This window comes from Mytilus trossulus, chromosome 1 (genome assembly GCF_036588685.1).
Source record: "Mytilus trossulus isolate FHL-02 chromosome 1, PNRI_Mtr1.1.1.hap1, whole genome shotgun sequence".
NCBI classification, from domain to species: domain Eukaryota; kingdom Metazoa; phylum Mollusca; class Bivalvia; order Mytilida; family Mytilidae; genus Mytilus; species Mytilus trossulus.
This window is the reverse complement of record NC_086373.1, coordinates 66,562,585-66,625,863: the sequence shown is the minus strand read 5'-3', so window position 1 is coordinate 66,625,863 and position 63,279 is coordinate 66,562,585. Positions and strand designations below refer to the sequence as shown.

General features: G+C 31.7%; 2 protein-coding genes across 2 annotated transcripts in view; one reads left to right on the top strand and one right to left on the bottom strand.

The window, feature by feature from the left end:
* Positions 1 to 9,428: 9,428 nt before the first annotated feature.
* LOC134690304 (fatty acid synthase-like) lies at positions 9,429 to 45,380 on the bottom strand. The gene is made up of 24 exons (XM_063550307.1): positions 45,122 to 45,380; positions 35,530 to 35,682; positions 34,639 to 34,812; positions 31,075 to 31,275; positions 30,392 to 30,514; positions 29,120 to 29,350; positions 27,761 to 28,179; positions 25,907 to 26,140; positions 25,250 to 25,439; positions 23,953 to 24,182; positions 22,989 to 23,290; positions 22,042 to 22,424; positions 21,149 to 21,385; positions 20,362 to 20,541; positions 18,817 to 19,999; positions 17,918 to 18,060; positions 16,865 to 17,163; positions 15,707 to 16,064; positions 15,094 to 15,216; positions 14,217 to 14,440; positions 13,012 to 13,350; positions 12,214 to 12,460; positions 11,659 to 11,904; positions 9,429 to 10,011 (listed from the first exon to the last, which is right to left on the bottom strand). The coding sequence occupies exons 1-24, from the start codon at positions 45,378 to 45,380 to the stop codon at positions 9,818 to 9,820; spliced, it is 6,672 nt and encodes a 2,223-aa protein (XP_063406377.1). The 3' UTR covers positions 9,429 to 9,817.
* A 12,385-nt stretch (positions 45,381 to 57,765) lies between these two features.
* Positions 57,766 to 63,279, top strand: part of LOC134682661 (uncharacterized) — a 14,169-nt gene continuing 8,655 nt past the window's right edge. The window contains exons 1-2 of the mRNA XM_063541786.1: positions 57,766 to 58,997; positions 62,320 to 62,478. Of these exons, the coding sequence (XP_063397856.1) occupies positions 58,196 to 58,997; positions 62,320 to 62,478 (961 nt within the window). The 5' untranslated portion in view covers positions 57,766 to 58,195. The remainder of the gene's footprint in view (positions 58,998 to 62,319; positions 62,479 to 63,279) is intronic.

Below are 63,279 nucleotides of genomic sequence, written 5' to 3'. Positions count from 1 at the left end.
CTTGGTGTTCCCGGTGGTGGTTTTTATCATTCTAGTTTTCTCTTTTGGCACTTAGGTATTCCACTCTTACATAACAGACAATATGAGAAAAGGTTACATTTTTACCAACGCAAAATATGAAAAGGTATTATATTTTTGAAAAATCTAAATCATATGAAAAGGGTGGGTAACAGAACTCCATCGACATCCCTATCAATTACTAGTAAGTATTGAAGTAGCCCCGAGGGAACCGCGAAAGAAATAAAAAATAATGGTATATCTTATTATAAAAACAATTCATGCATTCAATTAATTCGTATTATAGCTCATGATCAGTAGCAGAGGCAGATTTAGGGGGGGGAGGCAAGGGGCCCGGGCCCCCCTTTTTGGGAGAAAATTTGTTTACTTATATAGGGAATCACTGAAGCGTGACTTGAGCGGGCCCCCACTTATGAAAATTCCTGGATCCGCCACTGAGTAGTGCCCGGCGTGTACAGTGGATCATCATCTAGACCATCATGTCTCAGTTTGAGCAAATTGGTAAACTCCTAGAACTTTATCTCCAGTAAAAAAACTCATAGATATAGTCTTGGATTATAGAAACTATGTTAGAGAGTCTGAAAAAAACGACAGTAAAACCAGGGACAGGCCATTTCAGTTAACTTTTTTATTCCTTAGTTTTTCTATTCTTTTGTAGCAATCTTTGAAAAAAAAAATTAATTCAATTGGTTCTAGCATTTATTTATATGTTTAATTATTCAACATTAATGTTTCGTATCCTTTTATAGAGTTTGTTCTTCTGTTGTACGAGTTGTTATACCACTGTCACAGCAAGGCTATTTAAGAGATAACTGTATAATTGTATTTTAAGCTCCGACGGCATTAATTGGGGATTTGATGGTCGCAAATTTGGTTTACTGGCGACGCGTTAGCGGCCCGGAGACAGTAAACGGGTATTTGCGACCATCAAATCCCAATTGATGCCGTCGGAGCTTAAAATACAATATTGTTATCTCCATTCTAATGAAACTGACAGAAAACAACGTTAAAACATGTATTTAGATCTGTCATATGCCGTCTGCGCTTGCGCGTACGCCCCATAGCATCAATTGTCAATGATGCCATGAAAATAAGTGTCGTTATCCAATCAAAATGAACGTAACAGACGTTGTTGCATTAGAATTGTAGATTGAGCGTTCGAAAATATCATGTTGAGCCCCGCCATATTCTTAAGGTTTCACTAAAGTCAAAACATAGGACACTTCATAAACATCTAAACTTTGCCTGTATTTTTCAACCTATAATGAATAAAGTCATAAACTATGAGAACATATGTTCATTTAAACATACTTTACGTATACACATTGTATAAATTGTAAATAAACTTGAAATTGTTATGTTGTGGCCAAAACGGTTCTTGGGGTGAACACTATTTTTTCAAAAAATCTGCAGGCCTGCAAGACAACTTAATTTGCTTAAAATTGGTATGGACGAATACTATTACATGTAATGTAGGTCAAGCTCATGCTGATTTGTCACATACATATGTTTTAATGGCATATTTGTCCAATTTCTGTATTGTACCTTCGATATTCTTTCACTTAGATACATGAAATTAACTGAGACTCGAAAATCAATACATTTTATAAAAAATCAGCATGAGCTTGCCCTGTATTATATGTAATAGTATTCGTCCATACCAATTTTAAGCAAATTAAGTCGTCTTGCAGGCCTGCAGATTTTTTTTGAAAAATTAGTGTTCACCCCAAAAACCGGTTTGGCCACAACATAACAATTTCAAGTTTATTTACAATTTATACAATGTGTATATGTTAAGTATGTTTAAATGAACATATACTCTCATAGTTTATGACTTTATTCATTATAGGTTGAAAAATACAGGCAAAGTTTAGATGTTTATGAAGTGTCCTATATTTTAACTTTAGTGGAACCTTAACGTGCCTGTCCAAAGTCGGGAGTCTGTGGTTCAGTGGTTATCGTTTATTCATGTGTCTGGTCATATTTATTTTTCGGCTTAAATTGCTTTGATAATTATAAATATTTCTGGCTTATTCAGTTTCCTTCAGATTTCTTGCTTTCGATTATAGATCTTACACTTTACCTATATCAATGAACTGTTAAAATAAATAGTTAACTATATAGTATTTTGAAGCCGTTTGGTGGATCTCGAGCACCTGGGCATACCGCGTGGACAATTATATGAGGTAAATAGAGTTATCTGTCTTTTAACTGATTGTAGCAATTTAAAGTCATAAGAAACCTCAAATCAAAAAAAAATAATGCATATGTTTTTTATAACTCAATGGATAGTTTTCATTGTAAAACTTATGTACATATACTTTTTTCTGAAGAAAATTCTTTAATTTATTCATATTTAGAAAAAGTTTACTTTATTTGAATTGCTTCCTTCCAGTAAGCAATTCCCCCGATATATTTTCCGTATGCAAGGTGACCTCAGTGTGACCCATCTCGTAAAAATCCGGTGACCACAATACGCATGGATGTCCTTAAAATAAACTATTATCTGAATTTACATGTTAAACACGTGCTCAATTTCCATGCTTTTTTGTTTATTTTTCGTCAATTTTTGACCAACAGGTGACAATCGTTAAACTTCGGCTTCAAAACACGAACTTTAATTACCTGCCATATTTTTACAACAACACTGACCGATTGAAAAAGAAATTGACGATTATACTAAATTTACACGAAAAAAATGATAAATTCGAGCACAGAAGACTAAGTTTATGATGTTTGTATGCATTGGTTTAAGAATTGGAAGAACATTATTTTTCACCGGTCACTCGTTTCTTATGACTTTAAACAGTTAAAAGTGCTTGTATTGAAACGTATGCATGTGGATAATTGACAAAATGTGTAGGTTAAATGGCAAAAAAAAAGGAATTAAAATAAAACAAGCATAATTCTGGATAAAAAATCGTGCATATAGAACGTAGAATAATTGTGGACACTTGCAATAACAAAAAAAGAGAAGAAAATCAGCTGCATGCATAATAATAAGGCAACTCGTCATAGATACCAGGATTAAATTTTGTATTTACGCCAGATGCGCTTTTCGTCTTTTCGAAGTTGAAGACCATTGAGTACAAATATTTCTAGAAGTTTTGCTAAATAAAGTTAAGGTAATCTATTCCTGAGGTAGAAAAGCCTTAAAGTATTTCAAAAATTCCTAAGTTTTGTAAACAGTTCATTTATAAATATGACCATATCAATGATAATTCATGTCAGAAGTGCTGACAACTGGGCTGGCGATACCCTCGGGGAATGAAAACTTTATCAGCAGTACTGGCATCCGACTCAGTGGTTGTAAATAAACTCACCATAGATACCAGGATTAAGGATTATGTACCCTTCTGTTGCTTCAATGTTAAACATATGGAAATTTTATAGAAAATCCACAGCCTTTATCCTTGTTCCATCATATTTGGCAATTTGATGACCGATAGATATATGATTATTGCATTCAGTGTTAGCATTGACTTCCTTAAAACAAGTTTATTAATGTAGTTATTGGTTAGAACAAATAAAAAAATGAACCAAATCAAGTACACCTTTTAGGGTGCGCTGACTTTTGTTACTCTGCACGATGTATTTTGGAATTTACCGGTTGGTTAGAGATTTTTTTTTTAAATAAACACTAGCACATCATAGAAAAGCAAGTGAGTAATCTTTGTTTCAAATTTTATAACAAAAAATGTCTTTATTAAAGGCTGTGGATTTTCTATAATAATCTAGGTTATTTGCCACAAAGGACAGTTTTTCTATTAAATGCAATGCAACAGTAAATAGTAATGCTTTGCATCAAGTTCCCCCTAGTATATGTTCAAAATGGCCTGTCTCTATTATTCATTATATTTGTAGTTTTTATACAATTCATGTTTAAAAAATTCGTACAAAAATGGCTACAGAAGGGTACATAAACCTTAAATTTTGTATTTACGCCAGAGTCGCGTTTTATCGATATGCTCCGCCTATGATAACAAACATTGGTTATCAGTATGTTTTCTCGTCTATAGATTTTGCCAATTAGTATGTCTGTCCACGACCCATACAACAGGGTGTAGTTGGAGACCGGTGTGTCCTCTATTCTTTATTTTTTATACAATTTTCCTCTTCTTGACCTTTCTTCCCATAATGATATTTATATCTTAACAACCGAAAATTTCCCCCTTTGTTTCTATTCTTTATCGTTTTGCACTTTATGTGCTGCCTACTAATATTTTCTGTCTAATATATACCCCCATTTAGACCCTCATACATGGTTAAAGGTCAAACCAAGAAAGTAAGTTCCTAGGAACGGTCACCAACTGTGCTCTCTTCTTTCTTTATTTACGTGAAGCTGACTTAGTGAGTCATATATTAATTTCTTTGAAAGAAAGAAAAGAAATAAGCAGTATACTTTAACTTTACTGGCAGGTTATATAGATGATAATCACTAAACAATTCAAAACTTGGGAACTAGGTTGAACGCATCTGTCTTTTCAAACATCAGATATGGATGATACAACAGATAGAGTTATTAATTTACATCTAGAAATTGACAATGTAGGTCTGCTAAAACAAAAATTTACGACAAAGGGAAAGATTTCTCCCCAATTTGTTTTAGTATTGTTTTGTTACGTTTAGTTTTTTTTTTTTTAAGTTTTGAGGGGTGGGGTGGGGGTCGTGTTACGCAATCTTTAGTTTTCAATGTCGTGTTTTGTGTACTGTATTTTGACTGTGTGTCTTTGTCTTTTTTAATCTTGGCATTGTCGGTTTATTGTTTGAATGCGGATCCTTGGCAATATCTTTCGCATCTCTTTTAAGTAAACATTAGAAAATACAAAGAAAATTTACGATTAATTTTTTGGCTCAAGTTTGGTTACAATTTTGTTTCAGGTAGTTGCCAATGAATCAGAAAATAAGTACTCATCACTAAGAGCCACATTACGACGTCATGTCACTAATGGTACAGGAAAAAGTAAAAAATAAATAAAAACAAAATAACAAACTCTTAGGACAATTCAAAGTTGGATGTCCTAAAACAAATGGCAAAATCAAAAGCTCAATTACTGTGACACGTCAAACGAATGGTCAGATTCCTAATTCATGTAGAAAATGATTTTAAGTTGATTAAACCTGGTTACATATAGCTAGCGAAACAGCTCGCCTAAAAGTAAAATCACAAAATTTTGAACCCCGAGGGAAATTCAAAACGGAAAGTTCCTAATCAAATGGCAAAATCAGAAGCTTAAACACACATCAACCGAATGGATAACAACTGTCACATTACTGACTTGGCACAGGCATTTCTTATGTCGAAAATGGTGGAAAATATGTCATACATATGTCTAGCGGGACGGTTGCAGTGCAGGCGATTTGGTGTCACGATATCACAGTAGCATGGGTTCGAATCCCGGCGAGGGAAGAACCAACAATTTGCGAAAGCAAATTTACAGATCTAACATTGTTGGGTTGATGTTTAGACGAGTTGTATATACATTATGTACACAGCCATGTATCACCATCATAGATGGCGATCCGATGGATTCATCTGTTGTAGAGTTGTCATTGACTCAGACGTACTTATTTTCTGTGACTGTATCTTACATTAATTTGTAGGATCCTTTACTATAGATAATTTAGCTGATCTGTAACAATAACATCTTCATGCCTTATATATCATGTACTGTAGTACGCCGCTAGATTAAAACTGACGAGGAAAGGGAACACACGACCACTGAAAGTTTTATTTTTGTAGAGTCCAGGTGGTCGTGTGGTCTAGGGGGACGGCTGCAGTGCAGGCGATTTGGTGTCACGATATCACAGTAGCATGGGCTCGAATCCCGGCGAGGAAAGAACCAAAAATTTGCAAAAGCAAATTTACAGATCTAACATTGTTGGGTTGATGTTTAGACGAGTTGTATATATACATGTATATGTTAGCGGCAATAAGTGAAATTAGGCATTAAGATTAAATCCTAGGCAATAAGCTAACGCCTAGGCAGTAAGTCTATTGCCTAAATGATGTTAGGCATTAGTCTTAAATCCTAGGATTTAAGCTTAAATCCTGAAAATTGTGTGCAGGTATTAAGCTTAATGCCTAAAATATAAATGAGTGTAAATAAAGGACATTAATTCATTTAATCAAAAATATATTTGTTACATAATAACATTTCGAGAACTGGGGCCTGTTTATCGAAACTGTCCTAAGATGTCCTATAAGATATTCTTTTTTTGTGGGCTTCGTATTGTTTTCTATGTTGTGTACTTTTATTTGTCTGTTTAGCCATTTTTAGCCATAGTGTTTTCACTTTATTTTCGATTTATGAGTTTGACTGTTCCTGTGGTATCTTACGCCCCTCTTTTTACGATTATCTTAACTAGAATGTCTTTATAGGTATTGGCGTAAAAAAAATATAGCAAATGACAAAGTTGAAATATTGTATGTATCAATTGAACAAAAAACTTTAATTTAAAAAAAAAAAAGATTCATTATTAAAAAAAAGTTATTAGTATTAAGGACGTATTCGTCTGACCTTTCATTTTTTTAAAAGGTTGGATTGTGGAACTGTGATTTGTTTCACCCTAATAGCCCCAAAATAGGTAAAAAATGGGAAAATCATCAAAATTGGGTACTTTCAAAAGGTTACAGAAAAAAAAAAGAAGTGCACCACCATATGATTTTTTCTTCCCCCATGACTTTTTCACATTCTTATAAACTTTTCCAAACATTTTTCATTAATAAATACTGTTTAAACTAAACTTTAAAATCAGGTTTAGAAAAAAAGTTTAATTCTAGAAATTTTTGGCTCTTCAGAGGTAAACCTCCTTGAATTAAAGGGTTAATAAATAATTTTAAATATTATAATTGTAAATTTAAACTCTTTGAAACATATACAAATATAGGTAAAAAAAAATTAATTACATTTTATATAAGAATCGAAAACTAACTGTAAATGGTTGAAAATCAAATACATAATCGGTAAAATCATTATATGCTTTGAGGGAACTGCATTCGAAGTGTCACGGTTTCAGACTTAAAAGTTCAAAGGCAAATCTTGTGCATCTTTCATAATAACTGAGTACTTCAACTATTTTATTTTATTTCTACGTTTGAATATGAGCAAAAGAAAAAATCTTAATTTTACCAAGGCAAAACTACAGGACCCAGTTTCATCCTTTATATACTGAAAAAGAAGATGTGGTATGATTGCCAATAAGACAGATGTCCACAAGAAAAAGGAAATAAAATCACTAATAAAATATGTAATTCACATTAAACGCATTAAATAATAATTTATAAATATAAAAACTTGATAGAAATTTGTGTTAAAACCATACTGTTATCGCAAATTGCGGAACTGTTACCCAAAAACATTTACCTTAAAATATTGCAAAAATGGAAAATAATGTAAGCAAATATCTTATCTTAATTTTGACATCTGTTGACCAGTGTTGACCAGTTCAAACCAGCTCGATTAGTGAAGTGTACAAATTTTCAAATAAATATTATAATTACTCTAAAGAATCTTCCACCCTTTTTAATTGGATACAATCACTTTTTTAAATCTTTTTAATATTTTGTAATACCACGAAAACATGAATGTATTTGTATGAGTTAATTCTGTTTTTTAACTGCTAAAATTACTAAACTTACTTAATTTGAAGAGCTATCAAATGAATGTATATTCATACATGTTATATTAGAAATATAATTCAGAAACGACTTTAAATCAAGAATAAATCACCAAATATGCAAAAATTCCAGAGTTTACTTATTGCCTAAAATTATATTCGGCAATAGGATGAATAATCATCATCCGATTTCAGGGAATAAGCTTAATGCCTGAAAATTTCAGACAATAACTTAATGCCTAGGCGTTAGCTTATTGCCTAGGATTTAAGCTTAATGCCTAATTTCACTTATTGCCGCTAACATATATACCCTTCTACAACGAAATTTGTTTTACATGCACACGTAAAAAAAATTGCGATTTTTATTCAACGCAATGACATGTTTGAACGTAGTTTTCAATTTAGACTCGTTTATATTTTTTCGTTTGGGCTTGAATCATATTTTCCCTCCGGTTTATATGATCCGTTCATCCAAAATTGACTCTTAATATTCAAGAGTCTATCTAAAAATGAGGGTACTTTTTATATGGCCTTCCAAATACCGTTTCGATCCCTAACATCACTGAAGAGACATTTATTGTCGAAATCCGGAACTGGTGTACTAAAAAAATATTGACACCGTATGTTTGTGTCATAACATCGTGGGCTCAAGTTAAAAAAAAAATCTGTTTAGTATTAAATTTATATTAAGATCCATTTTGTTACATCTTGTGATCAATTTTATTTGGCAATCGCCAATGGCAGTCAGCAGGGTTAAAGAACATCGGTTGTTCGGCCTGTTAGTCAAATGCGTTTTGTTTAAATATACTTTTTCACTTTTTTGGTCTTCTGGAAAATGTTGTTTGCTGTTTTTAGACCCTTCTACAACGAAATTTGTTTTACATGCACACGTATAAAAATTGCGATTTTTATCCAACGCAATTATAGGTTTGAACGTAGTTTTCAATTTAGACTCGTTTATATATATATATTTGCCGCTAGATTAAAACTGCCGAGGAAAGGCAACACACTCAACAGTGAAACAAAAACAGTTAGAAGACCAAATCAAATACAAAGTTGAAAAGAATAAAATTGAAAATTCCGGAAGGTTGGGCAAACTATACTCTGACCACTTACATATCAGTGTCAATGTCGTGTTCCCTTTGTTTCTATCCTTATTATGGTAACGTCAATATCATGAAAAAATATTATTGCTAATGTATGAGTTGCTTTAATATAATTGTAAATGAAACAAATAAAAACACTGTCTAGATATAGTTGTAAACAAAGTAAATAGATATAATTAATGTAATTAAAAAAGTTTTAAAACAAGCAAAACACATTTTAAAAATATGATTAAAGGTTAAACAAGTTTGAATCAAGCAAAAACACTGTTTAAATATATAATTAAGGAATGAATGAAATATTTTTTCTGTCTATGAAGAAATCATATAAAAAATTTGGTGCACACTGAATAACTCGCGTAGCGGGTTATTTAACAGTGTGCACCAAATTTTTTATGTTATTTCGAATAGACAGAAAAAATATTACAGTCATTTCTTATAATTTAATTCTAAATTCCATTTTAACCGTATAAACCCATGGAAAAACGTTGATGACGCCACGGTCACATGACTAAATTATGTTTATGGGCTCATAACAAAATAACGTCAGCCAATCAGAAGACGCGTTACATTCAAAATTAAATTATTTGTAAATGAAAAACTAGCAAAACTAGCAAAACAAATATATTATACATAACTGTAAATAAAACAAGTTTCATATGGGCAAACACACTCCTTAAATATATATAATAGTGAATAAATCAAGTTTGTAACAATAATAACAAATATTATTTTAAATATAATGTGTTTGAAACAAACAAAACACTGTATTGAGATAATTGTAAATAAAACAAGTTTTTGAAACAAACAAAACGCCGCTTTAATATAATTTTAGATAAAACAAGTTTTGAAACAAACAAAAACATTGTCTATATATAATTGTAAACAACGTTTCAAAACAAACAAATCACATTGTCGTAATATGCATAATTGTAAATAAAACAACATTTGCAACAAACAAAAACACTGTCTAGATATAATTGTAAATACAGTTAGTTTTGAAACAAACATAAACAGTGTCTACATATAATAGTGCATAACTCAATTTTTGTATTTAAACACTGTTTATTTGTTTATTAGTTTGCGATGCTCCTTTTATTTGATGACATTGTCTTCAGTTTTGCAAAGGTGAGATGTCGTATTTCTTTCATTGATAAAGCGATTTCAAAATCTCTTTCAAGTGTCTGTTGGACTTCCACATCCATTAAGGAATCAAATCCCAAAGCTACTAAATTGGTTTCTGGTTTAATCACTGATGGATCCTTGATACCTGAAATTAAAATATATTATATGTTCACTAAAATCACAAATATATAACAAGGCAAAAAAGCAATCGAAAAAAACGGGGGAAAAAATCTTTTTTTAAGATATAAGCCATTGCAACTTTGGCGGGAAATGATTATCTTTATAGATCGTTCATATATTTAACATTGGTGCCTTTTTCTTTTAAAAGCTATGATGCGTCTGAATCAAAAGATTTCGAATATGATTTTTTTTTATTAGCAACCATCCTTAATGCAGATGATTTTTAAATGCACTGGAGTGTAAAGATCATGTTCGACGAAAAAGGTCTGACTGAAGTAAAACATAGATGACATATCGAAACACTACTTAAAATTATTCATTTGTAATGAAGTGTAAATGATAAAAAGCTTCTGAAATTCACTTTATCAATATTCAAGGGACGATATGAGTTTGACTGTCCCTTTGGTATTTTTCGTCCCTCTTTTACTTATTCCATTATACTGTCTAAATGAAAAAGCGTACAAAACAGTAAATTCACAAAAATACTGAACTTTGATGATAACTTAAAAAACCCCAGAAAGTCCCTAATCAAATGGCAAAATCAAAAGCTCAAACACTTCAAACGAATAACTACCATTCACAAAATTTAGCAAATCATATCATGCTTTGCATTTTGTTCAAATGTTCATATTCAACACGACACTTCTGAAAATATAAATGAACTGAAGGATTTATACGATAGCGTATTAGCGCCATACATTTTTTTTTATTTCTTCCTATGTAGGTGCTATTACGCAACTGTTTCTGTTGTTACGCCAGCATAAAAAGAATTATTATACCTCAGTATGTTTTTTCTATATAAAAAGTAATGAAATAGTTGTGCTATTTCATTCCACAGAACCATTTACCAGTTAATAGTTTCAAAGACTATTGCCCCGGTGAATAGTTTCATAATCATCTTTCCCGTACTTTTTCATGCTTATTTTTCATTGGACGATAATGATGTCATTGACTACTCTGCTTGGTTACGTATGCTTTGCAACGTCAAACTAACTCTAATATTGTAAACGGTGGAATCTGTTTGAGTTGATTGTAATTTCAATTACAAGAACAGAAGCAATTACAAAAGAGAAAGAAAATCTTCACAGGAATTTTTGAAAGATCTAAAATATAGTACCTTATTCATCATATGGGTTCGCTTTCTGTATATTAAAAGTGAATTTGCGTTTGGTGTAGTTGCGCTAGAATTTATTATAAGCACTGAAAGTTTAACACAAGTATTTCTAGTCTTGATTGAAATTAATGAAATATTTATAAATACAAAACGAATTTTAAAATTATAAGTCATCATGTGCATATAAAGTTATGTGACAATTTTCTTTTCTTTCAGATGATATATTATACACTTTTAGAAAATTAGTTATTTGGTGTATATATGTCTGTGTTGTTCAGTATAATAAAACACCTAATGACTGGTTGTGCGGATACTAGCAAGTTTGTTGTCCCTTCGCATACCAACTATTGCTCTCGGCTTTGCCTCGAGCAATAGTTGGTACCTCAGGGACAACAAACTTGCTATTACCCTCACACCCAGTCATTTAGGTGTATAATATGACAAAACAAGTGTTTGGCGTTATGTGCTTAAGTAGATTTAAACAAATCATATAATTACCTAAAATATGGCATACTGCTTCTAATACACTTGTTTTCGAGACCCCACCAGAACTTGTTTTTTGTCGCTTCTCTGATATCACATAGCTTGATACAACTGGGCAATCCAGGTTCATGAACTGATCTAAGACATTCAAACACGATTTCATCCTTTGAGGTAATGTTCCACCAACTACAGACTCATTGGTTCCCTTGTTTTCCAAGAATATACCAACATCCCCAACCAAACCCCACTGTATAGCTAATGCTGTAAAATAAGAAATTTAGAAATGGTGTGTCAATACTTAAAAACTTAAAGTATGTTGGAAAAGTTGTTTATGAATTTAGAGAATATCATAAATCCTGCATTATACGGAGAATCTAATATCGCTTTGGAAAAACATTCCAAACAACTAGTAATAGCTCTTTTTAGAACAAGCTAAACAAACTATTTATCTATTACTTCTGTGCAAATCAGATGTTATCGTCTCATATATTTCGGGCTGATGCCCCTCAAATGTATGAGAAGCCTATATCTTTTACTTAAATAACATTATTATCGGTTTAATTCACTAACCAGGGAACCCATTTTCTTTCCTGTCTTCGCATATTCTTTCCATTACAGAATTTGCATATCCGTAATTTGTCTGTCCAGCATTGCCCCTCCCACTTGCAATAGACGAGAAGACAACAAACCAATCCAAACAGTCCTTACACGACTTTCTTGTTATCTTATCTAAATTAAGTGTGCCAATCACTTTGGGCCTGCACACATCATCAAAAGCATCCTTTGACATGTTCTCGAACAACTGATCTTTTAAAACCTAGAAAAATCATAGTTTTAAATTTAGATATTCTTAAAGAATTTTAAATTATACACTAAATTATTGTTACAAATTAGTTCGGAATACATTAACTGAAGTACCGGATTGAAATAAAATTGAGAATGGAAATGAGGAATGTGTCAAAGAGACAATAACCCGACCAAATAAAAAAACAACAGAACGTTTACATTATCTCTCTTTTTCTTTCTTAATCTATACATGTATAATATTCGTGCGGCCTCTTAATGACTTTGTATGACTGAATCTTTGTATGAATGAACTTTTCTGAATTTTTTTAATTTAACTAAATAATTGATTTTTTTAAATGATTTTTTAAGCTGTAAAATCGTTGAAAGAACCACATTTGTGTGCGGATTCGTCTTCCACTATAGTGAAACATACATGTACATGACCAGTTCAGATCAAGATCGATATACTTAGTTTAAACCAACTTCAGATATTTTTATTGCACTAAGATCAATCTACTTGAGTAGACAATCATTTTCAAAAAACGCATACTTAAAAAAGAAAATGTTTTTTTTTCTACTTACAACAGCAAGGTGAAATACCCCTCCAACTGGTCCTAACTCTTCAGCTTCTGCAATTAGTCTTGTTGTTGCTTCCACATTTGATATATCTTGAGAAGATATCAAAACTTGGATGCCTTTACGTGTCCAGTTCTGTATCATTCTGGTTTGATATCCTGTCTTGATTCCTGACCTTGATGTAAGGACAAGATTCTTAGCACCTTTGTTGATGAGCCAATGACCAATTTCTAAACCCATGCCACCTAGACCTCCTGTTATGATGTAGGATTTTGTCGGATGACAATAAGACTTGGGTAATGCTAAAAGAGTATGAATACTGGTATCGTCCGTAACATCTCTAACCTTTTGAAAAGTAAAGAAAATATCTTAAATCAAAGACTTTTTAAAAAAATATTTATTAGAAAAACCTCATGATTGTCTCGTGAAAACGGCTATTGATAAAAGCAATTTTTATCATTTACCGAAAACATTCAAATTTTCAGATTGTTATTTTCGGAAATACTTAAACTTCAACATTTGAATCCTCAAGCTTATAACCCACCACTTTTATTCCCCTTTAAAAATGTCCTGTACCAAGTCAGGAAGATGGTCATTGTTATATTATTGTTCGTTTCTCTGTGTGTTGCATTTTAACGTTGAGTCGTTTGTGTTTCCTCTTATTTTTGAGATATTGAGATAAGACGTGGCACGGTACTTGTCTATCCCAAATTCATGTGTTTGGTTTTCATGTTATATTTGTTATTCTCGTGGTGTTTTGTCTGATGCTTGGTCCGTTTCTGTGTGTGTTGCGTTTCGGTGTTGTGTCGTTGTTCTCCTCTTATATTTAATGCGTTTCGCTCGGTTTTGGTTTGTTACCCCGATTTTGTTTTTTGTCCATGGATTTATGAGTTTTGAACAGCGGTATACTACTGTTGCCTTTATTTATAAGCTTCTTCGTTAGGTGCAAGTATCTGTCAAAAAAATTATGATAGGAGACACAAGCTTTAGAATATCGTATTAATTTGGATATATATATTTCATTTGTAAGTGCTGCTGAATGTAAAATATAGCGCGTTCTAATACATGAAAATATTATTTTTTTAACTATTTAAAGCCCAGAAAATGAACAGAGATCTTTATACTTGTGCAATATTAGCTTATTGTTATATATTATCTCCCTTGATTCTGAACCTGGAAACAAAGAAATATGTTATTGATAAAGCGCCTACTTTTATAAGAATTTTTCCAATATGCTGTCCTTGTGCCATAAATCTGAAAGCTTCTTCTACTTTGTTGTTGTTAAATTCTGTATATTTTAGTGGTCTCACTGTTCCAGACTGTACGCCTTGTGTTAGTAATGTTGAAACTTCCTTCCAATCCTGATTATCCTCTTCAAACAGGGCATCCAATAAGATTCCATGAAAAGTTACATTCTTCAGGAATATAGACATCCCTACAGAACAATATATTCTAGAAATATTTAAGGTTAAGGAGTTAATATTTTACAAAAGTAGGATAATTAACAAACAGGTCTAGGTTTTGTGTAAAATAAAATTTTAGATAAACGCAGCAAAGAATGCTTAACTACTATACTCGATACTTTGAAAAAAGATATTTCTGCTAGCATATTTTGATTGGGATTATTTCACGTTTTTTTTTGTGTGTAACGATTTCATTGAATCGAGTTCTTATCTATCAGTGACGTTCTTTTCTTGATCTCTGACTGATATAGACAGGGGAAAATGAACTTAAATATATATGGCACATCGCATAGGGAAAGCGACACATTCTCTGCAGGTTCTAGAACCCGTGCAACAACTATCTGACAGTATGTTTGAGGCATGTTGCAAGAACAATTACTTCCCCCCCCCTCTAAAATATTTTTGTTTTAAGTTTCTGTTTAAACTTTCTCAAACATGTAAGTTGGCCTGCATTGCAATTCCTACGTAGGGTGAAGTTTATTTGTTAGTTTACATACTTTCTTAATAAGTATACAATAACTGCAACTAGACATTTGCAATCAGAAATTATCAATCTTCCGAGGTAAACGTTATTTATGTTAAATATTAACAGAGATTTATACTAGTAAATCGTTAGAATGCCTACCTAAAGGTGTATTTTTGGATAGATCAAACTTTCCGATTTCAAGGAATCTTCCATGGTCAGCTATTACTCGAATGCTAGCCTGCAGTTTTTCTTCTGATAACGAATTCAGCACCAAATTAACACCTACAACATAACCATGTTCTAAACGTTTTAGCAAAAGTATGAAAAAATGAAGGCAAGTAGCTGCGTATTACTAGGCTGCATTGCTTTATAAAAATATGCAAAAAAAATGCACCAGCATTGCATTAAAAAGATTTGTTTTTGTCTGAAGTTTCATTAACACATATTTAAATAATTGAATTTTCACAATAATAAACCTTTTTAGCAAGGTTTAAGATATTGACAAAAATATTGCATACCCATGTAAAAATGAGAATTCAGCATGGTATTACAATGCAATACAACAGTAGCCATCATGAACACACAAAGTAAATAAAGGTCAACGTCAAAATGACTGCGTCTGTATAACTCTAGGCAATTTAAAACGTAATTGATTAATTTAAAATTTTGCAAATTTGCAGAAAGTTTGGTATTTTGTTAATGAAAAAAAGAAAAGAGAGAGAAAAAAACCAACAGCACAACAACAATAACCCATGTATTTACACGTACGTACCTTTTCCCTCAGTCATTTTCATTACATGAGATTCAAATTCTGTTGATCTAGAATTACTAAAATGATTGTCTTTCAACTGCGGAAATCTCTTTTGTAAGTACATCTTCTTATTTTCTGATCCAACTGTAGTATAAACCTCACAACTATAATGTAAGGCAATAGAAATAGCAGCTTGACCAACTCCTCCTGATCCAGAATGAATAAGAACTCGATCTCCATGTTTAATCCTTCCTCTTACAACTAAAGCGTAATATGCTGTTGCATATACCACAGGAACAGTGGCTGCCTCACCTAATGTCCAGTTGTCTGGAACTGACCACAAAAACTTATCATTGACATGAAGAGTTGTTGCTAGACCCTACAAATTTCAAAATTTGACATTTTCATATAGACCTATTATATAACGAATAAAGATAAAATGTAGCTTAAAATATCGTTAGAATATTGTATTTTCAGCTTCATTGACGCTAACGGTACATACGAAAATACGAGTAATCGGATGCCAATAGAAATCATTTGATCATTTGATAAAAGTCACTTGGAATAACAACATGTTATTTTTGCTGAATGATTACTGTAAGCAAGAAAACCTTTATGTGAACGATATAACAGTAATCTTCGTTTTAATCGTTCCAAATTGCTTGACAAAGGTCATCATGCAAACCCTGCAAATTGCTTCTGAGAACGAAATTTTGAGGAAATATAAATATCTATGGGCAAAATGCTTACATACAATTCTTTGATCAATCTATAATTGAATAAAAGCTTCATGTCACCTAGCTTTTCGTTTTCCATGTTAAGGTATGTTGACTGCTGTATGCTTTTATACTGTTTTGATATTTTGCCATGGCGTTGTTGGTTTCGGTTTGTCTTATTAAGCTTATTGGATCAAAAGTCCCATTGGTTTCTCTCTCCTTCTTTTTGAAAACCAACTACCTTCATTTCAATCGTGTGTCAAAAAAGTCTTTCTTTTATGAATTAAAATAACAAAAATACAGAACTCGAAGTCAAAGTCTCTCAACAAATTTGAAAATAACGACATGCTTATTGAAAACGTTAAGCTGTATCGTATTTTGTTTGCGATTTATGTCCTTGTAATTTATGTCCATGACTTACCTAAAATGATCTAAACATTGCATACATAAATGTGATAAATACCTTTGATGAAACAAGTCCCATAACTCTATTCCCTTGCTCATCCAATCCAGAAACTTCCATTCCCAAAATGCAATCTTGCTCTGCTAACTTTCCCGGAATAGCGTCAGGTTGCAATCTCCCCGTTGCTAACATAACGTCTCGGAAATTAAGGGATGCATAGTGGACGCTGCACAGTCTGTTACTCTTGTTTCCAAAGTATTTTGTTAAAGGAGATTCTATCCACGTCAAACTTGACAGATCTCCCTTCGTTTGAATATTGACATGAGCATGCTGACACAATTTTTGGCTGCTGAGCAATTCTAGAAAAATATAGGGTTTTATGAAATGATCAATATTTAGAACCTGTCTTTATTTTCAGTTCTTTGCATCTTTGAAATGTCTGCTTTTTATCTATACCGAAAATGATTTGATGAATATTGTTCAAAGCTGCAGTTATTTGGTTTATATAGATGTGTTAAACCGACGAATATGTACCCCCTTTGACAAATCATCAGGAAATTTCTAATAGCCTTTAATCCAACTTTAAAGATGATTTATTTTCAAAGAAAAATATTTTCAAGCTAAGAATGTTTTGTTTTTGACAAAGAACTATCAGTATACTTCAAAAAACCAAAAGACCTGAACATAAATTGCAGAAAACATGAAAATTATGACGAAAATAAGCACCGCACTCTACGCTGTCATCAATGAGTAAAGACACGCCGTTTTAGTAATGTATGAAAAACAGTAACAAGACAAAATGCGAGAAAAGTAAGTATCAGGAACTTTTGCTTGTTGTTTGTTAAAAAAGCAAATAGACCCTTTGTATCAAACTTATTTGAATTCATCTTAAGAACGAGAATCATATTTTTTGTAACAATTATTAAATAGAAGTGTAACTTTCCAAGCGGTGTATCTTTCTAATACATATCTAATCTGAAACTAATATTTAAATGTAACATATTTTTTTATGTCCAGTTAGATGTTAATTGTCAAATCGCTCCATGTTATATATACTATTTGTATGAAACTTTGACATAACAAAAAAGCGTAACCAACGTCAATGAATCTTACCTTTTGTCAAAGGTAAATGTTTGTATGACCCCCATTGTCCATTTTTGAAAACATTAAATGCTAGGTCCTTTCGAAACAGCTGCCGAATTTCCTCATTTTCTGATGAAAGATCCAAAGCTGTATTTCCTTGGTTGAAAATACATCTGTTAAAGAATGATTTGTTTTTAATTTAAAATGAGAATTAAAAAACAACACCATTTTTTGACCTTAGTACAAATAGACGTTGGGTTGATATATAATATCCATTAAAAATCCAACTTATGTATACCATTAATGATATTTGCGGCCATAACCTGTTTTCAAGAGAATTTGTTGACTTGCAATGATAACCTGTCTTTCGTGGTCAGTGACCAAAGTCAAATTACAAAAAAACAACCATCCCATTTATCCAGGATAACAGAACATCCATCAGTACATTATCTTTAATCTTATATACAAAACACAACACGCAGAGCACCATAGCACATATGAAGTAAATGAAAACTTAAAATTTAAAAATTTAGGAGGTTATAGCACCTTGATTGATGCACCTTAATCTGGATTATCAAACATTATTTCATGTACAGACCAATAGTTGAATACAATTTGTTTTATCAACTGATATAACTATTGTTTGGAAAAGACTAGTAGTAATGCTTAAATTAGCCACGCTTAATGGTAGAGAAATGAAAACTCGTAAATGATATTTGTCAATTTTTATGATTCGTTTAAAAATAAAGTCGAGTAGTCGGATTCTACTTTCAGTTTGAACTGTATTTTGTCAGACAATTTAAAATCTTCGGAAATTACACTGACGATCGACATAGACTGTTACTAAAAATATCATTGATAAGGAAAATAATATTATGTCATAGAAACTTCAGTTTATTTTGTATGTGCAAATTTGAGAAATAAAATACCTCAGTTTGTTTCCGCCGGGTTCCCGTCTTAGACAATTAACTATACCAATAACACCACTAAGTGGCTGAGAATTCACAGTTATCCAAAGAGTTTTCTGTTGTGGTGCAATGAACTTGTTTTTCAAAGCTTCAAACCAGGATCCATTCAAATCATCAACTGGTACACTTACAATTCCCTCGTCAACTATTTTCCATTTACGACGAAGGAGAAACAACGTAGAGAAATGACCTGAACGTTTGAAGATCAGTTCATAGCCAACTTCTTTAAAGATTCCATCCCATCGTTGTTCATCACAGTAACAATAACAAGTACGTTCATCTTCCATTTCAAGAGGGACTGTCCACAATCTTTCTAACAAAAATGCTACTGGAAAATTATTTGTTATTTCCTCGATAAGTATGAAGCCATTTTCTTGAACGGCAGTTGATAAATATGAGAATGCTGTTTTGATGTTGTTTTGTGTACAGAGAAAGTTCCTGGCAACTACAATGTCAATTTGCTTGGAATTTGAGGGATAATCTGAAGTTGCATCCCATTTAACATAATTCTTATTACTTGATTCCTCTGAGAAGATTTTCTGACTTCCAGCTACAGTGTAAGTGATTTCTGTAAAAGGTCTTTCATTTACCAGTGGGAGAATATACATATCTACCGATTTGCCAGTGGTCATTACTTCTAATATATTGAATCTGTAAGATGCAGTATTTTCAATAGCAATATCCAAGCACGGTACCATAATTTCTGGACGAGACATCAAAGTAACATCTTCCACAATCTTTAAATTTCCATTTTCCGTTTTGTTTTCTTCTATATTTTCGAATATGCTCGTTAATTTAAATTCAAACTCGTCGCATTTTGCTTTAGATCTTCTTGTATCTTTTAAAGAAGGTATTTTACTCGTTATCTGGTTTAGGAATGTTTCAATTCGATTCTTATAGGACTTTTGAATTCCGTTCTTGCATAAAATATCCAGACTGTGGACGGCATATGCATAACAATTTTGAACACAGTTTACTAGTTCTTTTCCTACAATTTCATCTGTAGTGTGAGGTATAAAACAATACTTTTGCAGGACAGGATTCGCATGTTGACGTCTTGGTGCCACATTTGAATGGATTCCTAGGATTTCGACGCCAGAAGAGATCACTATGTTGCGATCTTTTTCCACTTTGACAAATGATGCTGAAACAATTTGTATTAACATTTGTTGACACATTATTTGTTGTATTCCTTTTTTTGTGAATACAATTGTTAAAAAGAGAAGGCAATTTAAAAATAACATAATGATATTTAATTCAGTTTTTACACTTAATCATTATTGAAACTGCTTCATAAATGTGAAAAAAATCTAATGTAAATGATAAAAATTATTTTCACTTAACTACACATATTTAGTTGAATCAAAAATTAAAACTTATCAACGTCTTCAATTCAACAACCTTTCAAAGATAAATCAGTTGACAAAAATAGTTTTAGACATTGACTCATATTTCTTTAAACATCTATAGTTTTTCATGTTTGAAAAATGAAATATAGTAACATACATTTTGGTTTTTCTTTAGTGAAAAGAAGGTGATCCGTGTGAGTTTTTGGGTCAATCGAGACAGCCGCAATCCGTGTGGGTAATCGCAAGCACTGTTCTCCAGTACATAATATCCACATTTGTAACATAGTATCCAAGAAAGATACCCAGTTGTCAATCCATGCTAATTCACCTCTACTACCTGCAATATATTATATACTTATATTTTGACATTGTACAAGGTCATGATATAGCGGTCTATTCAAAACATGACTTGTTTTAGCTAAATTCATTGGATGTGTACTGATTGATTCTTCAGAATGGAAAATATTATTTATCTATCATAAGTTATTGAATGATTGCTGCTACATCGCTGTCTCAAATGAGGCGATGATTGAGGTTTACTAACATGTTCAACCTCACCACATATTATATGTGCATGTCCAATGCTGATTTATATTAAATGTAACCTTTTTTCATATGACATGCACTGATGGTTTGTCATGAATCATAAAAAATACTTTACAAGGTGTGTGTTCTTTAACGAAACGCGCGTCCGGTGAATTAAATCATAAGCCAGATACCTTTGATAACTATTAAATGTATCCATTTTGTTTGCCTCTAAATACGTCTGGACAAGCAATGAACAGTACATATTTGTTAAAAGAAAGATTGAATTGTTAAAACACGCTATGTTGAAGCAACATCGTCATGATTGTTAGATAATAAGTATAATAAATTGGTATTTTTTGGAGCTTCATTTGCTTTGTTTGCATTGGTTGATGTTGACATAATATATATAACAATACCTTCTATATTAGCGTTAAGAATGCCCCGAAACTCTCCGTCGTACTCATACCCTCTAAGTCGCAATTCTTTATACACATCTGCAGAGGTTAGTTGACACTCCTCTTTTTGGTTCATATTGACCTTTTTGACAGGAGATGATAAAACAGATATAGAACCACTGCATTTTAGCGTGTCATTTTCTGAGATCTCAAATGTCCCTGTTGATTCCATTATATTTACCTTGAACTTGACTTTACCTATGAAATTAAAATTAGTAATTTACAAAGCATAAGAAGTGGAAGAACACTGGATAGTCACACGTCTTTGTATCTATCAAAAATAGATCTGAATTAAACCTGGTATTCTAAGTAAACGAACTAATTTTTCTATCATTTTAACTAGCTGTAATCAATATCGCAGTGTTCTTTTGAAATCCGTTTTGTTGGAACATTTATCATGATTTGTGTTTAAAACACTAAGTGGATATATATATGATATTGAATAATTCCTTTGAATATTTTGTTCAAATTATATCTTAACTAACAACGAGATGAATGATGACAGATGCCGATTTGAGACCGCTTTTCTCTTTTTTTTGTTAGGTGTCATGGTTATGCATGAATTTCTGAAGATACGTAGAATAATACAGGTTATTCATAATAATTTTACTACTGTATAAAAATTCAATGGGTGTTTTTTTCATATTTATTAACAGAAAGGGTCAACTGGAAATGATTTCTAGATATTGCAAGAACCATTAATGTCTGTCAAAACAGTATATAAAGTATACAAATTGTTTAATATTCACAACGAAACGAAATTCCAAAATGATGTACTTGTATTCGACTCTTTCCGGTTGTAATTGAAAAAGGAAAATTACGTTTCAATCTAAATTCCTAAAGGAAAAACTTACCTTCATTTGGCATTATAGTTGTCGCATGGATTGCCACATTTTCAAACTTTACGGGGATTTCATAATAAACCTTTCTCTTCATCTTTGCAAATGACTTCCATGTTAATACTAGGAAACCTGTAGCAGGAAACAAGAGACGGCCATCGATGGTATGACCAGTAAGGTAACTGTATTTTGAATTATTTGACATTTCAATTTCATGAGTGGAACCACCATTTGACTCTAATGCCTGTGCAGAAAAGTGTTCTGCCTTTGGTACATCCCATGAAACTGAATGATCCCATTCTACCAAAGAAGAAATCATTGGAGTTTCTTTTGGCACGGGAAACTTAACTGGTTGACAGAGCTTTAGAGGATCCAAGTTTATTCCATGTAGGAAGCACCTTGAAAGGAAAATAATGCACACATGAGATACAGCATCATTGTAGATTATTTTACATCAAATAATAAATATGCGTTCAATATAAATCCATTATTTTGATTGGTAGACAGCAATTACGAAGTTTTAAATCTTCGAATAATATTTTATTCTTAGACTAATGGTTTTGGCCTGTTATCTAATTTTTGAGCTGATTGTTATATGAATGGGTAAAACAAAAATAAAAAGTTGTGGCATTTCTACTGCATGTTGGTTAGGTCAAATACTATCAAAAGTCAAAGGCCTTCTTTCACTGAGGATTTGTAGTTTCTTCGAAAATATATAAAAAAAAAAAGTATAATACACACAGAAATGAACTATAATATAACAATGACATTTTCCTGACTTGGTACAGGACATTTAAAGAAAAATGGTGGTTTGGTACTGGTTTTATGGGTAGTCAAACCTCCCGCTTTTATGGCAATGATATACTTTATTGTCACAAAAGATGTAAATATAAATACTAGTATGATACAAACTCTAAAATTGCTGACAGTATATAGTTCTTTGATCAAATTTGTTTACATACCTTCCTAAACTTGTAAGGAAATATGTTATATTGTCTTCGTGGTCTCTCTTCATCAGCCCCAATGAAGTGCATTTAGGTCCAAGAGATCTTTTAAGTATGGCTTGTAGTAAACAATGAGGTGCAATTTCTATGACAACAGCATTGTAAGGAACATGTTTCAGTGCTTCGTGAAAAAGGACAGGGCTCACTAAGTTGTTAACATGGTAGTCAGCGGACGAATATTTAGCCATATCCGAATGCCAATTTTCTTCTGGAATGGACGAACTAATCCATTTCTTACTTCTTGATTTTGGTACGATAACCTTAAAAAAATAAAAAAAATATCAACTGTAAGCAATCAGTTGATAGATATTTGTGCACACATATAAATATATTCATTATGTGACATTCACTCAATTTTGTATCATTAGAAGCGTCTATTAAATAGAATGAAAATGCCATTTGACGAATTTTCAAACAAAGTTTTAGAGGTTGAATGCCTTTTATTTATGTCCCTTTTTGTCATTAATATGTCATTATGAAAACAATTTGAGTGTGTGTCTTCCTGGTGATTCAAATCAACACAATTTGTAAATGTTTATTGTTTTATTTATGCTATTAGAGCACCAACTGTGAATCCTTCAATAATTAACATAATTATCTCAGAATTTAGTAGGGGGAAAAATGATATGGGGTACAATTTATCCATTCACGACACAAAATCAGTACATACATTGAAAAACACAAAACACAAAAGGAATATCGCTTGTATTGACGTTTTTCGTCCACAAGGTACAGTGAGTCCTTATACACAAAACAAAAAAGAAATATAAAACAAATATATCAGTGCAAGTTAAAGATTGTCCTAAGTACTGATTTGACCTGATATGAATAACTTATTAATTGTTGGAAAATTGAACACGATATGGATAAAACAGGTTTCAAAAAAGAGACATCATGAATTAAGAAAATAGAAATAACTTACATTTGCCAACGCGGATTTTAGTGCTGGTGCAATTTTTGCCATTTGATACGAATGGAAAGCAATACCAGCACTATTCACGTTCTTTGCAAATATTTGTTTCTTTTGTAGATCCGTAACAAATTGTGAAACCGATGCTGCAGGACCAGATATCGTTACTGTATCTTCTGAGTTATGACAAGCAGGAACTACATCTGGCGGACACATTTCTGTAGTCTTTTCCCATGTCAAACCTATTAAAGAGATATTCCATGATATTCAACAGACGAAACACATTATTTTGAAGGGTAGTTGAATACTAATCGACAAAGCTGTCATTTCCGGTACATTTCAAAACTGTTAAAAAAGTTTTTAGATATTCTGAAAATCACTTAAATTTCAATTAAAACTCATCTGTCGTTAATGTTCATGTTTCTTCATAGTGTACTCATTATGAAAATTAAGTAACGTTTTTGGAAATAAAACAACTATAAATCAAAACCTTAAGATCTAGGACGTTAATCATTATATTTGTTCGATCGATTTCAACAATGAACACAACCAATTACGTATAGGGGACTTTAAAATGTCTTGATATGTCGAGATGTTAAACCATTACACGAGAAAAAAACAACGTTCCGATTCATGCTAAAACAATACAAAAAACGAAAATCAATTATCGCAGGCAGCGACCAACGACACCCTTTGAATAACGTGAATGACTCCTCGCTTAAATGTTATGGCTTGGTAAAATATGGTGTTGATGGCTCCAACTTCCAATTTACCGATGACAGTAAGACAACATCACTGCAAACGTGCAAACATGAATTAGATTGCGATTGACTGGTTAGCAAACAAAATAATCCAAAGAGAAAAAAAAAAAGTTTATTGCTTAATATAGTACTTGTAGTATGTCATTCTATCTGTGCGTGTAAACATTCTTAAATGAAATAACATTTATTTTTTAAGTGTTTATGTGTTAGTAATTTAGAGAGTAGTGTTTTCATGCAATGGTTGTTATATGGAGAATATAGAACTTATCCTCTGTTGACGACTTTGTGCTGCCCTTATTATTCATCTTTTGGCGACTGTCACATTGACATGTATCTCTTTATCTAAAATTGAGAATGGAAATGGGGAATGTGTCAAAGAGACAACAACCCGACCAAAATAAAAAAACACAACAGCAGAAGGTCACCAACAGGTACTCTATCTTTTATCTACCTTTAGTTTTGCACTTTATAAATCTACGTTACTAAGAATTAGAATAGAGTTAAAACGTTCCCTTTAAGCTGATTGATAACAAAGTAATACTTCTTACCTACAGCAGCCATGCCTCCTAATGGCAAATTTGCTTCTTGGATACATTTTCCTCTCCAGAAAGCTGCTAGAATAGTCTCATTTGCTGTTAAGGAACCATCAGCATAACCACAAGCCAGTTCTCCAACTGAATGACCCAAAATTCCATCTGGCATGATGCCAACGGCAGATAAAAGATCTACCAATGCTATCTGTAGAATAAACAACAGACCAAAATGAATTCCTTCATCAAATATAGGTACGTTATAAATATATCAGCATTTCGTTTTATTTTTCAATTAATACAAATAGGTATAGAAACGAAATCAGTTAAATATATAATCTTTATACAAACAAACTTCATTTGCTTAAATACTTTTTTTCTTTTACACTCAGAAAAAACCTCATCAATTGCGTTTTATAATTACATTTACTTGTATCTACCTTACAAACCAAAGAAAAAATATTGCATTTACCATTTCCATTTGAAAAGTGAACTGTTTTGTGTTGTACTACATGTCATACAGAGATTTACCAATTTTCTCTACCAACAATGCTTTTGATCAGTGTTTAGGAAAACTTAAACTTATCGGTATGATCATCTGCCATATTGGGCCGTACGTAACGTAAGTTACGAACAGCCGCTTCCCCCAGTGTGTCCCAAGCGCCTGAACCGTACCTGTATTGCAGCGATACAAACAAAACAATTTAATGCATCGTTGAAATAGTTCTCCAATCCACTCGTCAAGATTAAACAAAGTTTAACACCATATGGATCTAGCACTGTTTCTGATCTCAATATGGACTCTTTAAATAGTGGAATGTCCATCATCTGTTTTCCCATACCACACCATTGTGTCCCCATTCCAGAAAATACAAACCAGACTGGACGAATTTCCTGATGTGTAACAGCCTGAAACGACCCATAAAACAGCTGAAATAATCTACAGTATTTTCATTACCTCTTCAATTTAAACTGATATGCATAACTTTTAAATTTCAAGGTCATGTAGTAACATCATTAACCGGCAACTGGGTTGGTTCTAACTGTTAATACTCTAATTGTTCACCTTCAACTATGTTTTCTTCCCAATGGTTATTTTGCTCAAAATATTTGTTTGTTTTATGAAAGTAAGGATTGATCATGAACGGTTCTTTGTTGTCATTTTGATGTTATATTTCATATGGCCATAAAAGTGCAAGGTTTGGCATGCCGCAAAACCAGGTTCAACCCACCATTTTTTCCTTTAAAAATGCCCTGTACCAAGTCATGAATATGGCCATTGTTATATTATAGTTCGTTTCTGTGTGTATTACATTTTAACGTTGAGTCGTTTGTTTTCTCTTGTTTTTCAGTGTAAATTCACATTGCGATAAGATGTGTCACGGTACTGGTCTATCCCAAATTCATGTATTTGGTTTTGATGTTATATTTGTTATTCTCGTGGGATTTTTTCTGATGCTCGGTCCGTTTCTGTGTGTGATACATTTTAGTGTTATGTTGTTGTTCTCCTCTTATATTTAATGCGTTTCCCTCGGTTTTAGTTTGTATCCCCGATTTTGTTTTTTTGTCCATGGATTTATGAGTTTTGAACAGCGGTATACTACTGTTGCCTTTATCTTTCAAAGAGTAAACATCAATATGATAAACATATTTCAGGTCACATATGATAATTCCTTGAACAAAAAGACAAACAAGCAATTAGAATTACAGTAACAACTTTAAACAACTGTTATTGGCAATAGCCATAAAATGTGTAATATACATTGTGACAAAAAATATTGCCTTTTTGTTGTTGGTTAAAGAATTAAAAGTACAAGATACTCTTAAGAAACCATAAATGCATCGTAGCAACACTAAACTAATATTATTTTTAGAAAAGTGTTCTGAAAGTTATCCACTGGTGTCATTCTACTGTTAACAAAACTTGGTGAAAGTCGTGTTTACTAACTTATCAAATGGCAAATATGCATATATAGACAAACAATCTAATTAGACTTGAATGGTTTAAAGAAAGTGGTCTCCGAGAACGATCGTCATAACGCGTCATTGTTGTAAACGATAGTCAGATTGTAGGATAATCAAAACATATACCAGTTGAAATGTAGCAATTTCAGGAAATACTGCATTCAAACAATTCTATGAAAATTCAAAACTGCAAGAACTTATGTTAGCAACACCTTTCTCGTCACAATTTGCAATATACCAAAAAGATAAATAACAAAAACAACAAATCCAAAATGAAAACGCCGTAAGCAAATGGCAAATCAAAACTTCGAACACATCAAACGAATGGATACCAACTGTCATATTCCTTGTCCTCGGTCCTGGAATGCTCTAATGTAGTAATGGTGGATTTGACCTAGTTTTAAAGCTAGAAAACCTCTCACTTGTATGACAGTCGCCAACATTTCCCTTATATTGACAACAGTATGTGAATAAAATCAACATATATAATAGTTAAAAATGTCTAAAATAGGGGTCAAACAGTCAACGATATTTTCTGGAGAAAATATTCTTACTTACATGGACTTCTTGTATCTGAGGATCTGTATTTAGAACAGTAAATCCTCTATAGATATGACTGCAATTTCGAGTTTCATTCAGAAAAGAATGAAAATGAATATTTGTACTGTGATCCTCAGCTGCAGTCAGAACTTTTTCTAAACCCGTCTTTGTTCTTGAAGTATAGATGAATAATCGTTTTGACAGGTCACGTGATGTCATCTTACTGCCTTGATGAGGTCGCAAAACGATATGAGAATTTGAACCTCCAAATCCAAAAGAGTTCACTGCAATCAATCCACCATTGAAAGATGTGTGTTCTGTAACTACTTTCAGTTTCCCATTTGAAAGTCCCGGGATATCAGGATTTGGGTTTTTATAGTGAAGATTTGCTGCTATCTGACTACTTTCCATGCAAATTATCATTTTCGCGACTGCTGCTAAACCTGCATTTAAAAAAACTCAAAGCTGATATAAATATTGGCTTGGGAAAAAAGAACAATACGCACGTTACAAAAAATACTTGAAAATAGTTATCAAAGGTACCAGGATTATATTTTAGAACGCCAGACGCGCGTTCCGTCTACATAAGACTCATCAGTGACGCTCACTTAAAAAACTATAAAGCCAAACAGTTACAAAGTTGAAAAAACACAGTAGCATTGTGGCTTAGAAGAGCGTTACGTTTCTCAAGTTGCATTTTCATAATTACTTATCATAAACGAACGGAACTATATATGTTTTGGGTGATAAAGTGGTAAAAAAGGTCCGTATATTATGTGTTTGCAGTGAGGGTTTTTCTTCCTGATAGATTGTTTAGAGAACAGATCAGATTAGTAATCATAACAGTATTAAGAAGTGTGTAATGTACGTTAACTATTTTCTAATTTATGACAAAGTCAATAAAATAAACTCATCATTGATAACAGGATTAAATTTTGTGTTTACGCCAAACGCGCGTTTTGTCTACAAAAGACTCATCTGTGACGCTCGTATCAAAAAACGTTAAAAAGGTCAAATAAAGTAAGAAGTTGAAAATCATTGAGGACCAAAATTCCTAAAAGTTTTGCCAAATACAGCTGAGGTAATATATTCCTGAGGTAGAAAAGCCTTAGGATTTCATCAATTCAAAAGTTTTGTAATCAGTTAAACAGATGGAAATCCATAAGTTCTAAACATATTCTGATTGTCAGTCTGCACCAATTTCACAAATAAACCCAATTTAACAATGATATTTATATTATCCACGTAATGATTTTGTTTTTGTGTTTACCTCTTGTTTAATGGTGTAAGATGTGCATCGTTTTACAATTCAAAATACATCTTATATAATTACTGAATGATATAGCTCATCAATAATGGACAAATACTAATCAAAGGAAATACCTGATGCGGGTTCTGTGTGACCAATATTCGACTTAACCGAGCCAATCAAAAGAGGTTTCGTACGATCCTTACAAAAGATATCGCAGACAGTATTAAGTTCCTGTGGGTCACCAGCTTGAGTACCCGTTCCATGAGCCTCTACATACTCAACTGAGCCAGGATCAACACCAATATCACGATAAAGACTTTGTAATAACTGTTTTTGTGCAGATCCAGACGGAAATGTTATTCCTTAAAACAAACAATAAATATGGTTAGCAAACAATATTTAGATAGTCTAATCAGAAAAGGACTAAAGTATATAACATGACATATATTGCATGTCTGGACATCCTTATACATCTTTAATTCTAGATCAATGCCACAACGTTTATTATGTAAATTAAAACAAGGGTATCAATTAAAGTGCACCAGATGCCCATAACGACAGTAAGTGTATTCAGTTTTGCCAATGAAATATATTTGAAAATACAAGACCTAGAACAAACATTGAAGAAATAACCGGGAAAAAAGTGTAAGTCAATAAAGGAAACAAAGATATGTAGGACGAGAAATCATTTATCAATATGATTAACAAATTTTCATTGCAGCATATCATACTGAATAATAAATGTGATTGAAACAAATAGTATATATAGTCCCTTGAATCAGAGTTATCAAAAGAATTTCGTAAAAAGTAATCAGAATGATATTTTTCCATATGAATACTTATATCTAAGCATTTGAAAACCCAAAATCAGTGATGGCAATCAAAAGTAAAATCATAAAAACACTCCGAGGAAAATTAAAAAATATACGTCCCTAATAAAATGGCTTGGTACAGACATTTTCTTATGTGAAATAAGGTATCTTAAGAATACACAAATAAATGACAATATCACTTCTTAAATTTGTTCAAATGCACTACAACGTATTTTCTATATGGATAAAATGTTTGAATATTTGCATAAGTATGAATATTTTAACTACACCTTGTTTACAAAGCAAATGCCCACATATTAAAGGGTTAATATGCAGGAAACAGCACATTTCTAAATTCAATATAAGATTGACTTTTTTTATCTGTTTATTGACGAAAATAAACATAAACTATCTTGAAATCTGTTTTGATGTGTAAAGCGCAGCGACGTGATATGCTCAAATTAAATATATGTGCAAAATCGTCAGATGGAATTTGAGTTTAATGTAACTTTGGAAGCTAGCTGAAATTAAAATGAAAATATAATACCCACAGTTATATATGTTTATTATGATCATTGTAGTTAATTTTACCTTTTTCCTTCCTTCCATCATTGTTTGATCTAGCATGTAATATGGTACAATATATTCTCCTCGATACATTTTGTTTTTGTATGAAGACAGCAACAACACCTTCACTTCTGCAGTACCCATCACCTATCAAAGTTATAGTTCGTTACTGTTACAAAATGTTACCACAACACATGATAATACTAAAGAAACAACTAATGTATCAGAAGAGGTGTAAGAATCCGAGACACACGTGACAAAGAGACACAACTTTATCAACTGAAAAAATGGGTGTTTGATTATCAAATGGGAAATTCGTAAGCGCAAAAACACCAAACAAATGAATAGCAACTGTCACATTTCAGACTTGGTACACGTAATCTCTTATGTAGAAAATGATGGATTAAACCTTGTTCTACAGTAAGCTTAACCTCTCACTTGTATGACAGTCGGATAAAGGTTTATGTTTTTGACAACGATGGTCAAGTATTCATTTTTTTCATGATGTATTCATTCGTTTGAAATACAAAATTAATAATAAAAAAAATATAATCTTAGATGGAAATCGGCAAAATTTGGGCGTATCGATCTTGAATAATTTTAAAATGTATTTAATCTGTATCTGTCCTATGTTTTTAATGGTTAGTAACACTGTAAAACCTGCATTTAAAAGTAAATATAAAGATGTATCAAGTATTAAACCATACCTGATGCATCGAAAGATTTGCAAGTGCCGTCTTTTGAAAGCATTCCGAGTTTATGGAACTGTAGTGATGATGTCGGTCGTACACACAAATTGCAACCAGCTACAATGGCTGCATCACAGTGCCCTTGTCTAATGCTGTGAAAAGCTTGATCCATGGCCGTCAAACTGGAAGAGCAGGCAGTGTCTACACTGAGGCTTGGACCTAAACAAAAATAATACTTGATAGTGTAATCGTACTTATGGAAACATACCTGTAGGACTAAAAAAAGGGCAGAAGATAACCACAGGAATACTCAAACTCAAACTAGAAATTACGAAAAACAATCACTTTTCTCAATTCATTATTTAGATAAGATAGTATAAGGTCACAATTGGGAGAGAACATTTAAGTCATGAATCGATACGGGTTTGTCGCGATTTTATCGGTTTCGGTGAATGGTTCAGATATATAACATATCGAAACAACAATCATGCATCAACACAACAACTCGTATATAAATAATAACTCAGCTAAAATCCCTTAAGTTTCAACTATGACTAATTAAATACAACGTTTCAACTGGACGAAAGTAGATGATTGCCAGTAAATTATAAATGATCTGTTTGATGCAAATAACACAAACAATAATGTCTGGAGACCCAAGCGCAATTTACTCAAACTCGCAATTTCAATATCATGGAAGCCAAGGAAATGAATAATAGGTCTTACAAAGGAGGATCCCAAATAATAGATTGAATCGTCCAATGTAAATTTCGGAAAAGCATCTCAATATTTGAACGGATAATTTATTAAAAATAGATCTATAAAATCACATATTTTATGTTGAATGGAAGGACAATTCCAATATTTATACTACATGTATCTACGAATGATCTAGTTACCGGTTTTCGACTAGAACATTGTAGTATCAAGTAGGGAACCAAGTGACATTCATTGAGGACCAGAAGTGTACCGAAATACCCAGAACGTCATTATTAATTGAAAATGCAAATATTGAGAATAAACATAAAAAACTTATTTCAATAATTATAATTTTTTTCAAAATTTCTATTATCTTTAATATGAATAAAATATAAAAATAAAGATGTGGTATGATTGCCAATGAGACAACTATCCACAAAAGACCAAAATGACACAGACATTAACAACTATAGGTCACCGTACGGCTTTCAACAATGAGCAAAACCCATACCACATAGTCAGCTATAAAAGGCCCCGATAAGACAATGTAAAACAATTCAAACAAGAAAACTAACGGCCATATTTATGTGAAAAAAATAAACGAAAAATAAATATGACAAACTTAAACAAACGACAACCACTGAATGTACAGGCTCCTGACTTGGGACAGGAACATACATAAATAATGTTGCGGGGTTAAACATGTAAGCGGGATCCCAACCCTCCCCCTAACCTGGGACAGTGGTATAACAGTACAACATAAGAACGAACTATAAAAATCAGTTGAAAAAGGCTTAACTCATCAGATGCACAAAAAATACAAGTGGACGTGGCCGGGTACTTATACATCCCGACACAAAAAGACACAATGAACAGATCTGAGAGTACTCGCAGTTATCTGACAGCTAGTTCAAAGCCCCTAACAACTTATAAATAAATCATGCATCTTAGACTAAACTATCAATCCGTACACATCCAACATCCAATGGATTTTGTGTTAAGACGTCATAAACAGCCAGAGAAAAACACGACTTTGTGCAATGCGAAGTTACAGGTATCGACAGATTGTAGATCTATGAATATGTATATGAATATATCAAACTAGTAATATTTAGTGAGCTTTTAATTTGCTGATATTAAAATCAATATTTATACCAATAAAAAAAATATTCAAAAGTTTTACCACACAACATTTAAAGCACAATATTCCCCAACTCAATATTGCATGTTCATTTTTTATGATAATTTGTCCCCATCTAGGAAAAATGACTAGAGATGAATATCAAAGTTATATTATTTGATATTCTTGCATACATTCATAGTAAAGAAACTTTGTCTCCTTAATGAGAATCTATCCAAAAGTACATTTTTGTGTTTATTGTGATAATATTAATCTCAGGAATGGAGTATACTAAAATTGCGTCTAAAGGAAGGCTATAACAATTCATAAAAGAATATTTTATTAGTAATTGTAAGCTAGTACTTTTACTTTATTTAAAAAAATAAAAAATGGTACACTTGAGAATTTAGTAATATTTCGGCAAATGAGATATTAGGTTATTAAATTATTTTTTTTTTTTTTTAAATATTTCCAAATATGAATTTTATATTGTGAATGCTGCATGCTAAAAGTATTTGATTAATAAAGGCAACAGTAGTATATCGCTGTTCAAAACTCATAAATCCATGGACATAAAAAAAAATTATTTAAAAATTTTAAAATAAAATGATTAAGCATGTCACTGTAAAACAGATACTTTTTATGAACAATATTCAGAAACACTTTCACAAACTCATGATATATGATTTGAAAAGGAAATAGAGTATATTTTGTAGTGGACATAAATTTTCAGTGACATATTGACCCCAAGAACCTGACAATATTCCGTTGAGAAGGACACTATTTCTGAATAAAATACTGTCCTGAGCAGTATGTTATTATAAAATATTTTTTGCAGACAACATTTTGTCAGGCAAAAACTGTATCAAGGGAGCATTATTTTATGATACTGTTACATGAATAAATTGTTTATTTGTCCTCGGAAATTTGCACCAAAAAACTCCCAAAATCAATACCATATTTCAAGCTTTGAAGTTTTTATTGTAATATTTATGGGCAAAAAATCTACTTCATCTATAAACATCACATATTTCATTAGAATCAAAGCACAGTCTAACATGACATAAAGAGTTATCTCTGCTTTATTTGAGAAAAAAATATCATTTCAGTTTCTGTCATCATGCATGTTGACACAGTTCAAACCTTTAAAATCAAAGAAAAAGGACAGTCTATTCGCAAACATATGAAATACATACCATGTAAAATATTTCAGTTGTAAATTAAAAAATATGAATACTGCATGCCTTAACCCTAAACATGAAAAGCGTTTGATTCAACATGTCACGGTTACTTTTCATGAACTATTTTCTGAAACCCTTTACAAATTCATGACGTATGATTCCCCAGACAAGCCATGCTTTGATTAGGAAACAGAGAATATTGTAGTGGACAGAAATTCTCAGTGACATATTGACCCTAAAAACCTGACAATATATATATTATCATAAAATAACTTTGTCCGGCGGAAACTGTTTCGAGGGGACATTATTTAATGATGCTGTTACATATGAAAATCGAATATTTGTTCTTGGTTTGCACAGCCTCTCCCTCCCCACCCCGACAACAAGTCAATACCATTAGGCATATTTCAAGCTTTTCAGTTTTATAGATATATTATGGTCAAAAAAGCTATCTCATTTATAACTATCACACATTTCAGTTGAAGCATAGCATAATCTAAAATGACATTAAGAGTTATGCCTCCTTCATTTGAAAGAAATGTTTGTTTCAGTTTTTGTCATTAATATAAACACAGTTCAAACCTTTGAAATCAAAGAAAAAGGACAGTCTATTTGCAAACATTGTTCGATGGCATCCTATCATATGGTAACCAAGAGTTGTATCTGGATCAGACGACCAAGTATCATGTGACTCTGATAGACTGCTACCAATAAAAACTCCAGTTCTTGATCCTCTCAAACAGTCTGGACTAACTCCTTTAAATATATAATGGTTCAATATAAGTAAGACGGAGCTGTTGGTAAAATCTATATATGGAATAGCTAGCAAATGACAGAAATAAAAGGCAATTGAACATCCTGAATACATTATGAAGTAGAAAAATATCTTATGACACCGACATCTCAAATTGAGAAAGGAATAGGGGAATGTGTCAAAGCGACAACAACCCGACCATACAGCAGACAATAGCTAACATTTTTTTTTATGTAAGTTAAACAAGAATGTGTCCAAAGTACACGGATGCCCCACTTGCACTATCCTTTTCCATGTCTCATGGACCATGAAATTGGGTAATAATCTAATTTTGCATTATAATTAGAAAGATCATACTATAGGGAACATATGTACTAAGTTTCAAGTTGATTGAACTTCAGCTTCATCAAAAACTACCTTGACCAAAAACTCTAACCTGAAACTCCCACTTTCATTTTCTATGTTCAGTGGACCATGAAATTGGAGTCAAAAGTCTAATTTGGCTTTAAAATTAGAAAGATCATATCATAAGCAACAGGTGTACTAAGTGTCAAGTTAATTGGACTTCAGCTTCATCAAAAACTACCTTGACCAAAAACTTTAACCTGAACGAACGCACAGACGAACGAACGGAGCCACAGACCAGAAAACATAATGCCCCTCCACTATCGTAGGTGGGGCATAAAACATTATAAGAATTAATATAATTAGCTACATACCAGCATCAATGATAGATTCATAGGTTACTTCAAATAGTAATCTTAATTGAGGGTCCATACTATTGGCCTGCTTTTGGTGAATACTAAAGAATTCTGCATCAAACTTGGTAATATTCTTAAGTTTTCCCATTCTTGCAGGCAGGCCATGAAGTCCTGAAAAGATAATTTTAATTATTTGATCGATGAACACAGATCAATATATCACTAACTAAATAGTTATAGATTTTTTATACACAAATTTTGATTTTTAGGCAAACACGATATATTTGAACTAAACTTACCACATATCTAATTACAGAGCACGCAGAAATGAATATTTCATTTTCTTTTTTATTAACCTTTGTTTTATATATGAATAAAACATTACAAGAGTCATCTGCTCAGAAATATATTTTTCGTCAAATATTGCTGTATATATAGTGATTGCTGATCATTGCTAATATTAACTACGTTCAGGGATACATGAATATATCATGTATATGAACTATGACATTTTTATATAAACGTTGATTCTATTTTGTGTGACTCTTTCTATTATATTCTTTCATATTCCATCGATTGTGCATTGTTTGATTTATTCTCTTATGGGACACAAGTTAAACAAAACGAACTCCAAGGTAAATAAATAATATAATAAACTGACAAAATTTAACGTTTTGAACTAACGAAACTAGTGGAAAATAACTGTCATACTCCTGAATTTGGAAAGGCATTATGATTGCTTCTATTAATAATTACAGAACTTGGACTTTTCAATGTCCAAATTATTTTATAGCCCATTGACCGAAACCCATACTGAAAAAGGTATTATGCATACCTGACATATCTACCTATCAAGTTGATCAAATTCACAGAAAGAACTCTGTCAAGTAAACTTTAATTCTTTTATATTTATGCAATTAAAAACGTCAAATTTAATATTCTATAAGCATATTACAAATTGATTAATTTCATATAATGGACTGATTTTTTTTTGTATATGGTTACCAAGTCAAGAAGCCGTCATTTCATTTATTTGGTGTTCTTAATATTTGGCATGTACTTATGAACTGTAAAAGAAATTGTCACAATTAAATGATTTGTTTTGATAAGATGACATTTTGTGCAAATGTTTTTAGTACTTTGAGATCAACATATTATTGATAACGTTATTGGATGCTTTTGAATATCGAGCCTCATAAATACTTTTGTCTTTTTAATTTTTGACACACGACAAACCGATTGATTTTTTTGTATGACTTATCTATAGTAAATACTATTTTTTATTTTATCAAAGATCGCAGATAAAATATAATATTATGAATTTTAATAAGAATAAGTTTTCATTGTACTTTTTCTTGATTGGACAAAAACAATCATATTACACGTTTTTGTAAGATGTCAACGTCTTATAAACACACCAACAAAAGCATAAAAGCCATGTATTATTACGATATAGTCCAAGGTTTAATTTTATCGAATTAAAAACTTGTTTTATGACAAGTTATCCATTTACACTTTTTCCAATACATTATGTATTACTGAAAAAATATTAACCAGGGTTTTCGATATCACAAACTAGTCAAAACATTTACTAAATTTTATCATCGGTATAAAGACATCATACGTAAATATAGCTCAACATGCAGACTTCTTATACGTTCAGGTATTTCACATTCAATTTTTTATGGAAATATTCTTTATAAAGAACAAAGGTGTCAGTATTCACCTCATAAACTTACAAAACCTTTGAATAGACTTATTAAGAAGGGATATAATTACGATACTGTTGTCAAGTCATTAGAGATTGCATATTTTGGCGTTAATATTGAGTCACTGATAAGGTCTTTGCATCGGAACTAAACACATTTATTCTTAAAACAGTTGTTGGCATGACACGGGTTATGTTCTTCTTATATATGTTATGATGGTATGATACTAAAACCCTAACAGGAAGGATTCTGTCTGATGTTCAGTCAGTTTAATTGAAGTCTGGAGCTGGCATGTCAGTTAACTGCTAGTAGTCTGTTGTTATTTATGTATTATTGTCATTTTGTTTATTTTCTTTGGTAACATCTTCTGACATCAGACTCGGACTTCTCTTGAACTGAATTTCAATTTGCGTATTGTTATGCGTTTACTTTTCTACATTGGTTAGATGTATAGGGGGAGGGTTGAGATCTCACAAACATGTTTAACCCCGCCGCATTTTTTGCGCCTGTCCCAAGTCAGGAGCCTCTGGACTTTGTTAGTCTTGTATAATGTTAATTTTGGTTTCTTGTGTACAATTTGGAAATAAGTATGGCGTTCATTATCACTGAACTAGTATATATTTGTTAAGGGGCCAGCTGAGAGACGCCTCCGGTTGCGGACATTTCTCGCTACATTGAAGACCTGTTGGTGACCTTCTGCTGTTGTGTTTTTATTTGGTCGGGTTGTTGTCTCTTTTACACATTCCCCATTTCCATTCTCAATCTTATTAGCAATATTACTGAGTCACCTTTTCAAAGTTATGATAAGGCGTTGCCCCTAGTATCGAAAATAATAAATATATCCTTCTAATATATTATTTCTGGCAGATAATCCGAAGAAATCAGTTTCTTTTATTTTGGCTTTTTTCAAACGTATTGCGGTACTTTTGAAAATAAAAAAAAAACCTGCCATAAAACCTTACTTTAAGATGTTGTCATAATTTTTTATAGATGAGTCAAGTTGTGACGCAGCAATATATTATGCTTAATCTTTATTATCTTAATACACCACTCGTGCCTACTTTACCAAAACTATGTGTATGTGTTAAATCACAATTTTATGACAATTTTATTGATTTCAACATGTTTTTGACGTCCGAGTTAAATAACAACTGACTTTTCTATTTTAAAGTATGTAGATGTTTAATCTTATTGATTGAAAACGTTCTTTTTAGCAATTCTCACACAAAATGTGACTAGTTACTAATCATAAAGGGGTTACTGGGTTTCCACTAAAGTCAAAACACTCTTATCAACCAAAATAAACTACTGGTTAAATTTCAGAATTTTGACTTTGTAAACTTAGTTAAGGTGGTACCCAACACTTTCACTAAAATTAATTTGGCTTTTTTAATTTTCATAAAATGTTGTCAAAGTACTTTGACCCTTTAACAAAAATATAAAAATTTCAAAAACTTTGAACCAATCGTTTTGTCAGAAAATTACACTGGTTATATAACAGATTGACAAACACCATTTTTGATCATTGAAAAGCTTTATATTCCTTTTACAACACAACGTTATTAGAACATTTATCTGACTTTGCAGAGTTATCTCCCTGTAGATTTAGGTACCACCTTAATGTATTTTTACAAAAAAAAATGGTGGATATCACCTGTTTAAAGGGAGTTCGCTTCTTGGTTTCAAAGTAATAAACTTTTCAAAACACTAGTTTATATGGAAAGGAAATTAATAAAGGAATTCAAAGAGCAAACAAAATATATAGGTCACCCTGCTTGTTTTCGAGATATTAGCCATTGAAATTTTGGCGGAAAAATATTCTCTCTTGACTTTTCATAGCTTTATCATTGACAAGTTGAAGTTCTCAAAAACTGTTAAAAGTAATTAAAATTTTAAAAGACTTTAACAGATGACTTATTATTATACATGTTAAAGATTTACAAAAAGAAAAATGGGGGTCACCGGGCATATTTTTTCAAGGCATTCAAATCTATAAAACCAGTGGATTCAGAAAATCTGACAAAAAGTCTAAAACATGACAAGCCAGCTTCCTTAATAGCTAGTTGAACCTCCCACTAGAGTGACAGTTGTATCTTGTTTAGTTGACATAATTGACACAATTGTTAGTATTACGTTAAAGTATTGTTATTTATAATTGTCCAATGAATAAATGTATCATCAGTTTTAATGTAGCTTACAGTTTTAACAGATTTTACGTCTGGCGTACTAAATTATAATCCTGGTACCTTTGATAACTATTTACGTAATCATCTGACTACTCATTTCCAATATATAATTTGAAATAATTATTATAAAGTTTTATATTTTATATCTTCCCAAATCAAACCAAGACAATTCTTTTTTTTTATTTTCTGAACAATATTTAGCCTGTATACGAAGAGTTACTAGTAGCTAGAAACAAAGTGATAACAATGTTTTAATGATATTCAGATTCCATCACACCAACGAGTGAGCTACGATATTTCTCCTCTCGAAGCATTTTTTTAAATCTAAAGCGAGAGGCATGCTGAGCTTTTTAAATAAGTAAGATTTAACAGTTCAGCAGCCGGTTGTACGAAAGTGTCATTAGCTTCATGAGTCATTAAGGCTTAATGATGCATTAAGTTGTTAATGTAACATTAGTTAATGAGTCCATTAAAATGTGTTGCAGGAAGCACAATTTTGCTGCTCATTAACTAATGAACATTTAATGAAGGGTGCGTCATTAAACTATCATTAAATATTGGTTTTCCCTTAAATATTTCCCACAATTCCCTAAGTTGTAAACATCCGTCGTCTGCAAAGTTATCATCAACAACTATGTAGATGCCTGCTGGTGCCTCTAAAACACACATAAATAAATTTAAAAAATTGAATGAACTGAAATAACCTTGATCACGGAACTGGTACAGCAAAACAAACAATAAACGTAATTTAAACCAATTGAGATCAACTGAAATAACACGGAACAGCAAATCATTTCATTATCAAATAACAAATTAAAGTCTATAGTGACGGTACCAGTTCCGTGGCAGGTGAAAAGAAGCGTTTGGAATAAAAGCACATTACCGAAAAGGTTAACCCTTTAGGTGATCTTAGGTGTGTGTCGCAGATCAAGAACAGAAATTCAAAAAACAAAATGGCCCAACTTGCAGTGGCAAAAAGGCATGCATAAATTTACGGAAAAGGCCCATGACAACTAGAAAACTACCGGTGGTCCACCATAAAAACCTTTGACGAAACACAACTTGAAAAGAAAATAGTGGATACCTACAAGGATTGCCCTAGTTGTGAAACCGTAGCTCATATGTCCTTATGTTATCATTTGACCATTTGCCTACCATACAGCTACGGATTTTTTTCCTATTTCAAAACGTTCAGAATTGTTTCCCAAAAATGTATTGTTTATAATCCATGCAAAGCTTGTTAATATATAGTTCGTTTAGTTATGGTCCTCAAATAGTAAAAAAAAACCACAAGGACTTCAATATGGGCTACGATTCCGCAGCTAGGATTGCCGAGTTTTGGGATGGAAATATGACTGAGGAGTGGAAATGAAATGAAATGAATTGAAGCAATATTGACAAGGATTCCAGTCTTGCTATAACGGGATGTACTAACATGAGAAACAAATAAGAAACGCAATGAACGAAACGAAACAAAATAACAACCTTTTTATATGATGTAAAAAGGACAACACTGTGATATATGTATGTATAAAAAAAAAAAAAAAAAACGACAGACAATAATGACAGACAGCTACGATCGACAACAACTGAGATAAAAGCTCCTGAGTAGGGACAAGCACATAAAGAATGTGACAGGGTTTGAAATATGTTTGCATAATTTTCCGATTTGTAAATATTTACACATGAAGCGCAATAGATCTGCTAACCCTTCCCGAGAACATAGGATCAAGCATGATTATTTTTTAGTGGGATTGGTGTTGCTCAGTCTTAAGTTCTGTATTGTTTTGTGAACTGATTAGTTTATTTCAACGTGTTTTTTTTATTGCCATGGCACTGCATGTAAGTTTCTCTTCGACTTTAGTATCAGTTAAGAGTTTTCTGCCTCTTTTTTTTTTACTAATTCGTGGTATTCTAGTACTCGCGATCCAAATATTATATAGTCTTGTAGTCTAACATATATATATATAAGTACGTCTGAGTCAGTGACAACCCTACAACAGATGTATCCATCGGATCGCCATCAATGATGGTGATACATGGCTGTGTACATAATGTATATACAACTCGTCTAAACATCAACCCAACAATGTTAGATCTGTAAATTTGCTTTCGCAAATTTTTGGTTCTTCCCTCGCCGGGATTCGAACCCATGCTACTGTGATATCGAGACACCAAATCGCCTGCATTGCAGCCGTCCCGCTAGACCACACGACCACCTGGGCTCTCAAAAAAAGAGCTTTCGGTGGCCATATGTTACCTTTCCACGTCAGTTTTAATCTAGCGGCGCTAGACTGTAACTTGCTGGTGATATAAAAATAAGAAGATGTAGTATACTTACAACCAGAGGCTGATTTAGGGCGGGCCTGGCCCCCCCTTTTTTGGGGAAAACAATTTGGTTGCTTATGTAGGAAATCACTGAAGCGTGACTAAAGTGGGTCCCCTCTTAGGCAGTCAGTGGGCTCCCACTTATGAAAAATTCTAAATCCGACACTGACTATATAAACAACTCTCCATTAGAGACCAAAATTAAAATAAGGTTGGCAACTATCGGTTACTGTAAGGTCTTCAGCAATGAGCAAAACCTTAACGTATATATAAATCGAAATAACAAATGTGTTAAACAATACAAACGAGAAAACTAAGGGCCAGATTTAAGTACAAAACAATAACCGAAAATAAAATATAATACAAGCAACAAATGACAACCACTAATAATAATTCAGACACGAGTGATCAGTGGTGGCCATTATTTATAACAAATCCTTGATATACGCGATTAAAGCAGTGCCAAATGACGGAAGTTGTATACCCATCCCCCTCAAAATAAAAAAATAATAAAAATATTTCGCTTAGTCCGAGATTGTTTTTTTTTTTCAATATACAATAGCAGAGGGTCATTACGTTTTCTTGTCTGTTGTTCAATGCGTTCGTCCGGCCTTGAACAGATTTCAGCTTTGGCAACGGTCAAGGGGGGTTTTGTCTCGCATGAATTCAGTTGCAGAAAGACATATTTCAGAAGGTATAGTATTTGAATTCTTTATCAATTCTACAAAGATGTCTTGTGTAATATGAAATTTTCCACTTGAAATATGATTATTGTTCTTGACTTTTTTTTTATATATAATTCAATGAACTTTTATGTTATATTGATATTCTCGTATTATAGGTACTAGGGTAAAAACATCTGGTATGTATGTAACTTGTAAAGTCCTCATTTCTTTGATTTTGTCGTATTTGAAAAAAAATGGTATACAGATAGTAGAACTATATTTGGTGTATGGAATGCTATATATCAATATCTATGGTGGGTATCTATGGCTGTCTGGCAGGTGTTATTTGACCGTGACCTTATTTTCAACAATGACCAAAGCCCATACCGCAATGTCAGCTATAAAAGGTCCCGAAATGACAAATGTAACACAATTCAAACAAGTCATGTTTCCATGTATGATTCTTCTATTTTGTATGCTGAATACAGATTTGAATCCAGTTTTTCGGTTCAATGAATTTCAAAATGAGATTGCTAAAAGACTAATGTTTTGATGATCAAGTCAAAGTTTTTGGCGAGGATACATGTTGTTCATCATGATGTTGAAGTCAAAGCAACAAATGATCACTCTGATCCTTGTGCTGTGAACACATTTCCCTTTTCAATAGATCTTTGTTAGGCTCGTTGGACATGCACCAGTGGAAACATATGTATACCAGAAATCGTCGACTTTGGGAGGCACAATCACAGGCATTTGTCTCAGAAAAAAAATCCTTTCAAGTATACCTTTTTAAAAAAATTTCGGAGACAAGTGCCTGTTGGCACAATTCATCAGTAAAAATCATTATGTACAGCGCATATACATACAAATCACAAGTTTACAAATCAAGATTTTATTATAAGATGTGTATCCAGACCAAAATTTACCCCAAAATCCCTGTCTTCTCTATTAAATACAGAAAAGTGGGCCCACTTGAATTCGTATTATATCATTTGCAAAAAATTGTCTACAGTCATATGTTCACAGAATGAAATAACACAATTTCGTCAAAAGTTTTTCAGTTGCTGAAAAATTAGAGTTGGTCATGCAAATCGTTTTTCTTTTTCTTATTGGTAAATATAGTTAATGAAAATGATACATGTATAAGGAGAAGAATAATTATTCATTTTAGTGCAACCTGGATTAACAAATAAATACATGTTTTAAAATACAAAATAATCAGCCAGTCAAATAGGCTTAGGATGCACTTTGTGAAAATAATACATGTATTCTTATCGGATGTTCAGTGGTTGTCGTCTGTTTATGTGATTCATATTTGTTTCTCGTTTTTCTATAGATTATAGACCATTTGTTTTCCCGTTTGAATGGTTTTACACAAGTTATTTTTTGGCCCCTGTATAGCTTGCTGTTCGGTGTTAGCCAAGGCTCTGCGTTAAAGCCCATACCTTGACCTATACTGGTTTACTTTTAAAATTGTTACTTAGCAGAATGGAGAGGGTTTGTTTCATTGGTACTCATACCACATCTTCATATACATGTATGTATGATGATGGTATCTTTATCTAAATCATATTCCCGGAGAAAAATGATAATGGAATCGAAAAGTACTAGTATATGATTTATATATTTTGGAATGAATTTTTACCGATTTCGAGATTGAAAAGGACAACCCCAAGTCCGATGAACATGCATTTATTTGTTTTTTTCTATTGGGTGCGATTTAACCCGAATCCCATGCCCAACGCGAGTCACTAAAAAGGCACTCAGACGTCATTGCAATCTCGGACGAGCATTATGTATTGTTGTTTGTTGTTATATCATTTGATAAAATATGTGTATTTTCTTTTTTTATCGAGTTGATACCCCGTGGTTGATACAGGCAGGTGCGTGTTACAATGAGGTTTACATATTCAATTGAAGAAACCGGATCAGGACCAAGATAGTGCCCGTAATGGCTTCCATTCTTAATATTATATGACGTCATTTAGTAAACAAGGGATTCCAGTATAACAGTATTTTGACATGTGGAAATGAACTTGTAGGCAAACTGTTTGAGCATGTTATATGTTGGTTGCTTGCTGTTATTTGTCTCTAAATAAATTACATATGAAGCGTATGTTTTCTTTGATAAATCTGTACCAACTTCTAACTTCTTCGTCGTGCATTTAATCTAAATGGTCAACCCGTTCTCTATCAACGCGGTCATGTTTTGGGGTCCAAGTTGGGGCAAACAAAATATTGGCTGCCATTTTTTTATTGCTACTGTACGCTTAATGATGCCCCCCTGTGCATCATTAAATAAATTGATTTTTAATGACACTTTAATGAACTTTTACTTCATTAAACTTTTTGTACAACAGACTTAATGACACATTAGTTAATGATACGCTAATGACACTTTAATGAGCCATTAAATTTAATGAAACGTTCGTACAACCGGCTGCAGAGCAGATAAATATCGAAATACACGAGTAACAGTGGTGGAATTTGTTTTTCTAGACAAATGATTAACATACGTCCTTTTCAGAAATTTGAAATTTGCAGAGACTTTTGTTTGATAAATGTGACTTCATCAGAAATAGGAGCCTTTTTTCAGGACGTCACAATAAAAAATTCCAAAGTGAAGAAAACACATATTTAACAAATGATGAGGAAATTTCTTTACACACCGCTCATGAAATGCGAAAATAGCATATGGATTAAAGAAAGACACATTGCAAACCTTTTGGCCATCTTCTTTCATCATCTGTCACCATGTCATCTTTATTTATCAAATGCTGTTTGAATTCTTCAATATTGTCAGACTCTGGAAGTCTACATGACACACCACTGATGACAACATCTTCTACTCTGCTGTTAAGTTGGCTTGAAACTGGATCCAAGACAAATTGATTAGACCTAGTTCTTCTTTCTCCATTTTTACCAATGGGTTTGTCCTTCTCTGAACCCCGTGATAGACGTTTCAAATACTGTGCATACATTTTTCAGTCCCTGTATGAATAAAAAAGTAGATAAGTAATTTTTATTTGTTTAGAAATCACTTAGTGAATGGTTATTTTTCAGATAACAGAAGAAACAATACAATTCAATACTAATCTTAAGGTTTATGTACCCTTCTGTAGCCAGTTTTGTACGAACTTTTCAAACTTCAATTGTATCAAAACAACAGATATAATGAATAATAGAGATAGGCCATTTAGTACATGTTCCAAGGGGAAATCTGCTGCAAAGCATTATTTTTTACTGTTTCATTGCATTTAATTGAAAAAGAGGACTTTGTGGCAAACAAATCAAGATTTTTATAGAAAATCCGTGAAACTATACTGTACCAAAATTTGTTGTTTAGCAGGCGATTTTCATTATTACTGTGAAATTCTGGTATTCTAATATTGTAAAAAAAAATCAAATGTCATTGGCTATTATTAAATTGGAAAAAACATAAACTTAAGTCAACGAAAATTCAACGGTCAAAGTAGTACAACTGCGTGCAAGTGATAAGTATCAACAATAAGCTGAATATTTAATCTGTGTTTCAGACTAAACATAACTTTTCTAGTTTATGATCGGTAGAAGTTTATGTTTTATCTATGTAATCGAAAAGTCACTGCTACAAACACTACATAAACAGGCGTTCCAACGAACATTGTGTATATTCCAGCTTATCGCTATTTAACAGGTCAAAGTCAAGTTAAAGTGGGTCCAACTATTAAGACGCAAACATATTTTGACCGACTCAGTCTTAGCGTTGTTTGTCTATTAGTTCTAAAAAAAAAATTGGATCCGATCCATGCGTAAAGGTATCACAACATAATTTGTCGAAAGTGGAGGTCACAATGGATTATCACGTCATCACTAAAGAGACAAAATATCTTATATGGTAGAGCCTAATTTTATTTACATGTTTTTGTTCAGTATCATGTATAACGTTAATGTGTAAAGATGAAGCTCTATTTACCAAATTATTGATGTAGAAATAGATTTGAAGTACACTCAACGCAATTTTGTAAAGAAATTTATAATGCTTTTTTTTGTACAGTAAATGTAACCCATGTTATCAAAAGTCGACGCTTTAATTTTGTTGCGTAAGTCTTGTTGTAGTGATCACAAAATTAATCAGCGAAACTGTAAGAACTAATGAGATGTAGTATAAGTATACGTACCCATGCATCATACACAAAACAATTAGTTTTTATTATCTGTGGTCGAAAGAAAAATCATTAAAGGTCCGATCAAACATTCATTCTTCGTCGGGTTTTTAAGGAGATAAAGTTTGGTCATTTTCTCATGTGATCTGTCCAAGAATATAGAGATCACCCATATATTTGTGAATCTGATTTATTTATCAAAAATAAATTTCAAATGTCAGCTTGTATAGAAGTCAAAATCAAATTGAATTTAACTTTAAAAACGGACAATATTTTTTTCCAATTTTATTTTCGTCTCAGATTGACTTAACACGGTTGAGATTTTTTTCAGTTGATGCTTACAAATCTGCCAGAAATGATGTATTATTATCGAAAGATCCATATTATCATTGTTTTGAAAATATTGTTAAGAATGACGTTGCCTGTTTCATAAGCTAAACATTCTTTTCATGATCAAGCCATTTCATGAACACTGAAGATATGATATTAAAGTTTCAGAATCATGCTTCAGCCGTAAGTTTAATACACATGAAATAATGTCGTAACCGTCATTGAAATACTGATGAAAATAATATAATAAAAAATGACGATAACAGTAATTATTAATTGTATTTTTTTTAAAAACGTACAAGTAAGCTATACTTGCTCCAATAAGGTTTGATTTACTATAATTTGACAACATAGTTTGAAGTTAAGTTTATGACTGCAAATATAAAAACAAAAATCGAAAGTGCATTGGCCAATGACATAACTGGACCACGATATCAAACTGCCTTTTAACACTGATGCTATCCAATTAGTAAACCCAAATAGACTGTCAATTATACTCCGATTTAACCAATAAATTCACTATTGTGGCGGTGCAACTTCTATCATTTGCATACTTGTACATATAACTATAATTTATTTACGAATGCTTTCAATTGTCTTCAACTTTGTACTTGTTTGGCTTTATAACTATTTTGCTCTGAGCGTCACTGATGAGTATTATGTAGACGAAACGCGCGTCTGGCGTACTAAATTATAATCCTGATACTTCTGATAACTATCATCTTTATTTGAGTTAAACTTGTTTAATTTTTTTTACTTTAAATTTTAATACTTTTATAATCATGACTTACCTAGCTATAAGTTTCAAAAATCAAACTTTTCAAAACGTGCCAAACGTCTTAAAGCAGAATTTATACTTATATAGCAATCAATTGTATTCAAAAATAACTTTTTTTTTTATCATACAACTAAACATAACCAAATATAGTTTTGTCAAAAAAAGGTTTAATATTACAATCATAATTGTAACCTTATCTATGTCCAAAACTGTCAAATATATGTCACTGATATTGAAGAAACGGATTAGTATAAGTTAAATGCTTGTTTCCGGATCCTTTTAGATATTTAATTGTATTAATATTTTATTGCAAACAAAAAAATGTGTACATTATTTAAATTGAACTAAATTTATAAAATATGTTTTCACTTATATCTGTCACAAATTATCACTCTATTAGAAAACAACATAAAAGAAAAGCAATTAAGAAGATTACAATGCAAATAAAATGAAAATATAGTATTTTGATTTTTAATTAAGGCGATAATAAAATTTTAACTTTATTTTCAAATATATTTCTATTTTATTTATTTTTCTATTCATTTTAGACTTTATGTAAAACATACTGTTAAAATGAGGTTTCATTTTTAATTCTTAGTAAGTAATCGGTGTTTATGATGGTACAATACCTTGGTATTATTTCTAAATCGTTGTTTTTGATAGTTTGTTAACCATATGTTTTCAATTGAACGTTTATCTCTGTAGTTGATGAAATTTAATTAGAAATATATGCAAAGTGTTTAAACAAAATGGTTCAAAAATCTACTAAGGATTAATACACTTCAATAAATTCTGAACAAAATACGATTTTGCTGATTTCAGGTCTACTAATTGACTTTTTAATCGTTTTGTGCCGTCCCTGATTCTGAGGAAGTCCATGTGTATATATTTTATGGCGTTCCTGCTCTTGAGATAACCAATGCGGATATATTGCATGTCGTTCCTGCTTCTGAGGCAATCATGGGTATATCATTTATGGCGTTCCTACTTTTGAGGTAACCCATTATGCCAATTGTTTGTTTTGTCCATGCTCCTGAGGTATTTGACATAATTAGTTTGAGATTGTCCAGCCTGATAAAGGCTAAACACATTGTATCTTTTTTTGCTATTAGAATACCAGCTGAATTTCACAGACATAATGATAATCGCCTGACTAACTACAACGTTTTGGAGAAGTTTCATGAGTTAATTAACAACACGTGTGTCTTGGTAAAAATGAAAAGTTTATCCTCTCGATAACAGCACTTGAAAAATACAGTAGGCATTTTTGTTGAAATTACCCGTTCTGTCATTTAATTTTTAACCAATTCATTGTTAATATATAAGTTAATTCAATATTCGTTAAGGGAGTTCGATTCTCAGTTTCAAAGTAATTAACTTTTCAAAACACAATAGATATAGGAAGATGTGGTGTGAGTGCCAATGAGACAACTCTCCATCCAAATAACAATTTAAAAATTAAACCATTATAGGTTAAAGTACGGCCTTCAACACGGAGCCTTGGCTCACACCGAACAACAAGCTATAAAGGGCCCCAAAATTACTAGTGTAAAACCATTCAAACGGGAAAACCAACGGTCTAATCTATATAAACAAAACGAGAAACGAGAAACACGTATATATTACATAAACAAACGACAACTACTGTACATCAGATTCCTGACTTAGGACAGGTGCAAACATTTGCACAAGTTTATATTGATAGGACATTAATAAAGGAATCCAAAAAGCAAACAAATTATATAGGTCACCGTGCTTGTTTTTGAAATATAAGCCTTGAAATGATGGCGGGAAAATATTCTCTCTTGACTTTTCATAGCTTCAACATTGACATGTTTAAGTTCTCAAAAACTATTAAAAATAGTAATAATAAATAAGACTTTTACAGATGGCTTATCATTATACATCTAAAAGATTTACAAAAATAAAAATAGGGATCACCGGGCCAATTTTTTCAAGGCATCATTCAAATGGATAAAACCAGAGGATTCCGAAAATCTGACAAAAAATCCCATATATGACAAGCCAGCTTCCTTAATCCGATTTTTATTGATTTAAGTTCGTGTTGCTCATTGTAATGTTTTATACGAGGATTTTTTACGATTTCTTTTTATCTTTTTATTATTTAGATGGTATTGCTAGATCGTTTTGAATTTTCTTTCGATATCTTGCGCCACTTTTTTCCATTAATTGTCAATTGTATGTAAAACAAATATCGGACCTATACCTTTCTATTAGCATTTCTTAATTATTAAGGATACAAGGTTCATATTATTATATTATCATTTTACTACACTATGTGTAAAAAGTAAACCATTATAAGTCAAATATGGCCTTCAAAACGTAAGCTTGGCTAACACCGAACAGCAAGCTATAAACGCCCCTGCAAATGGCTTGAGTAAAGCCATTCAAACAGGAAAACAAACGGTCTAATCGATATCAAAAACGAAAACCGAAAAATAATTATGACCAACATCAACAAACGACAACCACTAAATAACAGGCTCCTGGCGTATAACAGGTTCAAACAAAAGCAGCGCGTTTAAACAAGATAAATGCAAACAACCCCCTAATATGGGACAGTAGTGCAACAACACAAAACAATATACACTACTGTTATTTTTGTTTCTAATTCTTTGTTCAGTTTCATGTTTGACATTCATATGTGAAGATTATGCTCTGAATACCAAGTTGTTGATGTAGAAATAGATTTGAGGCACACTCAATGAAATTGTATAAACAAATGTATTTTTGAATTCTATATTGCAGCGTGTATGTTACCATGTAACAAATAAATCGACTTTGTAATGTTCTTGCGTCCTATTTGGAATTTTCTACATACGTTTTGATTGTTTAATTGACCACATGGACTGTTAAAAAGACTGCATCTTAGCATTTTTTCGGACGTTGCCGTTAGAACCTTACCTTTTTATCGTGTCATAGATTCCATACTATTATATGCATAACGTCTTTGATATATATTTATCAGCAACTGTAAATTAGTTGACATTTCGGATAGTTTAAATACCCATCGCCATTCAACCATATAGCGTTCAGAAAGCATACATTTTATTAAGTGTAAGGTATTTTTATTTTTTCAAACTCTTAGTTTTATCGAATTTCTATCAAATTTTAATAATGTCAGTATGTCGAGTCACTGGCTACTAGGTTTACAGTAAGCTTCACCGATGTGTTATAATAATCTGAATGTTCATTTAATGTTCATTCAAAAGATCACAAGAATAAATGTTTAGCAAATTTAATGCTCGCAATATAACATTAGATGGTGATATCACCATACTAAGTTAATAGGCGAGAAGTTTAACCTCACAGCCTATCCACGACACATATCTCATTGAACTTATAATTCTATCAAAAGAGCAAAGACCTTTAATTTAATGTTTATATAAGATAAAAAAATTCGTTTGAGTGTATTCGAAAGGTCAGATTTGTATGAGATAAATGCATTGTACTTTAGGATTATCATACGTCATATGTTCATTAAATTCATAATTTTTTTTTTTTTTAACCTTATATATGAATTTTGACATACATTTCATATCTTAAAAAAATTTGTCAACTACTTTCGTGAATTTTCTGATGTCTGATAATTTACATTATCCCTTGTGACAAAACCATTACATCATATATATACGTAACTATTCTGGAAATTGTTCAAGGGTCTTAAAATTGAAATTCTTATCATTTTCAAACATAAGTTTACATCTGTTTGCAAAAGAAAATTATTATACAGCCTAGTATACACTGAATTACACAAATGTCGTGTGCAAGTCTCATTGACAACTTAATGCGCAAACTTAAATATTTGACCACAAATGTAAAGGGCTATTTTGAAAATGGTTTATAGTAAAATTGAATCACACCAAAAGCTTTTACCCAAAAACTTACTCTTTACTATGCCATCGTGTGGTTGAGTCTTCTTATCTGTAGGGTTGTCCCTCAATTTCAATATTTTTAAGAAGATCTTAGTGTTTGCAACTGTAAAGCTGGAGTCTTTAACAATTCGTCTCCGTGAAAATGCCGATTGCTCGTAAGGGAATATTAATTCATGACCACAAATAGCTAATATATCAAAAATTCCCGTTAGACATAGGCATTATTTATTTTATAAATTGGATAATATTTTCTTAAATAAAATTTAAAAGTGCGCGTTACTTGATATATTTCGATTAATCAGTGCAATACTGTCAAGTCATCCATTCCAGTTGAATGGATGTGTTTTACAGTTCACTTCGTTACCAAATTTCCCACTTACATTTTTAAATGGTACATTTAAAAACGGTTGATTGAATTTAAATCCCTATCAATAAAAACGAATGCAAAACTTTAGGATTATCATACGTCATACGTTTTTACCTTATATATGAATTTTGACATACATTTCAAAACTTACTAATTTGTCACTTACATTTTAAAACGGTTGATTGAAAACTCCGACGTGTGCAAGTTCAAACGTCTAGTATATGTATAAGGACCAATACCAGAATTGACTTGACTCCTTTGTAATTTGATATTTAATTTGCTTTGCACATTTACTGTTGATATATATGAATTCAAATTTTAATATAATATGTGGACTTCCAATTGAGGATTTGTTGGTTATTCCCAAGTTTATGTGTAACGACAAAGCTCGTCCTATTTCCCTTGTTTAAAACACTGAAATCATTTCAGGAAATAACTGAACTCAATGAGATAACCGTTCTATAAATGGAAAAAAACATAAAATTACAGATCAAATGTGAATACATTTCTCTGATGTAAGTCTATTGTTCTAACTGTAGATTATTTGTAAAATCCAATGTACAGTGAAAACATATTGTAATATACAAAATGTTCATTTTAAGATTCGACCTCAGTACCTCAGTACCTTGACCTTTTTTGTTTTAAACTTTCGTCAAACAAATTACGACCAAATATATACAGTTTTTTCGTAGTGCATTTCTTTTAAGCAATGAATTCAAATTGAAAGAATCGCACCTGCTCCATCTCAAAAACAATGTTACAGTGTAGTGTACTACTAGTGGCACAAATAATATCAAAATTATAGAAACTTCTACCAGCTCTAGCTAAAAATCTTGACAATTGTGAGTATAAAATTCGGGTTGACAGCTTCAGACATAATAAAATTTGACCTATTTTAACTGGACCAAATCACTACTTAATATCAAGATTCAGCAAACCTTTTTTGGCAGTGGCTACTTGACCGGCATCGGCAAAGTACCAAATTTACGATATAGCCGTCACAGGCCAAATAAAAAAAGTTATATATTTTGCCGGCACTGAATGAAAAGGTTGATTGATGTTATTAGTAGAGAAAAAATAGCTGAATGATAATTTAAATCATTTATCACAAAACCAAGCATAAAAACAGAACAATCAAAAATAAGATGTCCATGTACATAAATAAATAATTCATAACTTTATAATATTTTTTAAAAGCATGAAAAAAAACATTTGAATACACATTATTAAATATAATTGTTTCTAACATATTTATATAAAGTTGATTTTAAAATCTTTGTATTAAAATGTATGGTTTAAATATCCTACTGCATGTGATAAAAATAGTGCTATGTAAAACTACATCATAAAGCAGACAATAGTTTTTCTTCTTAAAAAACACGCCCGGAATATGTTCTCGTGCTTTTTTTGCAATACTTTTTAATAAATCAATGTTTACAATGGAGTGTAAACAAGAGGCAGTTAAAATCAGCTATTGTTTCAACATTTTCCTCGGTTATTAAAATGTTGATATAACATTTTTTGCTGAATCGCTTCCAACGAACCATTTTGATATAAGTAATCGAAATTCATTGGAAATTTTTCTTATGCAACGAAAAACAAACAAAGGACGATAATTGTGTCCTTGGACCTATATCGTAGCTTTTATTAGTTTAAAATGAAAAATAATATACTAACAGCTTAAACATGACTATTTTTCAGTCAAAAAATCGGATTTTATATAAGCCATAAAATATTCTCTTGGTTACATAATAAATCTATCAAAAGTAACTAAATATAGTCACAGAACCAGAAATATGTCGAATTTTTCAAGCTTAAATTTACTTTGCATTAACTGATCGGACGCCTACATAAGGACGTGAAATGCATGAATAAAATCCTTTTAAAAAAGCGAAGAATAATAAAGAATAGCATATGCCTTAGAAAATATAACGGCTATTGATTTATGTTTAGAACGCAAACTGCTCATTGCCTTTACTTGAAAGGGAACGCTCGACGACATCAATATTTTAAAAAGTAATGTAAATAAACTCATTATAGATACCAGAATCTAAAATCTGTATACACGCCAGACGCGCGTTTCGTGTGTAAAACTTTCATCAGTGATGATTGAACCAAATAAAGGTAAAAAGGTTAACATCTAAGCATAAGGTGGACACGGTGATAGTTGATAGATATGTCTTATTCTTGGCCAATAAAGGCAACAGTAATATACCACTGTTCAAAACTCGTAAATCGATGGAAAAACAAAGTCGGGGTAACAAACTAAAACTGAGGGAAACGCATTAAATATAAGAGAAGAACAACGACACAACATTAAAATGTAACACAGACAGAAACGGACTAAGCATTAGACAAAATCCGATGAGAATAACAAATATAGCATCCAATAATTTATAACATGTGAAAGATATTTGGTCGAACAGCTCGTTTTTGTTTTCTCGTTTTGATCTTTTTATTGACTCTACTATGTGTTTATTAAATGAGACAATTACTAGCCCTTAAAATGGTATCATTTCCTCAAACAAACTTCATTAATATATCGGAAAAGGAGTTTATATGCTTTGTTTTTCTAATTGATATGGCAGGCGTTTTATTGAATATGGAATCTAATTTAATCTGAAACTTTGGTGGAGAGTGTTTCCTTATTCTAAATGGTAAATTAACTTTAGTTACATGAAAGTAACCTGGATACGACAATGAGTCTCATTCGGATAAGTAAAGGTGTCACCATTACAAAAACATATCAAAAGAGTCTGGTATACAAACAAATTGGTCTTCTTTAGACCGTATAATGCCAATGTGCTCTTCCATGTCCTCCAGATTAGACATTAATTTTAACGCCACATATATCTGATAGAGGCGAAGGTAGATGAGCGATGTTCATTTATCAGTATTAGGGACTGTGCAATATTTATCTGAGGGTGGGGCCGGTGCAAACATGGACGGGGCAAATACTTTTTTCATGCAATTAAATGCGGGGCGCAAAGTTATTTGTAACAAACATTTGGCGGGGCGCACACTTTTTTAAAAACCCTTCGTGGGTGCATAAAAAAATCAGAGTATAACAGATTAAAACTATCTGAATGCAACATGTTTAAAGATCTAAATATTTTTATCAAAACATATATTTGAGATTTCTTTAGTAAAAATAAACTTGATAGAAAAAAAACACAATTTAATCTAAAACTAAATAACCTAATACAGTGCTTCAATATATTTTTATGTGTTTATGCTTTTTAATAATCATTTAGTAAAAAAAGAAAGAAATTCTGATCAACAGAATGTATAAAATATACATGTACATCGTATGTACAAAGAATTTTGAAACTAAAATAAGAGAAATAAATGTTTGGCATTTAAAAAAAATATTAATTTGCTTATAGTGCATTATTATTAAGCATTGTCTATATAATAAAATATCTGGAAAACTATAAACAATATTTTGTAAATTAAACATATGACAGAACATATAGTAAATACGTGCTTAAACATAAAACAACTTCAATTGTATTTTAAATAAATCTTTATCATAGTAAAATTAAATTCTTAAACATTAAAAGAATTACAACTTAAGCTATGGAAAAGCTGAATTATATCCCTTGGGAGAATAAATTTCCAACAAACATCCTTGCAAACAGTAGAAAATGAAAAAATATATATGCCTGATATAATAAAAGATAAACTACAAAATCAGGCACTATTGAAATATTTTCTGCATGAATTGCCAAGAATGTGAACATTTCTTTACACAGGAGAATATAAATTATATTTAGTTTTGGCCTCCAGTGGGCCTCTTTTTTTCTTAGATGTTAACACTGAAAATGCTTCTGGTATGACTAAATATTGCCTTATTCCATAAATAGAACAAACCTAACCAGAACATTTCCTATTTTAATAGATTATAGCTGGATAAATACCCAAGTGATACATTTAGGGAATTACACAGCAAAGAAGGCAAATATCTCACTTAAAAACATTTGTCGCGATTTGAATTCTGGAGTTTCCAATAGAACTCTATATTGCGAATGGTGAAAAGGAATACAAAAGAACTATAGTTTGGTGTATTTTATACAATATAGTTATTATTGAACTACTAGTATAAAGTTTTATATCAGTACCCATCTATTTGACTTAAAATGATGAATCAGCACTTTTCTCAACACAGTATTGTTCTCAGTGAATATTTTTTATTCTTTGTGATAGAAGTCAAATGTACTAACCAAAAGCTTCAAAATAGTATAACATAACTGAAGTCTGATGCCCACTATCATTTCACTCAAAGTTTTTGAAATTTTTCTTTTCAAACAATTCTCTAGAAAAGATTTCAATAGGTTTGGTTTCAAAATTTATATTGTAAATATACACACTGCAGTTATTCATAGATAAGTACACAAAAATATATTGTACCCTTACAGTCAATCACAGCGCTCCTAAGTTGACTTCCTTCACAAAAATAAAATCTTTATAATATTGAATTATATGCATTTGAATTGAAATATCAACTCTGATATACATGTATTATTGAATGTTGTGCATTTTAGTTAAAAAATATCATGTTTCCATAGATGTGTTTCATTTTTTTCAGCGGGGCAAAGACTTTTTTTATAATATAAAGTTGTTTTTTTTTTTTTTTAATATTTTCTGTACACCGGCTCCACCCTCAGATAAATATTGCTCAGTCCCTTACATTAAAAAGACAACCCCAGTCACAAACTAAAACCGAACGAATCGTATGAACTCCAAATGATGCGAGACAGGGTAAAAAGTAAAATAACAAAAATACCGATCTCCGAGGAAAATTCGAAATGAAAAAATCAATAAATAAACGGCAAAAATCAAAAGCTCAAACACATCAATCTAATCGTAAAAAGTAAAATCACAATAAATTATTATACTACTAATGCAAAATTATACAGCCGTCTTAAGGTTACAGCTGGGTTTTTTTCAAACCACGCCTCTTTTGGTGAGATGTAGAATATACTGGATCCAAGTTCTGATCTGTAGGTTGCATCTCATAGGGACATAACTTCGGAAATTTACTCGAGATAGTTATCAAAGGTACCAGGATTATAATTTAATACGTCAGACGCGCGTTTCGTCTACATAAGACTCATCAGTGACGCTCAAATCAAAACAGTGGAAAAGGCAAACAAGTACAAAGTTGAAGAGCATTGAGGACCTAAAATTCCAAAAAAGTTGTGCCAAATACTGCTAAGGTATATATTTGAATATTGTTTATATTGAAATCTATGGTAACCCTACGGTTGCCAAAACAGGAACAACTTTATTTCAAAATATGCACATTGACAATTTTCACAAATTTTTAAGCTTTTCAGAGATTTCCAATATCAGTTAACCTGCGAAAGTAGATATAAAATTGTCGTTTATAGGTAACCAGCATTACTAGGCCTTCAAATATTTTATATGTGATAAAACAAACTTCGTCCGAGCAACTACTTTACCAATGAACATTATATGAAGATATTTTTTGAATAATTGTTTTATAAATATTCTGTTAAAACTAAACATTAAATTAAAATTCAGATATTCAAAAGTTCTTTTGTAAGTGAAATTTATGTACGGTTTTAAAGTTTAATATATTCCGAAGATGTCAAGCAAATGAGTTATCTCCTCATCGCTTCGTACATTAAAAATTTAAGAAAAAATCCAAGTAAATAAACTCTTTGCGTAACAAATAGAAAATGCACTTAAATCTGTAAATTGCCAACGGCAAAATAATCTGAAATTTTTGTTGATGAATTGTGCAATTAGTATAGTTGAGCCCACATCAGGCTCCGATATAATTGTTCACGTCACAATGTGTCAAGTATGATAAATTGGTATGACCCACAGGTAAAATGACGACAAATCTACTGTGTATTCGCTTTTTATTACTAAATAATATCTTTTTTCTGTTTTGACACAAAAGAAGTTGTAATTATTTTTCGCTGAGTTTGTATTAGTACTTATTATCTTAATTTTGGATGAGGATGGAAAGACATAATCATGATCTTTATATGGAGTATAGTGCATAAGCTTTTGTGTCTTAAATTTCTCGATTTGTTAGAGAAAAACTTTTATATGAACTTTTAACGACATGTTTTCGTTAGTTCAAAACATAAAATGGAGTCTATGATATTGTGAAATACAACAAAAACATTTATTTCCGTTGTTCTGTTTATATAATTTTTTTTATAATTTAATTTTTTAAAGACATATCATGTAGAACTATACTATTCATGGACTGTTAGTATGTGTAGCGTTAATAGGTTCCGACATGCTTATTTATTGTTCTTGGCTGCATGTAGTATATGCGATTATTATTTATATTGATATAACAAATTCTTCAATTATTCGTATACGATCTGTTGGAAAACCCGAATTTCGACCGCCTCGAAAAAATTGTTTAGACTTTTGTGTTTTTACAAATTGTAACCGTGGACATTGCGTCTTGGATAGTCGTACATGTTTTGCAAGCTGTGTCTGTCCTGTGAATACTACTGGAAGATGGTGTGACATCGAAATAGATGACATAAAAAATCATACTAGGGCAAGTGATCATTTCATGCCTCGCCGTCGCCATACTACTACAAAACAAGATGACAGAGTTCCGAACAGCTCTTTCACGGATCAGTTATTTGTACCAGTAACCGATCCAAACCGATACAACGAAACATCTGAAGGAAATGCAACAATTCATAACAATCCCGAAAACTTTCAAAGTCGACAAACGTTATGGAATGAATGTCGCAATACTTGCCAAAATGGAGGGAAATGTGTTGAAAGTTACATAGACAGTTATAATTACACTTGCTCTGATTTAAATTCCGATTGTGGTGGAAACTTAAATTGTGAACGGGGTGTGTGCATAATAACTAAATCAGTACGGAACAGTTATTTTTGTCTTTGTGAATTTGGCTATACTGGTTTCTTTTGTAATGAAAAATGTACGAGAGATTGTGGGGTGCATGGGAGCTGTAAAATAATTAAAAAAATAAATGGCACCTCTATATCTAAATGCAAGTGCGATTCTGATTTCGCTGGACCCTACTGTACAACCAAAATAGTTGCTCCAAATGGTAGGTAATATATTTTCCTCACTTGCATTATTAGACACTTCGACAAGAAGGGGTATATGATACAATTTGAATACTTCTACACAGTATTTTTATATCAATGAACAAAATAAACATAAAAATTGCACTACAAATTATATAAGTGTGTTATAACCGAAACAAACAATATGTTATCAAAGAATGTCATTTTAAGACGAACTAGATTTTAGACTTCATTAAAAATGGATATTTATATGTTGAGAACATCTGTAAACCTTTATTTGGTAAAAAAAAAATAAGTCATTTGACTTACATATTGAAGGGCATAAACACCTCGCCTTAACATCAGTTCTCCTTGAGTAGTTTAAAGGAAAAATGGTCAATGCATGAATATACAATAGGAATATACTATAAACATGCATTTATGTATGCATTGATATGTCCTATGTCATAGCTCAATGGTTTTTTTTTTGTTTGGTGTATTTTGTATAGACTCCTTTTCGTTTAGATAAATGAATTTTACCTAGATATCGTATTGTATGTTAGTGTCGTTATGTTGTTGTATCCCTTACTTTAACATCATTGGATTGTTATTAATTGATACAAATTGTGAAATGTAAGGTACTATAAAAACAGGTGATATATTTCATAAATAATATCATACGTTCTGCTACAAGGTTGTCCACTCCCAGATGTCATATCTTAAAATTATAGATTCAACCACAATATCCTGTTGATAGTAAATTTTTATCCATTCGTAATAGTTAAATGTTGATATTTTAAAACTAAGTAAAAAGAAGCTTATTAAGTAAAAAAAATGAAAACATACTATCGATGTAGGCTACTTTCTGCACATGTAAATGTTTGACAATAAACGGAATTAAGGAGGATCAAGTTGGGGGGGGGGGGGGGGGGGGAGGGTCTTCATTTCTGTATCCTTTAATTCTTTATAATATGTTTGTCTATTATTTATATTCTTTGTATAGTATTCTCTATTCCATATATTTCAACACCTCATTATAATTTTTTACTTTTTTTTTAATTTTAGTTCATTCTTCCCTATTAGTTTAATCTTTTGCCCATGATTTTTAATAGATTATATCGTAGTACCTCATTATACTCTACTATTTTTTCTTTTGGTTCAAGGCTTTCTATTCTTTTTATTTTTTGGCCATTATTTTTATAACCTTTTTAAACCCTCATCTACACCCTTATACATGTACAGTTACTGTAAGAGAATCTGTTTTTATAGGCAAAAATTTCAAGTTAAGTAGTAATCACATGCCGACATTTTAATTAATGTGTTGTATATTCATATTTATCTTACTACAGATTTTTAGTTGGAACCACCGGTGTTGGATCCTATTTAAATATGCAGTGAAATGATTAAAACACTAAGATTTATTACCGTTCGAAATAAATCACAATGAACGAGATAAAGGAGATACAATAGAAAATATAAGTTCAATAAAATATATAAGTTCTTAAAAAAACAATTCATCAACATGACAAAGCGCTATTTTTGCATTTATGTAATGATAATACCATGTAGTTTCCTGGACGTCATTCATGACTAACATTTACAAGTAGAAATATCATGTGGAAATGATGCATGTGTTTTTAAGGTTATTTTTCGATCAAATAGGCACGTTTTCATATAATGATAAGGCCAAACATAAACGTATTTGTGTTATATTCACACATCGTTGTCAATTAAATGGAATTTGATGTGACTGTCACAACAATGAGAGGTTTAGCTAGCTATAAAACCAGGTTTAATACACCGTTTTCTACATAAGAAAATGCCTGTTCCAAGTCAATATGAAAGTTGTTATCCATTCGTTTGATGTGTTTGAGCTTTTGATTTTGCCATTTTCCTTTTTGAATTTTCCACGGAGCTCAGTGTTTTTATGAGTTTACTTTTTAGGTCACCCGATCCACTCAGTTTATAAACAAATCCCTATTTTTGTCACCAATTTTCATTTGTACAATTTATGTCACAAAGTTTAACGAATTATATATAATAAACAGAAATGCCACAGTTGACTACCAACCCTTATCATGGTTTTTTTTTATCATGTGACGGTTAACCATTTTTGTCTACCATTTTTCATTTAGCACTATCAAAGTCACAATTTCTCCACAATAACATAAACGTGTAAAAAAGCAGAAGAAACATAAATTTCCAACTAACCATTTCTAACCATATTATTTTTACAATTTGAAAGTAAAATCGATGTTTATTTCCTATAAGGTCTAAAAAAGCAAAATACAGCTTTTGTTACAAAATGTGTTTTTAATTTATAACCTGTAACTTTGAATAATACTTCTATGCCTTTTCTATATCTATCATTTTCGCTGACATTTGAAAGAGATGAAAAATACTCATTTCAGTTAAAACAATTAGAACTAAATGTTGTAAGCCTGTTGTGGTGAACATTGATAAATAATGAAAAGGGACAACTCGCTTAGTTTAATTAATGAGAGTATATTCAGTTTAAGGATAGTTTAGTTGATGAAGTACTGATGTACTTTAACTATGATAAACCTGTTAAGATAAAAATGTGACAGTTGGTAAACTTACATTCTACGTTGAATTAAATGGATACTCAACACTTTGAAATATAATTGGCTAGTTTAATTTTCATAAAGTTTGACAACTGTTGACCGTTTGAAAAAAAAAGTAAACATTTTGAACCACATAGTTTAAAAGAATTATTTTAAAGTACAGCCCGCGTCTTTCGATCCAAAAGGAAACAAAGGGCAATAAAACAAAAAATAAAAGCAATATTTCACGAAAACATCATAAGTAACCAATCTAAAATTTAGCAGTAATGACCGATGGTAGCATTAGACGGTCCTAGCATTTACGAAGGTTCAGTTGAGATAACTTAAAGCATGCTTCAATAACCCCCTTGAAAGAAAAAACCCTCTTAGTTATATCTAAATTGCTAAGAATAAAGTAAGAAAAATTTACCTATTTAACCTAAAATTCTTTGAACCTTTATAAGTCAGCAAGAGGCTAAAAAAACTTAACGACTCCTTTAAAAGTGGAATAACCCTTTTTAATCTGTATGGCTAAAGCATATTAAAAGAATCACTAAAAGAAGAAAAACACGTTAAAGTTCAGTTCACATATTACTCAGTAGAATTTTGTTTCTGTGATTGGTAAATTTACAAAGTGATGCTTGCAAGTTTGTTGAAACAAACTGTCAACATATACCATAATGAACAAATCACTGGTGTCAACGTGATGATCGTAACTGCAATTACGATCATCCCAATATGGTGGACACAAATTTAGTGGAAAAAATACAAAACAATTATTTGTTTCACTTTTTTTCAGAAGACGAAATACTGTACCACTGGTACGTGACTGGGGTGTGTGTTGCCATAGGTTCGCTCCTTATTGGCCTGATGATTATATTACCTTACTGTATTTGGAAAAAGAGAAGACTGTTTGTTATGAAGATTTTACATTATTTTCAACATTACGAAGATGATGGTAAGCTAGATGTTATGCTACTATATTGTATACAGTATTTTTGTGTTTTTACTTTCTACTATATTGGAAGTTCTGCATTTTATCCTTTTCATTTACAAAATTACTTTGCAGGGAAGTTTCGCATTCTATTTTAATTAAATAACATCATATGATATCTACTAATATTTACTAAAAAATTAAAATTTTAAACTGAGAGAATTTACTTAAATGTATAAAAGATATTCATGAAAAAATGTATGGGTGGATTTTTTTCTTAAGACCATAGCCATGTAGGTACGTGTATGACTTAACCGAAAGCATAGTTAATTACAAAAACAAGGATAGTATCATAGTCAAAGACACAACTGTCAACGAAAGTCCAAATTTAAAGGAACAACCATCGGTCACCACACAGACCAAAAAAATAAATGAAATTACGTATAGTAAGCTTTAATTACTCCGGGTATTTATATATAAAGTGCAATTTGCTTTGAAGTAGTTCAATGTTAGGTATTTCCTAGACAGTACTATGTGTCTTTTGTTTTAATGTCAGCTTGTTTTGTTTATGTTTCCCGTACCAATCTTTTGTGTAAACCATATTTAGCTGATTTTTACATTTTTTTCTTATGTTGTGCTGTAACACTTATAATGCAGGTTAGGGGAGGGTTCAGCGTTCACAAAGCTTAATTCTAACACATCTTCTGATTTCAAAGTCCATGGGGGTGGGGATGGCAATTTAAAGAGAAAACAAAACTAAAGCTTGCTATATAAGGCAGCAACCATTTGATTTTCTTGGGGGGATATGGATTTTTTTGGAAAAAA

Bases quoted from the DNA above. Each gene is read 5' to 3' on its own strand.
- LOC134690304 (XM_063550307.1), bottom strand. From the start codon at position 45,380: ATGTATGCACAGTATTTGAAACGTCTATCACGGGGTTCAGAGAAGGAC. The intron at 34,813-35,529 runs GTATGTAGCTAA...ATATATTTAAAG, and splicing joins TGAATCTATCATTGATGCTG to GAGTTAGTCCAGACTGTTTG. The intron at 30,515-31,074 runs GTATGGTTTAAT...TAACTTTGATAG, and splicing joins CAAATCTTTCGATGCATCAG to GTGATGGGTACTGCAGAAGT.